Source organism: Jaculus jaculus, chromosome 3, assembly GCF_020740685.1.
Source record: "Jaculus jaculus isolate mJacJac1 chromosome 3, mJacJac1.mat.Y.cur, whole genome shotgun sequence".
NCBI classification, from domain to species: Eukaryota; Metazoa; Chordata; class Mammalia; order Rodentia; family Dipodidae; genus Jaculus; species Jaculus jaculus.
In genome coordinates this window covers 151,143,876-151,209,519 of record NC_059104.1, presented here as the reverse complement: position 1 = coordinate 151,209,519, position 65,644 = coordinate 151,143,876, and the positions used below count along the sequence as shown (strand labels likewise).

Genomic DNA, 65,644 nt, shown 5'->3' with positions numbered 1-65,644 from the left:
TGCACCTTGTCCTGAGCCTATCCCGTGGCTCCTGTGGGTGGGTGAGCCTATGGCAGCCAATCAGCAGGCGTCCCATAGTATTCTGCCCTATAAAAGCAGCTACACTCCTGCGCCCCTCGCCCCTCGCCATCAACTTTTCTGTTAACCAAGAGGCTCTCCAATAAAGTGTGATCGAGAAGGATCCTTGTTTGCTGGTCGTGCTTTTCCTGTGGGACAGGGGCTCGCCGCACATCCAGAACCAGATTTTCTTTATAAGTTAACTTTTAAAGTTTTTTTTTTTTTGTCATTTTTTTAAAAGATTTTTATTTAAGCCAGACATGGTGGTGCACGCTTTTGATCCCAGCACTCAGGAGGCAGAGGTAGGAGGATTGCTGTGAGTTTGAGGCCACCCTGAGAATTCAGAATGAATTCCAGGTCAGCCTGAGCTAGAGTGAGACCCTACCTCAAAAAACAAAAAAAAAAAAAAAAAAGATTTTATTTATTTATTTATTAGAGACAGAGAGAGATAGAGAGTGAGTGAGAATGGGTGCTCCAGGGTCTCCAGCCACTGCAAATGAACTCCAGATGCATGTGCTACCATGTGCATCTGGCTGATGTGGATCTTGGGGGAATCAAACCTTTATTCTTTTGCTTTGCAGACATGTGCCTTAACCACTAAGCCATCTCTCCATATTATGATGATGATGATGATGATGATGATTATTATTATTATTTGAGAGAGAGAGAATATGGGCATGCCAGGGCCTCCAGCAGCTACAAATGAACTCTAGATGCATGTCCCACCTTGTGCATCTGGCTTACATGAGTCCTGGAGAATCAAACCTGGGTCATTTAGCTTTGCAGGCAAGTGCCTTCTCTACAGCCCAACTTTGTAAGTTTTAATGTCCTATAATAGATAATTGTTCAGGTTTTCTAGATGATCACATTTCCTTGATATTTTCAACATTAGTAATACAGATTTTAATATTTTCAAACATCCATAATTATGTGTACTTAATATCTTGTTAAGTCTGATTCTATGTTTTCTCAGCTGCCTCCCTCATTAAATAGCTAGTACAGTATTCTGAATATAGTCTATGTATCAAAAAACCTGGAGTACGAGCTGGAGAGATGACTTAGTGGTTAAGCGCTTGCCTGTGAAGCCTAAGGACCCCAGTTCGAGGCTCAAATCCCCAGGACCCATGTTAGCCAGATGCACAAGGGGGTGCACGCATCTGGAGTTCGTTTGCAGTGGCTGGAAGCCCTGGTGCCCCAATTCTCTCTCTCCCTTTCTCTCTGCTTCTTTCTCTCTCTTTGTCGCTCTCAAATAAATAAATTAATTAAAATTAAAAAAAAAAAACTGTAGTACATCTTAAAATGTAGATTCTCAGGCCTTACCCCAGAACTACTGAGTTGGAATCTCCAGAGATGGAGCTAAGTAACTCACAGCTTTTTTTTTTTCATTTTTTTTTTAGAGAGAGAGAGGGAGGGAGGGAGACTGAGGGAGAGAATTGGTACACCAGGGCCTCAGCCTCTGAAATTGAACTCCAGACACTTCTGCCACCTAGTGGGCGTGTGTGACATTGCTCTTGCCTCACCTTTGTGCATATAGCTTATGTGAGATCTGGAGAGTTGAACCTGTGTCCTAAGGCTTCACAGGCAAGTGCCTTAACCACTAAGTCATCTCTCCAGCCCTCATATTCTTTTTTAAGATTTATTTTGTTTTGTTGAGTGTAGGTGCATGCATGCCATGGCATGAGTGTGCCAGGCAGAAGATAACTTTCGGGTGTCAGTCTTTGCCTTCCATCTCCATTAGGCAGTGTTTCTAGCTATCTTTGCTCCCCACTGTGCTTCCCCAGGCTAACTAGTCTATGAGATTCCAAGAATTTCTCCTGTCTCCACCTCCTATCTTACCATAGCCATGCTGGAATTATACAAGCCCACCAGAGTTTCTATCTTTTGTGTGGGGTCTGGGATCTGAACTCAGTTACTCAGGTTTACATGCCAAGTGCTTTATCCACTGAGCCATCTCCCCAGCCCAATGCTCTTTATTAGCATCCTGGATGAGTCTTAGATATGTTCTTTGTCGGGGAGAAAGTTATGCACTTTTTTTTTTTTTTTTAACTTCTAGTTTAAAATAAAGTTTCTATTTTGGTTTCAAAGAAACATTTGAATATGTTTTCCAATTCTATAGGAAACTTAGAAACTAAGAAAACATGTTTTAAAAAAGTTTTTAAATTCAAATACATATATAGATAGATAGATAGATAGATAGATAGATAGATAGATAGATGATGTAATCTCCAGCTTACCTTAATTTTGTTTTTTTCTTTTATAAAGAAATCATTTATTTGTTATTTATTATTTGAGAGAGAGAGAGAGAAAGGCAGAAAGGGAGAGAGAGAATAGGTATGCCAGGGCTTCTACCCACTGTAAACAAACTCCAGATGCATGTGCCACCTTGTGCATCTGGCTTACATGGGTCCTGAGGAATCGAACCGGGGTCCTTAGGCTTCACAAAAAAAGGTCTTACCACTAAGCTATCTCTTCAGCCCACATTTTGCTTTATTTCTAATGCCAACAAATACTTGATGAGGACATGCTATAGAATAGCCAGATATTGGAGTATTTACTTCATTTTTTCTTTTTCCCTGGTTTGGCAGTGACAGTGCTTTTGGCTACTTTTAGCTTCAAGTCCACCTTTAAGTACAGTCCATAAATTTTGACATGTAGCATCCAAGTTTTTTTGGGGGGAGGGTTCTTCTTTTTTGCTATTGAGTCATAGTTTCATTATTTCATACACGATAATGTGACTTGTCTTATTTTTGCATAGGTAATTTTAAGTTTCCTTTGAGGTTAAAAGAATGGTTAATTTTGGGTAATACATTATTATAATGTATTTTAAAAAGAAACCAAGAATCCACAGTGATACTCAAAAATATAGAAACAGGGGAGGAAGAAGGAAGAAAGCTCTTTATAGAATCCTGTTAGATGTAGAAAGAATTACAAAATTAGACAAATCTCCATTTTGCAATTCCTAATGCAGTAACTAGGAAGGCATAGCTGTGGGAGCATGATGCAGCAGGTCACGAGTCAGGAAACACAGAGAGATGAATCTTCCGCTAGCTTTCTTCTTGCTGTGCAGCCAAGGTCTCCAACTCACATTTAGAGTGTGTCTTCTCACCTCAGTTAACTTAATCTAGAAAATCCCTCACAGACAGGCCCAGAGATTTGTTACCATGGGGATTCTAAATCCTGACAACTGAGATTAACCATCACAGGTGCTAAAACCACTGAAAGGTTTTTGGAGGACAGGCTAAGGAAGAGAAGAGCCTTAAAGTATCACCCCATGAATTAGTTATTGCTTACACAGGAATCAATCTATCTTTATGATGGAGTTATCTGACAGCCACAGCCTTCACCAAGCTATCTAGTTATCAGGCTTAGCATCACCAGTCACATTAGTTATGAGAATAAACCTACCCCGCAGAAGGGAAATGTTTATTTTTGCTTACAGCTCCAAAAAGTAGAGTCCTTCAAGGCTGAGAAAGCATGGCAGCCGAGCAGGGAGCTGGTGTTACATCATGACATCAGCATGGAGGAAGTAGAGCATGGGGAAAAAAAAAATCACATATATGGGCTGGAGAGATGGACCAGCAGTTAGGGCACTTGCTTGCAAAACCTAAGGACCTGGGTTCCATTCCCCAATACCCATGTAAAGCCAGATGCACAGGCAGGTGCATGTATCTGGAGTTTGTTTGCAGTGGCTCGAGGCCGCAGCATGCCTCTTTCTCTTTCTCTCAAATAAATAAACAAATAAAATATAAAAATATTTTTAAAAAGCCCCACACATAGGACCTGGCTGTAACACCACAAAGCTTGGTCTCTCTAATATGCTTCTTCCAACATGGCTTCATCTCCTAAAGGTTCCACAACCTTTCTTAACAGTGCCACTGGGCTGGAGAGATGGCTTAGCAGTTAAGCGCTTGCCTGTGAAGCCTAAGGACCCTGGTTCGAGGCTCGGTTCCCCAGGTCCCACGTTAGCCAGATGCACAGGGGGGCGCACGCGTCTGGAGTTCGTTTGCAGAGGCTGGAAGCTCTGGCACGCCCATTCTCTCTCTCTCCCTCTATCTGTCTTTCTCTCTGTGTCTGTCGCTCTCAAATAAATAAATGAATAATTTAAAAAAAAAAAACAGTGCCACCAACTGAGGGTTAAGTATTCAAACACATGAGTCTATGGGGACATTTTACATCCAATTCACCTCACTGCCAACTGGACATCAAGCACTTTTTTTGTTGTTGTTGTTGTTGTTTTTGTTTTTTTCGAGGTAGGGTCTCACTCTAGCCCAGGCTGACCTGGAATTCACTATGGAGTCTCAGGGTGGCCTCGAACTCATGGTGATCCTCCTACCTCTGCCTCCAGAGTGCTGGGATGAAAGGCGTGTGCCACCACACCCGGAGATCAAGCACCTTTTGAGGTGAAACAATAAGCAGCATGTTGCAGCATGTCCATGGTGTTTTTGTCATAAATGTTTAACCTCGAATTCATCCATGAGTCATGGACAGACTGGACTTTTCAAAGAAGTCAATAAAACCCGTGCGACTGTGTGAACCTTGATTCACTCCTCCACTGGGGAGGAGTCCATGAAAAGGTAATTTTTTGAGATGACCTGAGACACTTAAGTATGGGCTGGGTACTAGCTCCTTTTCTTATTGTTGTGGAGAAATATCTGACAATAAACAGCTCAGGAGGCAGGAGTAAAACTCTGGCTTACCATGTGAGGGTGTGGGATACGATGGCAGGGAAGTCCTTCAGCTCAGCTGGCTTTCACCTCTCACTTATATGTGAGTGGGCGGGCCACGCACCTTCCCTGGCTCATGTGTAAAGGTCAATCTTGAGATATAGGTCCTAGTCCTCCACCCAGTTTGAGTCAGGGTCTCTAGTTCGCTGCTGTGAATGCTTAGCTGGCCCAAGAGCTTCAAGATTCTCCTGACTCAGCTGGGCCTGGTGGTGCACACCTTTAATCCCAGCACTCGGGAGGCAGAGGTAGGAGGATCGCCGTGAGTTCGAGGCCACCCTGAGACTCCACAGTGAATTCCAGGTCAGCCTGGGCTACAGTGAGACCCTACCTCGAAAAACCCCCCCCAAAAAAAAAAAAAAGAAAATTCTCCTGACTCCATTTTTCCCTCGCTGAGTCTGCCTTTATTTGTTTTTGTTTTTAGAGGTAGGGTCTCACTCTGGTCCAGGCTGACCTGGAATTAACTATGTAGTCTCAGGGTGGCTTCGAACCCACAGCTATCCTCCTACCTCTGCCTCCCCAGTGCTGGGATTAAAGGCGTGCGCCACCATGCCCGGCTGCTGTATTTGCGCTCTTTTGTTAAGCAGGCCATTCCTTCTTGTCTGAAGGGCAGGAAAAGGATAATTACACAGGTGATTTGGGCCATTTCAGGGAAATGACAATGTATTTGCAATTAAGATAGGTGGCCTGGGTCACCTGGGAAGTAGAAACTCATGCCCTGTAAAATGGCAATCAAGAGTACAAAAAAAATGAAGCTGTTCTGGGTCTAACACAGGGGACCTTGCAGATCTGGGAGGAGCTCCACACAGCTCTGCTAATGCGGCTTTCACAGGCGTGATGGCTACCTGGACCACCGTTTCATGTCACTCCTGACTGAGGGACAAGGCTGTGAGGACTCAAAGCCATTCCCTTTTCCAGCACCCTTACGCTTTAAGGTGAGAAATTATTCCTCCAGGAGCAGATGTGGTGGGCCACACTTTCAATCCCAGCACTCAGGAGGCTGAGATTGGAAAGATGAGTTCAAGGCCAGCCTGGGTTGGAGCGAAAGCTTGCCTCAGAAACAATAATAATAAGGGCTGGAGAGATTGCGTAGTGGCTGAGGCGCTTGTCTTCAAGGCCAAAGGCCCTGGGTTCGACTGCCCAGGACCCATGGTAAGCCAGCTGCACAAAGTGGTGCAATGCATCTAGAGTTTATTTGCAGTGGCTGGAGGCCCTGGCACTCCCATTCACTCTCTTCCTCAAATATATAAAGGAAATAAAATTTTTAAAAAAGGGATAATACTTCCTCCAGGAAGAGGCCCTGGCGACGTCAAACACACACACACACACACACACACACACCCTGGGTGTGTTGGAATTGGTGTACACACACACACACACACACACACACACACGGTGTGTTGGAATTGGTTCACACACACACAACACATATGGGGTGTGTTGGAACTTGGTACACACACACACACACACATACACATGGGTGTGTTGGAATTGTACACACACACATCTTGGTGCGTTGGAATTGGTTCACACGCACACACACGGGTGTGTTGGAATTATACACACACACATCTTGGTGCGTTGGAATTGTACACACACACATCTTGGTGCGTTGGAATTGGTTCACACACACACACACACACACACACGGGTGTGTTGGAATTGTACACACACACATCTTGGTGCGTTGGAATTGGTACACACACACACACACACGGGTGTGTTGGAATTGTACACACACACATCTTGGTGCGTTGGAATTGGTACACACACACACACACACACGGGTGTGTTGGAATTGTTGTACACACACACATCTTGGTGTGTTGGAATTGGTTCACACACACACACACAACACACATGGGGTGTGTTGAAACTTGGTACACACACACACACACATACACATGGGTGTGTTGGAATTGTACACACACACATCTTGGTGTGTTGGAATTGGTACACACACACACACACACACACACACACGGTGTGTTGGAATTGTACACACACACATCTTGGTGCGTTGGAATTGGTTCACACACACACACACACACACACGGGTGTGTTGGAATTGTACACACACACATCTTGGTGTGTTGGAATTGGTACACACACACACACACACACACACACGGGTGTGTTGGAATTGTACACACACACATCTTGGTGTGTTGGAATTGGTTCACACACACACACACATCCTGGGTGTGTTGGCATTGGTGAGGGAGGAAGCGGGCAAGGGGAGCCGGTCAGAGCCTCGCGGGAGCGGAGAGCCCGTGCCGCAGCGCGGAGCTCCAGCGAGCGTCCCCGCGGCTCGGGGCGGGGCGGGGCGCGCCGAGGCCCCGCGGCCGCCGGAAGCGCCTTTCCCGGAAGGCGGGGGGGCGGTGCCCGGGCTCCGGGGCGGCTTGGAGGATGGCGGCGGCGGCGGCGGCGCGGTGGGCGCCGCGTCCCTGAGGCCGAGCTGCGCAGCGCGAGGATGGCGTCGCTCGGGTCGGCCGCGGCCGGGGAGCAGGGCCCGCCCGGGGCCGAGGCGGAGCTGGGAGCCCCGGCGCCGCCCGCGCCGGTGCCCGCGCTGTCGCCGTCGGCGCTGGGGCCGCCGCTGCCCCTGCAGCGGGAGCCGCTGTACAACTGGCAGGCCACCAAGGCGTCGCTGAAGGAGCGCTTCGCCTTCCTCTTCAACTCCGAGCTGCTCAGCGACGTGCGCTTCGTGCTGGGCAAGGGCCGCGGGGGAGCCGCCGCCGCCGCGCCCGGGGGCCCGCAGCGCATCCCCGCCCACCGCTTCGTGCTGGCGGCCGGCAGCGCCGTCTTCGACGCCATGTTCAACGGCGGCATGGCCACCACGTCGGCCGAGATCGAGCTGCCCGACGTGGAGCCCGCCGCCTTCCTGGCGCTGCTGAGGTGAGCGGCCGGCGGGGGGGCGGGCAAGTGCCGGGGCCCGGCCGGCGCCGACGCTCGCGGTGACCTTGGGGCCGGGCGCCGGCCACCCTCGCTGCCCGGCCCGGCCCGGCCCTGCCCGGCCGCGGGATGCTCCCCAAGGTCGGCCCGGCCGGTGGTGGTGATGAACGTTTCGCGTCGCTTTCACATTCCCGCGCCGGGATGAGCGCCCACGCTTCTTCCGCATTAGGTCCGGGGTCAGCATAGAGGACGGGCCGGTCGGTGCCCACTGGTAAGACTGGATGGCTTTTGTGTGAAGGAGGGCAATTGGAAGAATCTTTTAAGACCGATCCGAAGGTTTCCTCTATACCAAAAATGAGCCGTCAAGGCCTGGGAAAGCGAATAACCCCTAACAAAGTAAGTGGCTAGCCTAACCCGTCCTTTCTGCAGACTAGGTCACATTTTGCTTAATGCTGGACCCCGATATTTGTGTGAGAGTTGTCCTTTTTCTTTTTTTTTTTTTGACTTAATAGTGTATCGACATATATTAATTTTAAATTAAGTGGACGGTGATGGCAGTGTGGCATTACTGACTTTTTAATCACAACAATCTTGTTAGGGAGGTTTAAGGTGTTGTTCACCCTAATTTTACTGATGGGACCGAGGCCCAGAAAAAAATCAAGTAACTCGCCCAGCGTGATGGAGCCAATTCCCAGAAGACCATGTGTGTTTCATTATACCAAGATCGTTTGCACGGACTGAGTAGTGTGTTTTTAAAATAGCAGAGTCTTGAGTAATGTTGACGCCAACACCAGGCAGGTCAGGAGAACGCGAGTCCACAAACGCTTGCAACTCAATTAGAAAGACAGCTAAGAATCTAAACATAATGTTCACACGTTAGAAATTAATAGTAAGGCTCCATTAATAAATGGACAAAGGACAGGATAATTACACTTGGGTAAATTTGAGTCGCTGATCTGAAAATATTAGGTACCCTTTAGATTGCTATGAAAGATGCGTGGGGGAGGGGGAGACCTATTTCATGTTTTCCCCTGAAGCTGCTAGTCCTTAATGGAAATTTAGCACAGTGCAGCTTCTCATTTTCTATTTTTAGAATATATTCTCAAGCTATTCAGCCTTCTGAAGGGGGTATCTAGACTAATTTTTAAGGTTAGGTGTTGACTGGCTATGAAACATAGAAACTGTACTTAATCTAAAATCATGGGACAGAAAGATACCTGATAGTTCTTACTGAGGTGGAAAAGTAGGGTAGCTGGGGCACATTTTTTATTGTTATGATGACTTGAATTAGGTAACAGTACTTAGAGGCTTATGAACTTAGGTTTGAAGCCCTTTAAGAAACTGCTTTCAGATGTGAGGGCAGTCAGGCTGTGACATCTGTCACCCCATTGATCGCCAGGGTTGATTCAGCTAATCTGGCTGGCTAGGTGGGTGTCCCCTTCCCCCCTCACCGCTCCATGGGCGTCCCTCCTGAAGCTGCGCAGTCGTGGAAGAGGATGACCTCACCCTCACCCACCAATAAAGGAGGACTGGTCTTTGGTCAAGGTTAATAGGAGCTGCACTCCCGTCGGCAAAGAGCTCCCGATAGAATCTCCAAACAAGCTCTCAAGAAACTGCTTTAAAATTATTTATTTATTTATTTATTTGCAAGGAGAGAGAGAATGTGTGTGTAGGAGAGAGAGAGAGAGAGAGAAGAGTAGAGTACACGGGTACTGGGGAATTGAACCCAGGTTGTTAGGCTTTGCAGACAAGTGCCTCAACTGCTGAGCCAACATTCCAGCCCAAGAAACTGCTTTCTTTGAGCTCTGGCCTTTATTTAATTTATTATTTTGGTTTTTCGAGGTGGGTTCTCACTCTAGCCCAAGCCGACCTGGAATTCATCATATAGTCTCAGGCTGGCCTTGAACTCGTGGTGATTCACCTTCTACCTCTGCCTCCTGAGTGCTGGGATTTAGGGTGTGCGCAACCATGCCCCACGAACTCTAGACTTTAAATGATGTTCTTCCATTGTTCATTTGACAAATACTGTGTATCTCGATCCAGTTCCTGTTTTCAGTGTATAGAGAACAAGAAAACATCCTTGACCTCATGAAGTGAGTAATCTAGTAAAGGGGAAGATAGAACATAACATAATGTCAACAGTCAATGACTGTTTTGAAGAAAAATGATCAAGCCATGAGGGCAAGAGTATTCTAAGCAACGGGAAGCATTGCAAGAGTAAGAGGAGAGTAGAGGATGAGGTTTTTAAAAGGCCAGGCAGGGTCAAGGCAGAGCTTAAGAGACGAAGGAAGGACTTTTGAGTTTCATCTGTGACATGAAGGAAAGCATGTGGAGGGTTCTGAACAGGGGAGTGCAGTGACTGTATTTACATTTTAAAATATTTATTTAATTTTTAGAGAGACACATGCACCACCCTATGCATCTGGTTTTACATGGCTACTAGGGTATGGAACCTGGGTCCATAAGCTTCACAGGCAAGCGCCTTAACTGCTAAGCTATTTCTCCAGCCCAGTGTTTACATTTAAACTAACTGGGCCGTATTGGGGATTGAGCAGTTAGTAAATTAGGAAGCAAGAAGAAGCATGAAAGAGGCTTGTGCAGTGTTAGGAGAAGATGATGTTGAGTTACCAAGGAGGCAGCAATGGACAAGGTGAGAAATAGCTGAATGCTGGATTTATAGATATATATAATCTATTTGTTTGAGAGAGAGCAAGAGCACAAGTGAGCATGGGCATACCAACACCTCCTGCCACTGCAAACCGAGTCCAGATACGGGCACCACTATGCGTCTGGTTTTACCGAAGTACTGGGGAATCGGGCCTGGGCCGGCCAGCTTTGGCAAGCAAGCGCTTTTAACTGCTGAGCCATCTCCTCAGTCCAAATTCTGGTTATATTTTGAAGGTAGAACCAGAAGGATTTTCAAGATACCCAAGTGGGAATGTAGAATAGACAGATACAATTCAAGTTTAGAGAAGAGTGTCTACCTGGAATCTTGTGGACCTAGTGAAGTCGCAGAGGAAAAGGATCATACAGTGAAGCCGGCAGCTGTGAAAATGGCAGAGGAAAGAAAGCAGGAGCCTGATGCCCTGAAGAAGGAGGGAGTGGAAAATTATGTCAGCAACAGAATGTGCTCAGCTATGTTAAATGCTATTGACAGATAAGCAAAATGACTTGAATTCACGATGAGTTTTGACAAGATAAAAGCTATTGATAACTGGGGTAGGGCTTAAAAAACACTAATATAACCAAGTGTGGTGACTTTAATCCCAGCACTTGGGAGGCAGAGGTAGGTAGATTGCCATGAGTTCAAGGCCACCGTGAGACTACCTAGTGAATTCCAGGTCAACCTGGGCTAGAGAAAGACCCTACCTTGAAAAAAAACAAAAACAACAACAGAAGCACTAATGTATTCTTAATTGTGATTCTTTGGGTCAGTGGGGAAATGACTTGTGGCCTTGCTCAGGTTGTAGTGTGATTCTAGTCTATTCTACAGGCTTTTCATTTTCAGACCATTCCTTAGAATTTTACACTCTTTTTAAAAATATTTTTTTATATTTTATTTATTTGAGAGGGGAAGGCAGAATGCACTCCAGATGCATGTGCCACCTAGTGCATCTGGCCTTACCTGGGTCCTTAGGCTTCTCAGGCAAGCATCTTAACCACTAAGCCATCTCTCTCCAGCCCTCTGTTTTGTTTTTGTTATGGTTTTGTTTTTTCTGCAGTTTCAACCAGGCTAGACTTATGCTGTTACCATTTCTGGAGTAGCATATTGCCTTAAATATTTCATTGGCTTCTTTTGTCTCTAGGCTGAAGCTTAGATACCTAGATACACAGGCCTTTGTGATGTGATTTTTCTCCTCGTTCCCCTCCATCTACTCCCAACCAAAACTACTGGTGACCTTTTTCTTGTTTTTTTTTTTTTTTTTAATTATTTATTTGAGAGCAACAGAGAGAGAGAGAATGGGCATGCCAGTGCCTCCAGCCACTGCAAACAAGCTCCAGATGCGTGCGCCCCCTTGTGCATCTGGCTAACATGGGTCCTGGGGAATTGAGCTTTGAACCAGAGTCCTTAGGCTTCACAGGCAAGCACTTAACCAGTAAGCCACCTCTCCAGCCCCTTTTTCTTGTTTTAATGCATGCCTTCTAAGGCCTCTATATCTTCCCACTGTGCAGTCTTTCCGCCTAGAAGACAGCAATTGTACTGTACTTGAGTTCATTTTTAGTGAGAGGGAGGGAGGGAGAGAATTGGTGCACCAAGACCTCAACCACTGAAATCAAACTCCAGGCACTTGCCTCACCGTTTGTGCATCTGGTTTATGTGGGATTTGGAAAGTCAAACATGGGTCCTTAGGCTTTGCAGGCAAGTGCCTTAACCACTAAGCCATCTCTCCAGCTGGGGTTTATCTTTCCGATAAAGCACCACTTCTTTTTCCCTGTAGCTAGAAGTGTGTGCTAACTCCTCTAATCTCTAATAGCATGTTTTGGTTACCAGTTGCCCTAAACAAACCACTCCAACACCTGGTGGCTTTAAACAGCCCTTTCATTATTCTTCAGAGTTGCGTGGACTGCCTGGGATCACCTGGGTGGTTTGCTTGGCCTCCTGAGGCATGTGGTTGTCCAGGTAACATCCGGGCTGGAGTCGGCTCAAGGTTGAACTGGGATTCTGGGGTGGATTTTCCGTGGAGTCTCAGGTGCTGTCTGTGTGCCTCCAGTTGTCATTTTAGCAGAGCGCCTTGTTTTATTAGACACAGAAAAGCACCGAAGCAGGAGCTTCCCGGGCACTAGGTCTGCATAAGGCATGATTTATTAAGGGCATCTGAAGCCATTCGTTATTGTATATTAGTGCCTAATGGGTACTTCTGTTATTTTTAGGACATTATTTTTTATAGGTAAATCCATCTTCCTCAGATTCATAGCTCTAATGTCTGTCATAATGCTTGATATGATCCCTTAAAAATGCTTCTAAGTTGAATGGATCGATTATGTCATGATTTTTTAAATTTGAAATCAAATTTTCACTTTAACCCTTTTTTAAAAAAATAATAATAATTAGCTAGGCACAGTGGCACATGCCTGTCATCCCTGCACTGAGAAAGTAGAGGCAGAAGGTCAGGAGTTCAAGGCCTGAGAGCTGGCTGCATGATACCCTATTTCAACAAAACAAAACAGTGTTTACTTAGATAAAGTGTAGCATGAATTTTTATCTTTTTAGAAAACTATCTTTGGGGGGAAAGTAGGAATAGTTTGATGACAATTATTTTTTGTGCTCTTGTCCGTAATGGTTATATATAAGAGCTTTAAGTAATCACTTTAAAATTCAGAGAATTTTGGTAATGTGTTTAATAAGTTTTTGTTCCTATTCTATAATTTTTTGGCTTGGTTTTCCTATGTAGAAATTATGGTAAGTAAGTACAGTGCAGAGAACACATATAAGTGAAATATGAGCCAAGATGATTCTTGGCTTTTTAGTAACTTTCTTACTGAAAATGAAAGATAACTTCCTTGTTGTTACATACAAACCTATACTGAACTGTCTAGTTTGTTAACATGTATTTATTGAAACTTAAATGTGCCCATGCTGCCTGGTGCTGTAGGGGGAAAAGTTCCCTTTTTTACTCATAATAGCCCAGGACTCATTTTTAACTAGATCACTCAAAGAGTCTAAAATGTCTTTCAAGAAACACAAAGGTAAAAACTAAAATAGGTTAAAAGTAAGAATAATATTTTTTGAAAGGATGTTATGCACAAGCCACAACTTTCATTGTAATTATCTCAGCAGCAAACTTAAAAAAAAAATAGAAACTTGATTGATTGCTTGGTCAGTGATAATTCATGATGTTTTCAAGATTAAAAATACGTCCACTGCTTAGGAGATGTATAATTTTAATAATTAGAGCAGCAAAGAAGTCAAGAGTCATGGTTGTAGTCTCCTTATGTAGATATAAAAGTACTACTAAGATGAACAGTGTCTGCAGGCTGTGGCTTTAGATACACATGCTTCTTTGTTCCTTGACGTAAGCTAAAAGTATATTAACAAAGTGGAATTTATTAGTAACAACTTTAATGTGAAGAATAATCTAAAAGCAATTCTCTCTTGTACCTGGAATGCTCTTCCCACCCACTTTTAATATTTTAAATCCTTTCTTACTGGTTGTTTTGGTGCATGCCTTTTTAATCCCAGCACTTGGGAGGCTGCTGTGAGTTTGAGGCCACCCTGAGACTACATAGTGAATTCCAGGTCAGCCTAGGTTAGAAAGAGACCCTACCCCCCCAAAAAAAAGTTTTTCAAGAGTGACTTTAAAAAATGTATTTATTAAAAAATGTATTTATTAATTTTTAAACATTTTATGGATTCATTTGCAAGCAGAGACAGATAGGACAGAGAGAGAATGGGCATGCCAGAGCCTCTAGCCACTGTAAAGGAACTCCAGATGCATATGCCACTCTGTGTATCTGGCTTTACATGGGTACTGGGGAATTGGAGCCAGGCTGTCAGGTTTTGCAAGCAGGCACCTTTAAGCAGTGAGCCATCTCCCCAGCTCAAGTTTGACCTCTTCTATGAAGATTTCTACATTTCTAAATTAGCATTCCCAAATTAGATTCTCATAGAACCATATACTTTATGGCACTTGTCTCCAAGTTTAAATTTACCTTAAATGCAGAGACGATCAATAATAAATCCCCTGTATTTCTGCTCTGTTTTGTAACTCTAGCAATTTTGCCTGGAAGTTTAAGAAGACAGAATTGAAGCCTGGTGAGGTGACATAAGCCTGTAATTCTAGCACTCGGGCCAGAGGCATGGGGACCCAGAGTTAGAGGCCAGCCTGGGCTACATAGCCAGACCTTGAAAAAGAGATGGGGAGGAGGTAGGGAGGAAAGGGAAGCACACAATTAGCCTCTCTTTAGCATTTAAAATAACTATTAAGAATTTTGGGGGCTAGAGAGATGGCTTAGCACTTAAGCGCTTGCCTGTGAAACCCAAGGACCCCAGTTCAAGGCTTGATTCCCCAGGACCCATGTTAGCCAGATGCACAAAGGGGCACACACATCTGGAGTTCATTTGCAATGGCTGGAGGCCCTGGTGCGCCTATTCTCTCTCTCTTCCTCTTTCTCTGTTGATCTCAAATAAATAAATAAAAATCAACAAAAATAGAAAAAATAAAAAAGAATTATGAACTAGGGCTGTAGGGATGGCTTAGCAGTTAAGGCGTTTGCCTACAAAGCCAAAGACCCAGGTTCGATTACCCAGGACCCACGTTAGCCAGATGCACGAGGGAGTGCACAAGTCTGGAGTTCGTTTGCAGTGGATGGAGGTCCTGGTGCGTCCATTCTCTCTCTTTCTCCTCCCTTTTCTGTCAAATAAATAAATAATAAAATATTTTTTAAAATATGGTCTAGATGTGGTGACACACATCTTTAATCCCAGCTCTCGGGAGGCAGAGGTAGGAGGATTGCCGTGAGTTTGAGGCCATCCTGAGACTACACAGTGAATTCTAGGTCACCCTCGGCTAGAGCAAAACCCTACCTTGAAAAACAACAACAACAAAAACAAACAAAAAAATAAAATACAAAAAATATAAATATAAATATGCCTTATGCTTGTTGAAATGTTTGGATTGGCAAAAGTGTAGAAAACAGACAAAGCTGTTAGAAGCTTATTGGATAAAATAGAGTGGCTGAATCTGGAGCCCAGATTCCAGAGCAGGAGAAGCTTCAGGGGAGTGAGGACCTGCTGTTTCTGGCAGAGCCCCAGAAAAGTCTAGGAGTTGTTAGAGGGTGGGAATGACCACATAGTGCTAAACACAGAAATTAATTTTAAGCCTCCTTACAGACCATCCTTCAAGTGGGTGCTGATGACAGCCAAAGGGACTTCTGGAAATCAGTTGAGCAAACAGCCTGACAACAAGTAGAACTGCCTGTATGGTTGTAGACTCTGGATAAAGCTCTCCTCATAATAGTATGGAGGTGGCCTTGACCTCAAGGCTAGTTTCCCACTCTAAGGCAAAAAGCTTTTCACAGTCTCAAATCTCTCAAGCCAGCCTTTCTATTTTCAAGACTGTTTTGACAGAAAAGAGACCACCTCCTAGGATACTGAGTCTAGACACTGAACACTTGACAGATAGGGAAAATCAAAATATGAATGATAAAAATAAACAGAACAAGGAAATATCAAGGAAACATAGAATTCAGGGAACAGAAGAAAACTTAAAATTTTTGTGTCTTGGAAACTTGAATAAGTTTTGGTATCCATAAAAGTAAGACATAATGCTGTGGAGTTAGAAAAGAAAAAAGCAGGGACTTTTGGAAACTTAAACATGTGGTTGCTGGGGAGGAAAATAGGAGAGCTTGAAGAACAGGGTGAAGCTAACATTTACTCTGGCAATTTTTTTGTCAAGTTCATTGAAAATGCTTTATGTGACTTGCATTGATTCTCACTGCAACACTGTAAAGAGTTTATTTTCCTCTGGATAATCACCCAATAACAATTTGCTAGTAAATCATAGCATAGACCCAAACCCTAGCAACTTCCCATCCCCTCCCTCCACTCCAAGGACTTTTGATCTGCATTTAGTTAAGGCCACAGATGTGGAACCTGCGGGCATGGAGGGCCAGTGGATTACTAAACTGTTTACTCCTCCAAAGCCGTAGCTCTCTAAGTTGTGGCTATAGTGCTAATTCTCAGTAACCATGGAAGGCTTAGAAGTGCCCAGAATAGGAAGGCACAGCTATTAAGAAATAAATGGATTGTTTAACATTTAGAAACATCTAAAATAGTGTTGATCATCTATTTTTCAATGGCTTTTCAGGTTTCTATATTCAGATGAAGTTCAGATTGGCCCAGAAACAGTTATGACTACTCTTTATACTGCTAAGAAATATGCAGTCCCAGCCTTGGAAGCACACTGTGTGGAATTCCTCACCAAACATCTTAGGGCAGATAATGCATTTATGCTGCTTACTCAGGTAAGTAAATGTAGCTAAGGTATAGCCCATCATAGATTAAATTGAGTTCAAGCATAACTACATGTGGATATTTAGTGTTTCCTAAAGATTTCTAGGTCATTAATGTATATATAGTTACTTCTGTGAAAACCATTTGGAAAAATATGCCAAATTTGTAAAATTTTAGAATAGTCATGTGACTGAGCTGCAGAAGCTGAAATCTTACGTCACTAGGGTGTTCTGGCCCTAAGCTATGTAGCCACTCTGGGTCGGAGCTGGGACGGACCTCCATTGTGCTGCCCTGATTGAGACAGTGACGCCGTGTAAGTTCTGGGGCATCTTGGGTCTCAATTTCTGCTGGGTTCAATTCCTGAACGATCACAGGATTAGTTGACTTTTTCTTTTGTGCATTTATCCAGAAGCTTGTTGAACTATTCCTGGAGCACTTAGAATTGTAGGTTTATATGAAATACTCATTCTGTTACATTAAGGACAGTGTCTATACAGAAAAGTAGACATAAGTGTACAGTCTGATTTTTATGAACTGAACACAACTATAGGATCATTAACTAGTCCCTAGCATATATTACTTAGCATTTTTATAAATGCTTATAATCTGAGCTTATTTAGATAAAAGTAAATTATTTTTCTTTTTAGATAATGTTGTAATACTTTTGTATCAATCATCTTGAAAATACTGAGTTGATAAAATCAATCTGTGGCACATTCCCATAGTTCCAGCACCAAGGAGGCTGAGGAATGAAGATCACTTTGCACTCAGAAATTAGATACCAGCCGGGGTAATATATTGAGGCCCTATGAAACAAGACAGAGCACAATATTGTCTTACTGGATTTTAGTACTGGAATTAATGACTGATGACCCATAGGTCAGCTCTTGTTTGGCAATTAGGAAATTAAAATCTGAACAATTAACTGCCTATCTAAAATCTCATAGCAGGTGATGTCTGGGTCCAGAGCTCATTTTTCCAGTTCATTGTTCTTTCAATCAAGTAGAAAATGTTTTGTGCCTTAGAACAAAAAGTCTGAGGCTGAGAAGATGGCTCAGCAGTTAAAGGTGCTTGCTTGCAAAGCCTACCAGCCTGAGTTAAATTCCAAGGCTACAGGCCAGCCTAGGCTACAGAATGAGAGGCTACAGAATTCCGGGTCAGCTTGAGCTAGAGTGAGACTGCCTTAAAAAAAAAAAAAATCAAACAAAAACCTTTCTGTTGCCAATTACAGAAATCTGTATATACCAGATGCTAAGGTAATAATAGCAGCAGCAGCAGCAAAACATTCGGTGGTGGTTGTATGTCCTGTACCTTTCGGCATTTGGTATATGTGTCAATTCATTTAATTCTGCCAATAACTTTATGAAGTGTTGATGTGCAAAATAAAGGCTTACTATTCTCACCATTAAGAAACTAAGAAATTGAAGAGGGCTGGGATGTGGCATGTGGAAGGTCCTCATTTCAATCCCAAAGGAAAGAGAGGGAAGGTCATGGAGGCTGAGAGAAGTAACTGAAGCCCGCAACTAATAAGTGCTTCTCCCTGCATTTTTCAAAGCTTGTGAAAACATCTAGTAAGTAAGTTGATAGTCATGAAGATTCTTTATTGTTCTTTTTTATTTGTTTGTTTTTTGTTTTTTGAGGTAGGGTCTCACTCTAGCCCAGGCTGACCTGGAATTCACTATGGAATCTCAGGGTGGCCTCAAACTCACTGTGATCCTCCTACCTCTGCCTCCCAAGTGCTTGGATTAAAGGCATGCGCCACCACGCCCACCCCTTCAATTTTTTTTTTTATTATTATTTCTTTGTATGAGAGAGAAAGGGGGAGAAGAGGAAGAGGGAAATAGAGAGAGAATGGGCATGCCAGATCCTATAGCCACTGCAAATGAACTCCAGACACATGCACCAGAGTTTAGGCAAATCAGAAGCAGTAAAATGAGTTTTGGCAATTAAAATGCATTGAATTCTGGTTTAGTCAACGTGGGATTGGGGCCTGAGAGCCTGCATTTCTAATAGGCTTTCAGATGATACTAGTGTTTTGGGGCCACACTTTGATTAGCAAGGGTCATTTAAGCAATGTCATGGGATGGGGGGAATTTTTCAGTGTTTTGTTGGCCCAAGAACCAGTATTAGATTAAAACTTTATCTGGGTCATCTGAGTTCCTAGTTCCTGTTATAAGAGTGATTTTAAAGAGAGCCTTCTCAGTTGAGCCTATGGAAGTTCACTCATACATAATGCTAGCATGTTTATTCTACCTGCGTGATTTATAGAGACCACTTCTGTGAAGTAATATCAGAAGTAGTGCTAAAGTAAGTTGTACTCCAAGCAGCAGCAGTAAATCCAACAGAAAGCTATATGTTGCCTGTGACATTGACAGTTGCTACCAGAAATAAAATAATTTTTATAAAAAGTTACTTTTCCTAGTTGTAAAGATTGTTTGTTATTATTATTGTTTTGTTTTGTTTTTTTCAAGGTAGGGTCTCACTCTAGCCCAGGCTGACCTGGAATTCACTATGTAGTCTCAGGGTGGCCTCAAGCTCACAGCGGTCCTCCTACCTCAGCCTCCCAAGTGCTGGGATTAAAGGCGTGTGCTACCATGCCCAGCAGGAAAGATTACTTTTTTGCATCCATACCAGCTGAAAATACAGTTGAGTGTGACAGTCAAAATACCTTCAAACAAGACTTTCATTCTTTAAAATGTACATTTTTCTTACATAAAAATGCATGGATTATGATTCTAGAATGGATCTTATAATAGAAGGAAAAATACATTACTGGGTCAAATAATAAAACTGGAATGCAGACTACAAATTAGGTAAATATCATATTTATGTTGAATTTGCCAAAGCTAATTGCAGAATGTATCTAAGATAACATCCTTATTATTAGGAAACTCAAAGGTAAAGGGCCACAGTGTGTGCAACTTACTTCCAAATGGCTTACTTCTACCAAAAGTAGATCTGTACACATATGCATGCATGTGTATGGAGGGAGAGAGAATAAGTAAATGAGGCAAAGTCATAGGTGGCTTTTGGATAAGTAAAGAATATGTGAAAGTTTTTTGTTCTATAAATTTAGAATTCAAAATAAATTTTAAAGGAAATAATATTCTATTGATTTGTATTATTTAAAATGAACAGTTTAACAAAGCAAATTAAACAAGCTCAATGTATAAGGAGAGCATTTGTTCAGTTTTATCTGCATTATTGAATACATTTAATTTTAAAGTAAAATTAAATAAGAGCTATTATATGCCAAGCTATGGGTGTCATTTCTGGTGCAGTTAATTAACTGGCAGAATTCTCAGCAGATTTTTGCATGGCCCTGCATGAGCATCTCTGTGCACTGATGTTTGTCTATGCTGTTAAATAGAAACCAAACTGATTTTAGGCTAGAATAAAAGCTTATGTGTGGAGGGCAGAGGTGGATATCATGTTTCCCTCCACCTTTCCTCTTCCTGAACCTACATCTCGCCGATTTGGATGGACTAGACAGCCAGCAATCCCCAAGGATTCTGCTGTGTCCACCTTCTGGGCGCTAGGATCATAGGCACGTGAGGCCACACTCAGCTTTTACCTTGGATCCTAACTCGGATATTCATGCTTGCAGAGCAAGTGCTTAACCACTGACCCATTTCCCCAGCCCTGCTTCAACTCCTTAAAGCTGAACTTAGCTTGGATAGAAATCACGTGCTTGCTTTTGTCCATTATGTATGTACTCAGGCTTCTTTTCTTCATCATTAGGTCTGTGGGGTTCAGCCATATTGTTGTAAATCATTCACCATCGTGTAACATTCTGTCATGTGGGTTTGTTTTTCTTCTATATTAGACCTAATTGTTGCTAAGGTTCACAGAGCTATTATGTATTTTCTTCCCTCCCTGCCCTGTCCCACCCCCAAGTCATGACAGGAAATGCTAAAAAACAAAAAGAAAGAAAAATCTGATGTATTTTTACTTTATAATCTTGAGTAAAACAGTACATATCGCTGAACCTCGTTTTTCCATGTAGAGATGGGATGTCTGCCTTATATAGAGGGTTTGGTAAGGATCCGATTACATAATGCCCAAGAATTGGGCTGTTATATATAAATGTGTATGCGTGTGTGCACACGCATGTAAAAGTACCAAAATTGTCATTTGTGACATGAATTCATTATTGAGCAAAGCTTTTATATTCTTAACTTTCCATTTCTAATTGTACAATGCAGAGTTTGAAGAATATGTCGAGTATAGTTATATAAGGTGTTTTTACGTAATTAGCAATTCTATTTATAATACCAACTTTGAATATGCACAGCCTTAAGGTGAAGTAACTGAAAGTAAGATAACTGTCTCTTTATGTTTAGGCTCGGTTATTTGATGAACCTCAGCTTGCTAGTCTCTGTCTAGACACAATAGACAAAAGCACGGTGGATGCGATAAGTGCAGAAGGGTTTACTGATATTGACATCGGTAAGTTCCTGGTGAACGAAACGTGTACATTTTAAATACAGTGGTACTTGTCAGCCGTGTTGGAGAACAACATTTAAATTAGTTGTTTTTCCAAATGATTAAAATCTACTTTCTAAGCATTCTGCTTTCTTTCATTTTGGTGAAAATATTCTAAAAGTCCCAATTTACTTCATTGCTTTTTAGAAGGTGCCAAAAAGATTAGTATGCTCACCATCCATGGCACCGTGCTGGAGCACTAGAGCAAATAAGTATAAGGGTAAAATGTGATTTGTCTTTGTAAAGAAATACCTCATTAGAGACATTAAAGAACAAAATATGTGAAAATTAAGATTTATGACATTAATAAATTAGATAGGTGGAACATAATTCCTTTGTAACTTCTCAAAATGGAGATATTAAACTTTGAGTAATAATGAAATTTGAGTTGTGTTAGGAAAATCTTGGTAGAAGAAGTTCTGATATGAGGCTTAAATTATGGACACGTGGGCTGGAGCTGTGGCTCAGGTGATAGAGCACTGGCCTAGCATGTGTACGTCCCTGGGTTTCATCCTCAGCACCAAAAAGAAAGACAGTTGGTGCTTGCTGTGGCTCAGGCGGGCGACAGTGCTGGTCACCCAAGCATGAGGACCCAAGTTTGATCCCTAGCAATCATGTAGAGAGCTGGACGTGGCTGCACATACTTGTAACCCCACTGCGATGGGGGTAAAGACAGGAGGATCACCGGGCAGGGCTCACTGAGCCATTCTAACTGCAAAAAAGAGCAGTGATCTCCGGGTTCAGTACAAGACGCTGTCTCAGGAAAATAAGGCCGAAAAGTGATAGCGGTCCACACTGAACATCTGCCTGGCCTTCGAGCGCGCGCTCACGGGCACTCGCTTCTGTGCACACGCCCATGTCAAAGAACAAGGAACCCTTGGAGAGTGCAGGTGCCAGAGCAGAAGAGCGCTGGAGGCACCACGTGAAGAAGCGTGCGCAGAACCGGGAAGTAGTGCAGATTGTGCCAGGTGCAGGATTTGAAGTTTATTTTCGAGGACAAGAGAGCTAATCCAGCCAGAAGTGGTGGTGCACACCTTCAATCTTACACACTCGGCAGGCAGAGGTAGGTGGATCACTGAGAGTTCGAGGCCACCCTGAGACTACATGGTGAATTCCACGTCAGCCTGGGCTAGAGTGAGACCCTGCATCCGGGGGCGGGGGAGGGGGGGGGCGGGGTGTGAGAGACAGAGAGAGAGAGAGCACACTAATCCAGACCTGTGGCTAAACCCAAAACATGTATACCTTTGGTTCCTAGCTTCTGGGTTCCAAATTGATATGCTCCTTTGTCTATTTGACATTTTTGTTTATAGATTTTGTAGTCATTCCAAACAAAACAGCCAAAAGAGATCCCCTTCTTACGATTTTCTTTTTTTTTGGGTTTTTCGAGGTAGGGTCTCACTCTGGCTCAGGCTGACCTGGAATTCACTGTGGAGTCTCAGGGTGGCCTCGAACTCTCGGTGATCCTGCCTCTGCCTCCCTAGTGTTGGGATTAAAGGCATGCGCACCACACCCGGCTCTTACGATTCTCTTTAGTCTTTCTTTCTTTCTTTCTTTCTTTCTTTTTTTTTTGGTTTTTCCGAGGTAGGGTTTACTGTAGCACAGGGCACAGGCTGACCTGGAATTCACTATTTACTATGTAACCTCAGGCTGGCCTAGAACTCAGAGCAATTCTTTTAACTCTGCCTCCCAAGTGCTGGGATTAAAGGTGTGCACCCGCCACCCTGTCTTTAGTCTTCATTAATGGCACCACCACAAATCTGATTGCTTAAGCTAAGCACCCAGAGGTTATTATTGACTGTTTTCATTTGTGCTCCACATGCAATGCAATCTTAACAAGTGCCCATGATTCTCCTTGGAACCATATCCTGCATCTGACCATTTCTTACCACATCTGCTGCTAATACCTATCTACAGCCAGCTATTCTCTCTCAGTTGGATACCTCTAGAGTCTATTCTAGCCTCACCTCCATATAGTCCTGCACAACAGCTAGAATGATCTTTATAAATAAAAATAAAAAATGCTGGGCAAAAGACGTCTCAGTGATTCCAGGTGTTTGTTTGCAGAGCTTGTCGGTCCAGGTTTGATTCCCCAGTACTCATGTAAAGCCAGGTGCACAAAATGGCACATGTGTCTGGAGTTTGTTTGCAGTGATGTGAGGTACTTGTGCACCTGTGCTCATTTTGTACTTGCAAATAAATTTTCTAAAAATCAGGTTAGGGCTGGAGAAATGGCTTAGCAATTAAGTGCTTGCCTGTGAAGCTGAAGGACCCCAGTTCGAGGCTTGATTCTCCAGGACCAACATTAGCCAGATTCACAAGGGGGCGCATGTGTCTGGAATTCGTTTGCAGTGGCTGGAAGCCCTGGCATGCCCATTCTCTCTCTCTCTATCTGTATCTCTCTCTCTTTCTCTCTCTGTTACTCTCAAATAAATAAATAAAAATGAACAAAAAAAAGTTTTAAAAAATCAGGTTAATGCCATTGTTTCCATTGCAATTAAATACAGTCCAAACTCTTTACAAAGCTTACAAGACCCTGCATGATCAGGCCTTGGATTAATCAGAACAAGTTAGGCTTAGCTATGGCAGCAAATAGATCCCAAAGTACATACTGGCTCAAGCAGAAAAGTTCATTAATTTTTCTGTTCATGGAATGGTCCAAGGGAACAGCATACTTAGGAGGTAGCTCCCTCTGATAGTCAATTTCTGTATCTTGCTGGTAGATGAAAGAAAGTGTGGGCAGGAAAAACACCCACATATTAAAATACATGATGGGAAACAAAACAAAACAAAACTCCTGGCCCTGATATTACACTGTTATTGTGGCCTTTTCTTTGGTCCAGAATTCAGTCACCAGACCCCACCTGACTTCCAGGGGAGCTAAGAGATGCAGAGTACTCACATCCTGAGAGACCGTGTTTGGTAAACAACCAGCAGTCACTGCTATAATAGGCTGGGCAGCCTATAGTTCTCCCCTTGTTCCTATTGCATTTACACTGGTCAAGATTACTTATGTTCTAGGGCTGGAGAGATGGCTTAGCAGTTAAGCGCTTGCCTGTGAAGCCTAAGGACCCCGGTTCGAGGCTCGGTTCCCCAGGTCCCACGTTAGCCAGATGCACAAGGGGGCGCACGCGTCTGGAGTTCGTTTGCGGAGGCTGGAAGCCGTGGCGCGCCCATTCTCTCTCTCTCCCTCTATCTGTCTTTCTCTCTGTGTCTGTCACTCTCAAATAAATAAATTTAAAAAAAAAAAAGATTACTTATGTTCTAGACCTTTATATTTGTTACTCTTTTCTGGTTGGAATCCTTTTCCTGTGAGTCTTTTTTTTTAAATTTATTTCCATTTATTTGTATTTACTTATTTGAGAGCAACAGAGAGAGAGAGAGAGAGAGAGAGAGAGAGAGAGAGAGAGAGAGGAAGAGAATGGGTGCGCCAGGGCCTCCAGCCACTGCAAACAAACTCCAAACTCATGTGCCCCCTTGTGCATCTGGCTAATGTGGGTCCTGGGGAATCGAGCCTCAAATTGGGGTCCTTAGGCTTCACAGGCAAGCGCTTAACCGCTAAGCCATCTCTCCGGCCCTCCTGTGAATCTTTGTATGCATACCTATTCTTGCCCTTAGCTCTGAGGTTACATGAAATCTGAATCAGGTTGTCTCAGACCTACTTAAGTAAACAGTTCCATTTCCTCCTGCATATTGCTATCGGAAAGTCTTATCTAGATATTTTTATGTTTCTTTGTTTTTGCGGAACAAATTTACTTTGAATTCTGAAAATATTAGGAACTTTGAAATCAGCCTGAGTATGACTATACCAAAAACAAAATGCAACTAAATATAATATTTAAAATTATATTCATTTTTAGAAAACACTTTAAAATATATTAAACTCTTTTCTCTATATGGCAAAAGTTCACTAACCCACAATACTGAAATTTTTTGCTTTTATTTTAACTACTGTACCTTTGAAAAAGGGAAGAAGAAAATCAAAAAACAGCATTCAATTCCTATCCATAAATTATTTATAAATAATATACTCAAATATGCGGGCAAATCTGAAAGCAGATCTTTCAGTAAAGGAATTCAGAATTCAACATCACAGAGTAATGTGCAGGTGGCAAATAGCCTGGGCTGCACTGAAGTCTTACTAAAGACACACAAATATAACAGACAATGAGAAACAAACCAAAGATCTTCCTGTCCAGCTTCACAAAGCAAAAAGAACAAATTAGTTCTAGAGTTACATGTTCTATGAGCAGTTGGCCAATTTATTTCTAGTCTTCCACTATGAAAAGTCCACTCGGGAGGCAGAGGTAGGAGGATTGCCATGAGTTCAAGGCCACCCTGAGACAACATAGTGAATTCCAGGTCAGCATGGGCTAGAGTGAGACCCTACCTCAAAAAACAAAACAAAAAAATGATTTTTATGTTTTTGAAAAATTGTTTTTATTAGCTGGGTGTGGTGGCGCACTCCTTTAATCCCAGTACTCAGGAGCAGAGGTAGGAGGAAGCTCACCATGAGTTTGAGGCCAGCCTGAGACTACAGAGTGAATTCTACGTCAGCCTGGGCTAGAGTGATACCCTACCTCGAAAAACAAAAACAAAAAGTTTCTATTTATTTGCATGTTTGTGTATGGGTGAGCCAATTCATGTGGGTGGCTGGGGAATTAAACCTGGAGCCTAGAAGCAAGTGTCCTTAACCTCTGAGCCATCTCCCCAGCCCTGATGTTTGTGTTTTCATATGTGTGTTTATTGTCTGCTTTCCTCGCCTGCACTATAAATTCCTTGAAGATAAGGGACTTTGTGATATTTACCACTGTGTCTCTAGTGTTAAAGAGAACAGTTCACTTTAGGTTGACCAGCTGTCTCTAGAATTAGGCCTCTCCTTCTCACCTTGTGTAGTTCTCATGCAGTAAGCCAGAGTGATCCTTTCAGAAAATAACATCTTGACTCAATTTATACTATTGCAGTGACTCAGTTCTTAAACACTCTACCCTTTTCCAGGACACAGAGTATGTTCCTCTGTTATAACATTCCATTGTGAGTGTTTCTGTCTATTGCCTGATGACGTGGAAAGACTTTATATATGCTGCTTGCACTATACTAAAGGGCGGGGTCTAGGAGCTCGGGTGTTGTTAGTGAAGAATTGCCTAATCCTAATTCTTGGTCTGTGCTCCAGTTGCTCTTCAATCTACTCTCATGTGAAATAATACTGGCTTTGTCTGAGTGACTTACACCTGGAAATTGTTTTATAAATAGCTCTTAGATTATTCATGCCATTTGAGCCTGGGAATCGTGAAGTGTGGGTGTCTAGCAGAGTAGATACTTGGTAAATATTTGCTGATTTGAATAACATCCAGTATCGTATTATGTTTATGTATCATAATCTGTTGTGTTTTTATGGTATTAGCCTCTTCAGCTATAATTTCTTAACACATCTGCCAATAGGAAACCTGTGTATTCATCTATCTTATTTCCATCTCATAGGCAGTTTGCCTAAAGTGTACTTGTTAAACTTTAGGAATTAGAGATACTGGAAGAAAAAAGACACTGCTAGATTTTTTTGTTTTTATATTTTATTTTTGCAGTTGTGTATGGTGTGTATGTATGGATATACACATCTGCATGTTGAGTCCAGGGATGACAGTAACTTGGACTATGAGGTAGAAGTGGACTGGTGAAAACTGATCAGTTTTAGGATATATCTTGAAATTACTATACCCTGTTGCAGTCAGGTTCACATTGCTGGCAGAAATCACCTGACCAAGAGCAGCTTTTGGGAAAAAAGGTTTATTTTAACTTACAGACTCAAGGGCAAGTTTATGATGGCAAGGGAAAACAATGGCATGAGCAGATGGTGGACATCACCCCCTGGCCAGCATCAGATGGACAACAGCAACAGGAGTATGCCAAACACTAGCAAGGGGACACTGGTATTAACACCCATAAGCCCGCCCCAACAATAAATACACTGCCCCAAGGACACGTTAATTCCCAAATCTCCATCAGCTGGGAACCTAGCATTCAGAACACCTAAGTTTATTGGGGGAGGGGTGTGGCACCTGAATCAAACCACCACACACTTTTACAGTGATTAATTTAGGGACTGTTAATCATTAATTGCTTTTCTGTTGTTGTTTTGGTTTATGTTTCAAGGCAGGGTCTTACTCCAGTGCAGGCTAACCTGGAACTCACTCTAGTTCCAGGCTGACTAGGATTAAAGGTTTGTGCTACCACACCCTGCTTTAATTTTTTCTTTCTTTCTTTTGGTATTTTGAGGCAGGGTCTCACACCAGTCCAGGCTGACCTGGAATTCACTATGTAGTCTCAAGAGTGGCCTTGAACTCTCAGTGATCCTACTACCTCTGCCTGCTGTGTGCTGGGACTAAATGCATGCATCACCACGCCAGGTTAGAATGGCCTTTTTTTTTTTTTTCTATGTGCACATGAATGCAAGAGAGAAAGTGAGATTGGTGCACCACAGCCTTTGGCCACTGCAATCCAGATGTGTGCACCATCTTGTGTGCATATGCCACCTTCCATCACTTGTATGTCTGGCTTTCCTGGGGTCTGAAGAGTTGAACATGAGTCATTAGGCTTCACAGGCACACACCTTAACCTAAGCCATCTCTCCAGTCCTGTATGTCTACTTTTTATACATTTTTTTCTTTGTTGCTGTTAGATTGTATTTTATCATGTGTTCTAGTGTGTTGGCCTCTAAAACCTATTTCTTTTGAATTGACTGCATTCTGGGCTGCAAGTGCTCAAAAATGACTAAACTTATTTAATCTTGTCTATGATAGGAGAAAAGGGAGTCTGACTAAAGATCTAAGGTATAGGCTGGCATATGCATTTTGGATATCACAAAGCGTTTCATAGTTAATATGTCCCAGATTAAAATAAAGAATCTCTCCTCCATCTTAACACCTGTTCCTCCTGTAGTCTTTCCCATGTCAATTAATGCCTTCCACATCCCTCGGCTTACTTTACCATGTCCTTGACTCTTATCATATGCCATGCCCAATCTGTTAGGAAGTATCCTGGTCTACCAGTTATCTCTGGCCTGGACTGTTACTTTTGGCTCCACTACAGTCTTTTTTCTCAGTACAGCCATAGCTAGATGTGTCTGTGCATACCTGTAATCCCACCACTCAGGAGACTAAGGCAGGAGGATAGCAAGTTTGAGGCCAGCATGAGCCAAGACTCAAATTAAAAAAAAAAAAAAAAATCTCCAAACAAACCCACAATAGCCCGAACAATTCTGTCACCCTCCAGTAGTTTCTCTACCTGGAGTACAGGACAAATGAGCTGGAGTGCTGTGTGATGATGTACCCCCCTCCATGGTTCCTCTCACTCCTCTGCTACATCAGTCTCCTTGCTGCTTCTCTAACATATGAAACATTCTTTCACATGGGAGCATTCACAGGGTTGGTTCTGGAATCATTTCTCTAAAGTGTGTGTTTGGTGTACTCCTTTGTCTCATGCAAGCCTTGGAACATGACACTTCTGCAGATCATCTTACTTTAAGCAGCACTTCTGGCTCCCTATTCTGCTATTTTTATCCACAGGTGTCATCTAATATATTATAACTTACTTATTTCTCTTCAAGCTCTTTCTCCCCAATAGAATTTAAGCTCCATGATGGCAATAATTTTTAACTTTCTGTTCAGTAATACATCTGTGCATAGAATGGTGCCTAGCACTATGTCCAAACATTCATGTAAGGAAGTGGTAAACTGGATCTTTGCTCAGTATTTATTTTTAAATTTTTTAAATTTTTATTTATTTATTTATTTGACAGAGAAACAGGGAGAGAGAGAGAGAATGGGCATGCCAGGGTCTCAAGCCACTGCAAACGAACTCCAGGCATGCTAACATGGGGAATCCAACCTGGGTCCTTTGGCTTTGCAGGCAAACACCTTAATGGCTAAACCATCCCTCCAGCCCACACTCAGTATTTCTTAGTTGGGATGAATGTGCTTTCTCCCTCCTGGTCTGTTTTGTAGCAGTCTGCAGGTAGAGGGGAAGGCTGTTAGTCTTAGTAATTCAAATAGGTGAAGTTGGACTAGAGAGATGGCCTAGTAGGTAAGGCGCTTGCTGGCAAGCCAAAGGACCCATGTTCAACTCCCCAGTACCCACGCAAAGCCAGATGCACAAAGTGGCACATGCATCTACAGTTTGTTTGCAGTGACTAGAGGCCTTGATGTGCCCATTCTCTCACCCTTCCTCCTTTCCTCCCACCCTGCCTCCCTAACTTTCTCTCTCTCTCTAACAAATAATATAAATAAATGCATATTTTAAAAAATAAGTGAAGTTACATGTCCTTGATGTCCTTGCTGAGAGGGATTTCTGTATAGGGACTTATTTTCTGCCAAAATTCTTAGGTCTGAGACTCCTACATGCCTGAGGGGATGTGGAAGGTCTAGCCACCCTTGTGAGTACCTTGGTCACTGGGTGCTCTCTTCCTAGCTATGTCTAGCTGAAAACTACATCACGTTCAGCATGCACTTTCCAGTCGCCCTGGTATTGTCGCTCACACAGGCATGGCAGGATGATTCCTTCTCAGGCTGTTCAGCGCAGGACCGTGGGGAGACTCTCAGCCTTGGACTTCCTCCCTGCACTGCTGCTCCACCTCCGCGGCCTTTGCTACTCTGGCTGCCACAGTGTAATCAGTGTATCAAGTCTATGATCATGTCACTGCAGCCTAGTCAGAATCTCTCCAGTTCTCTGTTGTCATGGCAACTGTGTCTAGGAGGGGAGAGCACTTCCCTGGCAACTTCTGCTAATCCCAGTGGATACCACTTGGCATCTGCTCCCGACTTGCAGAGATCTCACCTAGGTTTCTTTCTTCTTCAGCTGCTTATCTTGCAGAAATAGTCTGTTGTTTCACCCTGATTCTTCTCTTACGGAGGAAGCTTCTAAATCAGCATCTCATCTCATACTAGAGTCTATAGTATCTAACCTGGTTTTCTGCTGAAAGCATGTTTATCAATATGGCTTTGTTAAAGAGAAAAATACTCTTTATTTTTGTATTTTATCTGTAGACACACTCTGTGCAGTTCTAGAAAGAGACACGCTTAGTATCCGAGAAAGTCGGCTTTTTGGAGCTGTTGTGCGTTGGGCAGAAGCAGAATGTCAGAGACAACAATTGCCTGTGACTTTTGGAAACAAACAGAAAGTTCTAGGAAAAGCACTTTCCTTGATCCGGTTCCCACTGATGACCATAGAGGAGTTTGCAGCAGGTAAGGCTGTAATTGAACTGCTTCAAAACCATTCCCAGTCTCCCTTAGGCCGGAGTGACAAAGACACTTTGACTTATGAAGTGGCAATTACACAATGAGTATATGTGTATAATTTCACTTGATTCTTGTAAAAGCCCTTCAAGATAACATCCACATTTTATAGGTTAGATAAGTGACCCTGGAAGAGGTGTAGTGCCTTTCCAAGGCTATAAGGGCAGGTTTTTTTGGGTTTGTTTTTTTTTTTCACTCTTAAGGCTGATACTTCTGATTAAAATCAGACAAGATCTAGTTTTGAATCTCAAGTGTGTGATCAGTAATGACCAATTATAACCAGTTCCTTTATCATCATAGCTTGTTACATACTTTTAAATGATGACGAAGCTTTCTTAAAAGAAAGAAAAGTCTTACGTTTTGTTAAGCTGATTGGCCATTTGTATTTTTTCCTCACATTATTTATGTCTTTTTAGTCTCACTCTAGCCCAGGCTGAACTGGAACTCACTCTGCAGCACAGGGTGGACTTGAACTCATGGTGATCCTCCCTGCCTCTGCCACCCCAGCACTGGGATTAAAGCTGTGTACCTCTATGCCCACCTTGGCATTTTAATTCCCCCCCCCCCCCCCCGAGGTTGGTTTTCACTCTAGTCCAAGCAGACCTGGAATTCACTATGAAGTCTTAGGGTGGCCTTGAGCTCATGGTGATCCTCCTACCTCTGCCTCCCAAGTACTGGGACTAAAGGTGTGTGCCACCACACCCAGCTTGGCATTTTAATTTAATTTTATTTATTTGAGAGATGAAAAAGAGAGTAAGGGTGTGCCAAGGCCTCTTGTCATTGCAAAAACTCCAGATATATGTGCCATTTGGTGCATTTGGCATTACATGGACACTAAGGAATCAAATTTGGGCTGTCAGACTTTGCATGCAAGTGCCTTTAAGCCATCTCTGCAGACCAGTTTTTCTTCTTTGCTGAATCATGTTTTTTTTTCTCAATTTTTATAAACTTTTAAAATGTGGATATAACATCTATATAGTAAAATAAGCAAATAAAGCTAACACACTTGGCCAATACTTGACCATGTGTCCCAGAAATATATGCCATTGCCATGCCCCTCAAGGTCAGTAAACCTCTTTCCAAGTGTACAATTTTCTGCCTTCTCCTATTTTTCTGTATTTAAACTATAATTCTCATATGTATTACTTCCTTGTTTTATCATTGTGTCTCGTAGATATATCCATATGGTGTGTGAGGTGGTAGCCTTTCTTTTTTGTTGCTTTGTAATGTTCTGTTGTAACATGATTTTTCTATTTTTCTGTTGTTGGACACTTTGATTCCAATTTCTTGAGATGTCATCAAAAACACATGTTCATGTCACTTGGTATAGATGTATAAACATTTTTATTGGAAGTCATAGAGTGCATATGTTGATCCTGTCAGATTCCCAAAGTGGTTGTAATAGTCCACATTGAATAACAAGGTTAAGACAGTTTAGAGTCCATTCTCATTGTTCACATACAACATAATGTAATTGTCAGTTTTCATAGCCATTTTTAAAAAATATTTACTTGAGCGGGGTGTGGTGGTGCACGCCTTTAATCCCAGCACTCGGGAGGCAGAGGTAGGAGGATCACCATGAGTTCAAAGCCACCCTGAGACAACATAGTGAATTCCAGGTCAGCCTGTGCTACAGTGAGACCTTACCTTGAAAAAACTAAAAACAAAAACAAACAAAAAATATTTGAGAGAGAGAAAGGAGCAGATAGAATGGGTGTGCCAGGGCCTGTAGCCAATACAGACAAACTTGAGACGCATGTACCACCTCGTGCAGCTGGCTTACCTTGGTACCCGGCAATTGAACCTGGGTCCTTAGGCTTTACAGGCAAGTGCCTTATTCTAAGCGATCTCACTAGCACTTCATAGCCATTTTAGTTTTAGCTATGTCAGTAGGTATGAGACTACATATATCACTATATATAGTCACATATATATATATGAGAGTATATATCACTATAGATTTGATTTAAAATAATATTTTATTTTTTAGTAAGCATGCAGAATAGTTTTATTTGTTTATTTGAGAGATAAAGAGACAGAGAAAGGGGGAGAGAGAGAATGGGCAAGCCAGGGCATACAGCCACTGCAAACAAACTACAGAAGCATGTGCCACCTTGTGCATCTGGCTTATGTAGGTCCTGGGGAATTGAACATGGATCCCTTGGCTTTGCAGGCAAGTGCCTTAACTGCTAAGCTATTTCTCCAGCCCAGAGTAGGCTTTTATAATGATTTCATACTAGTTTTGATTAAAGATGTGGAACATACCAATATTTTGAAATCCATTTTTATTTTAAAAATATTTTTATATGAGAGAGAATGGGCATGCCAAGGCCTCTAGCCACTGCAAACTCCAGCTACCTGTGCAACTTTGTGCATCTGGTGTTACATAGGTACTGGGGATTTGAACCCAGGCTGGCAGGCTTTGCAAGCCAGCATCTTTTTACTAATGAGCCATTCCTCCAGCTCAATAACTTTTTTTTTGCTTTTCGAGGTAGGGTTTCACTCTAGGCCAGGCTGACCTGAAACTCACTGTGTAGTCTCAGGGTGGCCTCCAACTCATGACCATCCTCCTACCTCTGCCTCCTAAGTGTTGGAATTAAAGGTGTGTGCCACTACACCTGACAAAACAAAACAAAACTGCTTTTTATTTGGTCTAATTGGTTTATTTATACCTGAAATAATTCTGACATCACTGGATTTACATTCACTATCTTGCATTTTGCTTTGTTTTTCATTTATCAAAAAAATAAATTTTTTTTTTTTTTAAATCTTAACCTGCTTCTTTTGAGACTGAGTTCCAGCTAGCATGGTCTGGCCTTGAACTTTGTAGTTTAGGATAAGCTTAAACTCCTGATTTCTTGCCTCCACATCTTATGGTGTATGTCACCATACCTAGCTCTCTCACCTTTTTGAAGAGGAAGTTACTTTTATTGGGTGTTTTTTTGGTTTTGTTTTTTTTTTTGTTTGTTTGTTTTTTGTTTTTTTTTTTTTTGGTTTTTTGAGGTAGGGTCTCATTTTGGCTCAGGCTGACCTGGAATTCACTATGTAGTCTAAGGGTGGCCTTGAACTTTCAGCGATCCTCCTACCTCTGCCTCCCGAGTGCTGGCATTAAAGGCGTGCGCCACCGTGCCCAGCTTTATTGTTCTGTTTTTAATAGTGTCCCATTTTTCTGTTAATATGGTGAAGTACAAGTATAATGAAGTTGCTTTTCCTATTGAAACATCTTGGGTTCCTTTCACAAAGTAGGTTTATTTTGCATTGTCTTTTCTATGTATCCCTGGATTCAGTTTATAGGGTTTCATTTTGTTTTACTTTTTGGTTTTGTTTTTAGCATTTTTATGGCTATCTCATGGCAAATTAGACTAATTTTCCTTCCTTGTAATGAAATTATTAGAATGGCCTCATACAGAAGTTAGAAATCTGTTAATTTTATTTATCTAAGAACTAACTTCTGGATAGTATGCTTTCTATTTTGTTAGTTGCTATATTATTGCTATATTTTTATTATTTCCTCCTTTTATTTGAGTAGGGCTTTAGAGATTTTTTTGATATTTATTTATTTGTGATCAGAGAGAAAAGAGAAGAGACAGAGAGAATGGGCTCACCAGGACCTCCAGCCACTGTAAATGAACAGATGCATGTGCCATTTTGTGCACCTGGCTTTCCGTGAGTACTGGGGGCTTTGCAGGCAAGCCTTAACTATTAAGCCATCTCTCCAGCCCAGGTATTTTATTTTATTTTTTATTTTTTTATTTTTTGTGTTTTTCAAGGTAGGGTTTCATTCTAGCCCAGGCTGACCTGGAATTTACTATGTAGTCTCATGGTGGCCTTAAACTCACCATGATCCTCCTACCTCTGCCTCCCGAGTGCTGGGATTAAAGGTGTACGCCACCATGCCCGGCTTTTTATTTTATTTGATTTGTGGCTGAGGACATCCAGAACCTCATCCATGCTAGGCAAACACATTTTATCACTGAGTCACACCCCAGCTCTCCTTTCCTTTCTTTGATTATAGGTTTTACTTACTTAGTTCTTGTGTCTTACAACGATTTTGCAATTTGTATAGTGTGTGCATGCATGCTTGTGTTGGTTGTGGCTGGGGCACGTGGAGGCCAGAGGACAATTTCACATGTCATCACCAGGAACATCATCCAGCTGTTTTTGAGGCAGGGTCTCTCACTGGCCTGGATCTCACTATTTCAGCTAGAATGATTAGATAGAGTTCTCCAGAGATGTTCATGTCTTCAAATTCCCAGCCCCAGAATTATAGGCATGTCTCACCACACCTGGCATTTTTATTTGGGACCTAGGGGATAAAACACAGGCTTTCATGCTTGTAAGACAAGCACTTCGTGTTATTTTAAAAAATCATTTAGGGCTGGGGAGATGACTTAGTGGTTAAGGCATTTGCCTGCAAAGTCAAAAGACCAAGGTTTGATTCCCCAGAACCCACATAAACCAAATGCAAAGGCGCATGCTTCTGGAGTTCGTTTGTAGTGGCTAGAGGCCCATTCTCTCCCTTTCCCCCTCCCCTTCCTTCTCTCTCTCTCTCAAATAAATAAAAATTAAAATTTTCTGAACTCCTTTCATCTGTAAGCATCTTTATCTTGCCTTCGGGTTTTTGTTTTTTTTTTTTTTTTTTTTTTTTTTTTTTTGTTTTTTGAGGTAGGGTCTCACTCAAGCTCAGGCTGACCTGGAATTCACTATGTAGTGTCAGGGTGGCCTTGAACTCATGGTAATCCTCCTACCTCTGCCTCCCAAGTGCTGGGATTTTGCCTTCAGATTTGAAGCATATTTCTCTGGCTTCCTAAATAAAATTTCTGGTTTCAAAAGTCTCTTATTTCAGTTGCTTTTATTGTCTTAGAAGGGACCTCCTGTCATCTTTTATGAGAGAACCGTGTTAATTTTGGATGTTTAAGGCATTTTTTTTCTTCTAATTAGAAAATGAATGGGAAACTTGTGCCATATATGGTACCCTATTTCCATAAGCTTTTCCAGTCTTAGCACTTGCCTTCTGCTAACTTCTACACCTCAGAAGTAAAGTACTATTCCATTTCTTTCCATCTCTAAATGTGTTCCTTTGTTCAGATTATAACTTTAGGCAGATAGTAGGTGGAGAATGGAAGGTTCACAGTAAGTGACTATACTTGGAGGTCATTCTCCAGCAGAGAGAATGACTCTTTGCTGTAAGTAGAAGTCTGTAGTACTCAGGAAGTAAGTAAATAACAAAACCCAGACGTCATGTATATCAGTGTTTCATCTAAACTCTTCACTTAATGATTTTAACACATTCTCTTAGGTTAACCTAAATGAGGTTGATTAAAGCCTACAAACAGGGCTGGAGAGATGGCTCAATGTTTAAGGCACTTGTCTGCAGAGCCTAATGACCTGAGTTCAGTTCCCCAGTACCCTCATAGCACCAGATGCACAAAGTGGGGCATGCATCTAGAGTCTGTGAGCAGCAGTTGGAGGCTCTGGTGCACCCATTCTCTCTGTCTCTCCTCTATCGCTCTCTCCTTGCAAATAAAAAAATAGCTTGGGCTGGAGAGTTGGCTTAGTGGCTAAGTGTGTGTTTGTGAAGCCTAAGGACCCATGTTCCACCTCTCTCCAGATCCAACATAAGCCAGACGTACAGAGGTGAGGCAAGCACAAGGTGGCACATGCACACAAGGTGGCACCAGCGTCTGGAGTTGTATTTCAGTGGCTGAGACCCTGGCATACCAATTCTCTCTCTGTCTAAAAAATAAACGATATTTTTTAAAAGCTTGCAAATATATGTTAAAGTTAGATCTACTAGGTTGATACTTTTACTTCTACAGGTCCTGCTCAGTCTGGAATTTTGTCAGATCGTGAAGTGGTAAACCTCTTCCTTCATTTTACCGTCAATCCTAAACCCCGAGTGGAATACATTGACCGACCCCGGTGCTGCCTCAGAGGAAAAGAATGCTGCATCAATAGATTCCAGCACGTGGAGAGCCGCTGGGGTTACAGTGGAACAAGTGATCGAATCAGGTACCTGTCGGGGTATGGGCTCAGTGGGTTTGTGAAGGTAGCAATTAGTGGTTGGCCTTTATCCTCACATTGTGATAAAGAATTAACCAACATTTTGTTTTATATTTTGCTTAATTCTGTTTTTAAGGGAATTACAAAAGCCAAGAAGTCACTAAAACATCCTGGTCTCCTCAACGGACTATGAGTGAGGGTGACCTTAGAAAAATAAAAAAGGCAGAATTGGGTTGGGTCTTCTGTTACATGATGTTTACTTGGATGATGATGCTTTTGAGCCAACTTCTAGATCTCAGTTGATGAGCATCAGTTTTAATGGTTTAAGGCCATAGTTCAACCAGTTTAATCTTATTAAGTTTAGATAAAGTTTTTTTTCTTTGAATAGATGTTGCATGGAGAATAACCCGGTATTTATAAAAGCTTTGAATGGAAAAAAAAAAAAAACGAATCATGAAAAACATACTTGTAATCTTGCTTAAGAATTTTCCTTTGCACTACTCTACATTTTTAGATTAAATTTTGAAATAGAATGAGTACCAGTGCTGATGAGTCAGGCCTTTTGGACTTCCAGTTATTTAATAGCATTTTAGTGTAAAGCTGAAATCTAACAATTTATGTAGAACTTGTATTTAGTGGGGCATGTTAAAAATCTTGAGTTAGCCAGCTATGGTGGCACACACCTTTAACCCCAGCACTTGGGAGGCAGAGGGGAGGATCGCTGAGAGTTCAAGGTCACCCTGTGTGAATTCCAGGTCAGCCTGGGCTAGAGTGGGACCTTACCTTGAAATTCCTTCCTTCCCCCAAAAAATATTGAGTTAAAGTGCATTTGTAGACTAGTAACCAACCATTCATAATGAGAATGTTACAGGTAAAAATTTATAGAAGTTCAGATGTGTTATAAAAAGTAGTAATTAACTGCTCATTAAATAAGAGTGGAAGCAAATGACTTAAGCATTTACTCCAAATAATTATAAAATGAGTATAGAAAGAACCCTACGAGAAATTAAATAGGTAAATGAAGAAATTAGTTAAAATAGGAGAACTGATAAATTCATAAGGTGGTTTCTTAAAATAGCAATTAAACAAACCTCTGGCAAAGTAATTTTTAAATTCATATTTAGAAATCAAAATGGGGATATAATCATATGAGATTTTTACTTTAATTCTGGGTTTTCTCTGTGCTTAATAAATTGAACAACTTGGTGGAATGGATCATTTTATAGGCAAATATAAATTATCAAAATTGACTGAAGAAGAAAGCCTGAGTAGACCAATTACCATGGGAGGAATTTAAAGTTATCAAAGAACTGTGCATTCACAAGGTTTTTACAGGTGAGTTTTTAATCACACATTCAAGGAATAGATCGTTTCCTTGAAAATTGGAAGAAGAAAATACTTTGTGGTTAATTATTAAAAGAAGTAAATTTTTATATAGGAATCAGACAAGTCAGAGAGACCTGTCTGGAAAAGAAGGTGGATGGTGTTCTTAAGGTTGATACCAGAGGCTGTCCTCTGGCCTGCACGTGTGCACATACATTCTCTCACACAGTATATATGATATTCTAGATCAACTTTGCCATAGAGAAGAAAAAAATCTATATACAATGTTAGCATGTTGAGTATACTAGTACCTTGACAGACTGAATTATAAAAACAATAGTTTATTTGGAGATTGGGAAAAGGGCTCAGTGTTAAGAATGGGGGGAATTATATCTCATCACAGTAATTTACTAAAAGAAAATAATTAATTTTAATAGATAAGAGTGTGGTGAAACTGTTAAGAATAATAATTAGAATAATAATCTAGAATACTTTAACAGTAATAGACTATTGAAACTCAAGTTTAGGGTATCCCATGTCTTTGCTGAGTTTCAACAATGATATAATCTTAAGCAAATTTATTTACTTACTTGTGGGCACACCAATGCCTCTTGCCACTGCAGAGAAGCTCCATACACTTATGCCACTTTGTACATCTAGCTTTATGTGGGTACTGAGGTATCAAGCCCACAACCAGCTTGTTTTTCAAGCAAGTGCCTTTAACTGCTGAGTCATCTCCCCAGCCCACTACAGTTTTTTTTAATAAATGTTCTAGCTGTAATGTAATGCAGAAATAAACGTAACTGATAATAAAATTAACCCTTCAGTACTTAAACTTTGAGTAAGACACTAGAAGATAAATGAAAATAGCCCGATAAAGCACATGCATACATCTGCATGACAAGATGGCTTCAACTGCAAGGAATAGGCATGTTATATACACCTTATTATAACTCCAAAATCATTACTTACAGAGTTTTACCTAGTCATTTTCACCTGAAGACTTTAGTGGTCAGATCATCATGTTTCCAGGCAGGTTGAAACTCTGCCTTCCTATTTCAGCTTTCCTACAAATGTCATTGGGGCAGTGCAAAGTTGCACTAAACATTTTTGACTTACAAGTGAAATGTAAGTCGGATCCTAACTTGTAGTTAAAGAAATGTTTCACCTTCATGAATTCCAGCATGACCCTTGGAGGTTAACTGGGATTCTTTGTTAGGTACATCCCAGGAATTCTAGCATCCTCAACTGCTTGGAGGTAGGTCTCCTTTCAGAAAAACTAGTCAGTCTTAGCCTCAGGATCAGGCAAAAAATTATTATAACTAATAACAGAGAACAGTAGCTACTTAAAAGGGTATATTTGAATCTCTTGCTATTACAAAAACATAGTTAAAGACATAAATTGCGGTGACAGTTGTGCAGTGATGTCAGTGTATATATTGCTCCACACCTGTACATTTTAAATGGTGGCTCTTATGTAAGTTCACTACAATAAAAAATTAAAGTTATAAATGGAAAAATGGAGTGATTAAGTACATAAAACATCTTAAGTGCTATACATATTATGTTGTAGTAGATCACACGATACTTTGTGGACTGCCGCTGCGACACTGTGAATAGGCCCATTTGCAAGAGTAACAGGTATCATAAAGTAGTGGCACTCTGGAGACCTAGAGAGTCTCAGCTTGAACCACACTTAGGTAGGGATGGTGTCTTCCAATGAACCTGTATATTTTAGGCAACTCCTTTCAGAAGTTACATGTTCTTGATAGAAGGAGTAGCCTGGAAAAATCATTTTAAAGCTAATATAGATGAATAAATTCTAAAAAGAGTGGTGCAGATTCAATATGAAAGAGTGTCAGGGATCAGTAAGAAGTTAGTGTTGTCATATGGAGCACACTAGAGGTCAGAAACCACTCTAACATAGACGAGCATTTAGAGTGACAGAGGGAAGGATTGACTAACCACTGGGAAGTGTACCATGTGCCAGTATTCATAGAAATTAAAATCTTACCATTAAACACAACTGAAACCATGAAAGTGCTGGAACATCAGATGGTATAGGCCTCTCTGAACTTGGAGTAATAAATAATTAAGCATTTCCTGTCCAAAATCACCATGAAGTTAAAAGATAAGTGACAAATTTGAAACTTTTTGTAACAGGTATTGCCATTGTACCATTAAATAACCATGATCTATATAAAGTGCTCTTTCAAATCTACTTTAAAAACAGGTACACTGGTAAAGAAAAATGTTCAAAGACCATTAAAAAGAAAATCCAGTAGACAGCATATGAGCAAGAGCTTTACCTCCTGTGTAAGCAGGTATAAATAGAATTTGTCAATCATTGGCTTCTGAAAGGCAAAAGGAAATTACTCAGTGGTTGATAAGAGTAAGATAAAAATGGCCTTTATCTTCATGGAGTGTAAAGTGCTACATTTCTGTGAAGCAGTTTGGTAAATCTTACAGTGCCTGAGAATGTGCCTTTCATTTTTAACAACAGTTCTATTTCTGGTAATTTATTCAAAGGAAACAGCAAAGACTTTTTATAAGACAAACTTGGTCCAACTCATGCATTGTCATATAATTAAAAACTGAAAGCCAGGCGTGGATGTGCACGCCTTTGAACCCAGCACTTGGGAGGCAGAGGTAGGATTGTGAGTTCAAGGCCATCCTGAGACTACATAGTGAATTCCAGGTCAGTCTGAGCTAGAGTGAGATCCTACCTCGAAAACAGCAACAAAAATGAATAAATAAAAAAAATTTAAAAAAAACAAAACAAAAAATAACCTAGACTGTCAAACAAAGGATTGGTGAATCAGCTGTTAACTTTCTGCTATTTTACATGAAGAAGAGATTTAAAGAATGTTCTCATGCTGATTTCTAATGCATATATTTCATAGAAAAAATGTGATATAAGTAAACTTTGGACTTATGGATGCCTTAATTTGTTTCACATTTAGTTGTATCTTCTGATTTTTTTTCTTTTGTGCTAAGGATTGAATCTAGGGCCTTAACATGCTAAGCACACTATAATCGAGTACATGCCATTTTCTGATTTTTCTTTTGATAGGGTAGTCTTACTCTTACCATACGGGTATAGAGCACACCATGGTAGTGTTAGGAGTGGGCTTCCCCCCCACCCTTGGTATTGGAGTAAAATCCAGGCTTTGTGCGTGCCAGCTCTGTACCCTTGAATGCATCCCCAATCAGAGCATGGGCTTGTGATCCAAGGGGAGCAAAAATTGTGTTCCAGGTTCAAACTAGGCAATACCATTTCTCTAAACTACAGTTTGCTTGTTTCTTCCTTCCCACGCTTCCTCCTTTCTTTCCTGCATTCTAGCCTCCCTTCTTTTCTTCCTTCCCCTCTCTCCCCTTCCTTGTCTTTTTCTGTGTTGTTCAATCTGACCTTGAATTTGTGATCTTAAGTTACCTTCCTGCCTTAGCCTCCTGAGGAACTTGAACCATGGATACATGCCATCACATCTGGCTAAAGCTTATTTCTTAACTATAAAAAATCAGGATGGGAAATAGCAATAGGACTTCTGTGGTATTTAAAGGAAGTGAGTCACATAAGAACTGAAATTCATGGCCTGGTATGTAAGAAGGTACTTAAAAGTTGTGATGGGGGCTGGAGAGATGGCTTAGCGGTTAAGCGCTTGCCTGTGAAGCCTAAGGACCCCGGTTTGAGGCTCAATTCCCCAGGACTCACATTAGCCAGATGTACCAGGAGGCGCACGCATCTGGAGTTCGTTTGCAGTGGTGGAAGCCCTGGCACGCCCACTCTCTCTCACTCTTTCTCTCTCTTTCTCTCTCTGTCACTCTCAAATAAAAAAAAAAGTTGTGATGGTATGCCAATGGAAGCATTGAAATTGTGATGGAAAATGTTGAGAATTACTTGTCTTCATCACATATTATCTGTGATTATACAGTCTTTTAAGTTGCCTGTGTATTTAATGTTATATATAAAATAAATCAGTGTGTCTTATCTGTTATGACCAAAGTGAACCTGTTAATTCTCTTATGGAACCTTTCTTCAAATCAACAAGTGTGAATTAGATCCTATTTCTAGCCATCTACCAGACTTCTTCCTTCAAATCTTTTACTTCAACTTATTATTTATTCTCGTCTTGTTCTTTGATAGTGTCAACTGTTAGGCTATAAGAAATGTAGATAAGAACACTATCATGTTAACCATGTTTTCCTACCAGCCAAATTCAGTATCTAAGTATGACAGGACCTCAAAAAGTATTTATTGAACTGATAGATTATCCCAGTTTGGGATACTAGACTTTGGTCTTAATAGCTAGCATGTTCAAAGAGATTTAGATTAATACAGCATAGAAATTACCATTGTAACAAAACTGTTCAGGTTAGATTCCGTTTACAGTACACAAAATGAGTTGTACTTAGGGTCCTTTGAGTTCATTTACTCTAGGAAATTTTATAAGCAAACAAGGTGATAGTTTTAAAGGTGTCATTTGTGACAACTTTCCTTTTTATAAATAAATTAGATATTGTAGGTAATACTTTGGAAAAGCTGTACTCTTCTGAATAAAAACACTTCAGGAAGTGTCTGCATGGTTTTGTAACTGGCTCCTTTCTCTCAGGTTCACAGTTAACAGAAGAATCTCTGTAGTTGGATTTGGCTTATATGGATCTATTCATGGTCCCACGGATTATCAAGTGAATATACAGGTATGCTTTTCCTCCATTATTTGTCATCTGGAAATATAACAGTAATTATACAGTGAAATAATGTGTTGACAAGTCCAAAATATCTGATGGATCAGAAAAAGTCAATCAATAGCATTTTAAGCATGGAGATTTCTGTTCTCTGGTTGTTTTAAAAACAATCTATACCAGGAACTCTTGTTTTATACCTGGAAACACCTCTTATTACATTGCCTTAAAATGTCCTCTGCCCTTTGTGTGGTACTTTGATTCAATACCTAAAAGGTACCAAAACTCTCACTCAGGACTACAATGAGCACTTTGTTGACGCAAGAATATCTGACCAGGTGCTGCCTCTTTTGTTTTCAATTTGAGGCCAGTCTTGCCTGGTAGCCTTATCAGGCCTTGAAGTCATTATGTAGTCCAGGTTGGTATTAAACTTGTCATCCTCCTATTCTGCCTCCCCACTGCTGGGGTTGCAGGTGTGTGTGACCACCACTCCCAGCCTGCCTTGTTCTTTAGGTTTGCTCGACCTCAGCTCTTTCAGATAGGGCATACGTATCTAATCTGAAAGAAAATTAAACACCTCTTCTGCTCCATTCTTTTTTTTAAATATTTTTAAATTTATTTTTATTTGAAAAAGAGAGAGAGAGAGAGAGAGATGATGGTCATGACAAGGCCTTCAGCCATTGCAAATGAGCTCCAGATACATGTGCCACCTTGTGCATCTGGTTTTATATGGGTACCAGGGAATCGAACCTGGTCCGTAGGCTTTGCAGACAAGCACCTCAACTGCTGAGCCATCTCTCCAGTCCCTGCTCCATTCTTCCTAATAATCTAGGGTTTTCTCTTCTTTGAATAGCATATCCTAATAGTAAAATTTCTTTTGAGAACACATCTATTAAATTTTTTAATATTTTCATTTATGTATCTGTAAGCACCTTAACTACTAAGCCATTTCTCCAGCCCTGAAGTATTTTTTTTTAAGTGGAAGGGGCAAAAAAGGGTGGGGGGGGGAGAGTCAGGTGTTGGTGACAAACGCCTTTAAAAGATGTTTTGGTTTTTTTTTTTTATCTATTTATTTGAGAGAAAGAAAGAGAATGAACACTCTGATGCCTCCAGCCACTGCATGCACCACCTTGTCCATCTGGCTTATATGGGTACTGGGGAATTTAACCTGGGTCCTTTGGCTTTACAGGCAAGTGCCTTAACCACTAAGCCATTTCTCCAGCTTCATAAAACACCTTTAATATCAGCCCTCAGGAGGTAGAGGTAGGGTGTGTTTGTGGTGGGGTGCCAGGGTCTCTTGCAGCTGCAAACAGATGCTCATATGGCTTTAAGTAGGTGCTGGAAAATTGAACCAGAGATAGCAGGCTTTGCAAGTAAGCACCTTTAACCACTAAGCCATTTCCACAGTTCCCCGTTGTCAGTTTTCTTGATAACTTTTCTGACTGGGGTGAGATGATACCTATTTGAGTGGTTTTAATTGTCATTTCCCTGATGGTTAGGATGTTGAACACATTGTCAAGTCATTAGTTAACTCCTGCCAATAGCTGCAATGTGGAAATGAGTGCCCAAGGAGCCCAAGAAGCCAGATTTCATGTGAAATATTTCCAAGTGTTGACTAATATTTTACAATCTTTAGAAATACACCATGAGGGCCATCCAAAGCCTGTCTGACTCTAAATCATTATATTTGCTTTAACTCGGCTGCATAAAGACCCATATTTGTGGGAAACATCTCAATACCAAGTATCTAACAACTAAGTAGCTACAGCCCCTGACATGCTGATTATGCTTCCTTGGGACTGGCAAGTTTTATTACAAGCACTTAGTGGGCTTTTCCTTAAGGCCCACCCTAGGAACTTACCCCAGAGGCATGTGATGGAAGGAAAAATTGATAGTATTTTTAAGAGGCGGGTAGGAGCTGTGACAGTTCATGAGTGCAACACCTACATGCACTTATTTTGTGGAGATGTGCCTCCTCCTCCACTGCGTCGGCTCAGTTTGAATCTCAGATGAAAGAGCCAGAGCCCTGTTACACAATAGCAAGGAGGACGTGTTGGTTTGGAAGGTTTTGTAAGCAACCACATCCACTGCCACTAGCTCTGAGGACCAATAAGGAAAGTCGGCATGTTCCTGTCACTGCAGTTAGTTTCTTCAAAGACCCCGTTGTTCTGTCTCAACTCCTTTAGCCCCATGGGACAACAGTACTGGGGTAATGGCAACAAGGAGGTGTTGAAAATAAATTCATATGCTATTAATGACACCTTGTTTTGTTGTTCAGTGCTTTAGTATTTAAAAAAAAAATTATTCATTTATTTGAGAGAGACAGGGTTAGTATGGGTGTGCCAGGGCCTCCTGCTGCTGCAAATGGACTCCAGATGAATGTGACATCAGGTTTTGCAAGCAAGTGCCTTTAACTCCTCAACCATCTCTCAAGCCCCTGCTTTGGTATTTTTGAGGGATTTTCATCTATATTTTATAGGAGATAAGTGAATGACCTCTTTTTTGAAAATGAACAGATGTATATATTTCGTATTCATAAGCATTACATACGGCTCAGCTTTCATGATTTGTAACATCACTGTAATCAGTGCCTGGTCAAGGAACAACTTATAGAACCTCTTGTGGTTTTCCCAACTCTCCCTCACAGAAGAACCACTGTCCTGACCTTTTGCGACATAGGTGGCTTTTTCCTATCTCACTACTACTGTTTCCTGGAGTGTTTGCTGAAGAAAGGGAGGCTTGTGAAGCCAGAGCTGCCCACACATGGAAACCCTCTCTCTTATAACTTGGGAAGCTCTGACTCTTGCTTTTCAAACTCTCATCTCTGAAGCTTCCCCCCTCCTTAACAGACAGTGTTTCTCCTCTCAGTTCTTTCCCTCTCATCTGCACAGTGAACAGCACTGTCCGCATGTCTGCATACTCTTGGAGCATGCCGTCAGTGTCCCTGCACAGCACTTTGCACAGATGATAGAACTAAACTGAAAGACATTTGCAAACATGACAATGCACTTAAAGCCATTATAATTTCAGGCCTGGAGAGATGGCTTAGCAGTTAAGGCACATGCCTGCAAAGCCAAAGGACCTAGGTTTGATTCCCCAGGACTCACATAAGCCAAAAACACGAGGTGATACATGTATCTGGAGTTCATTTGCAGTGAGGCTGCAGACCCTGGCATGCCCATTCTCTCTTTCCCCCTCCCTTCCCCCTCTCTCGCAAATAAATAAAAAAAAAATAAAATATTTTTAAAAAGCCATTGTAATTTCAGTAAATAACATTGAAACCGGAAAGGCTGGGGCGGGGGGGGGGGGGGATTTTCCTATGAATAAGACATAGGCTAGGAAGGAGAAAAAATAAATTTCCCTCAGACTTCTAAGACCTACATATTCTAAAGCCCACACACTAAACTGCGCATCCTATATGGAAGTCCCTCCTCTTCTGTAGCCAAGACACAGTCACTTGACATCCTTACTGTGATGCATGCTACACAGCCATTTTCTGACAGTATACTTTGCATCCATCTTTGGTAATTTGAGATACCTAGAGAAAAATTCAACACAGAAAATGAGTACTCTGCAGTTTCAAAGGGCTTCATATTTTTTATAAAACTTGCTTCAGTTTAACCTAAATGGAATTTCTCTCTTAAAAATGACAGATCATTGAATATGAGAAGAAACAAACCCTGGGACAAAATGATACTGGATTTAGTTGTGATGGGACTGCTAACACATTCAGGGTCATGTTCAAAGAACCTATCGAAATCCTGCCCAACGTGTGCTACACAGCTTGCGCAACACTCAAGGTCAGTCGTTCAGCCCCAGGGGCTGTGCTCACTCGGAGGCTCAAGGCTTCCTCTCGGGTGTGACAGGAGCATGCTTTAGATGCTCTGAGCTGCTGACAGTCGAGCCCTTAGGAAAGGGAGAAGGGAACAGAAAAGTCAAGGCTTCCTCTGCTTTGGGAAAGATGTGCTGCTCAGCACTGCTTTGTTGTGAAAGTTCTAAGAACTGTCCAGCCCTTTCTCTGAAAAGGAAATTGAGTGTTTTACGAGGATATTTTATTTCCTGAAAACCTTTTTACTGTACTCTGATGATAGCTGAACTCTAGATGTTGTTCAATTATTTTTGAATAAAATTTTCATTTTTCACTAAATTGACTATATAACATTTTATACAGGTGCCATAATGAATATTATAGACCATTAGTCTAATTTTAACACCACATTAACTTGAGTGCTTATTAAATGAGTTGCTAATGAACTTTTATTCTCAATCAGGGTCCAGATTCTCACTATGGCACAAAAGGCTTGAAGAAAGTCGTGCATGAAACACCTTCTGCAAGCAAGACTGTTTTCTTATTTTTCAGTTCACCTGGCAATAATAATGGCACTTCAATAGAAGATGGACAAATACCAGAAATAATATTCTATATATAAGTTAGTGTTCCAGCCATTTAGTCCAACCTCAGCAGCATAAACAAATGGCCACTAATAGTCTTGAGTGTCATGAATATTTATGATTGTAGTATGAGAAACATTTTAGTTTCTTAGAGGAAGAAGAAAAATGCTGATTTAAATCTCTGTATGATTTAAAGACAGATTTTCCCATTTTCGTGGAATCCTGGGGGAAAAGGAAATTTGGTTTCATTGTATAAAAACAAGCACAGCCTTTTCAGCTTCATCTTGAATACCTTCATAGATCAGCTGACTTACGGTCTTTCATAGTTTTGGAATTGAAAGATTCTTCTTATACTTAGCAGATATTCTTTTTGTTATTTTGAAAGTTAGGTGACATGGGTCAGTATTCCTACAGAGTTCCTTTTAGCTCAACTAGTATCAGAATATTAAACTGACTTTGTATTTGGAGTTTTGAAATGTGGGGCTGTTATCATTTGGAATGATGCTAAAAACAGGCCTACTGAATACCCAAGAAGATTTTCAATGCATTTACAGAAAAGGATATTTTACAATAGTATAGCAGTGTATTGCATAGTTCCATTTTAAAGCTGTGAATTGTTTGTATGAGTTCACAATGATGTGATTTAAACAAATCTAAAGGGACAGTCTAAGACTGTATTCTTGATCACTGCGCTGCTCTGCTCTGCTACCATGTGGATGCTGCCCATAATTCCCAGGATTGATGTGATAGTGACACTTGGGTAGACAGCCTTCTCTTTAGTATTGTGATAGTCCTACACAGCAAGAAATGGAATAAAATACTAAGATTTCTAACAATAAAGCTATCCAACAGAATCATTCCTCCTGCAAAGTACACATTTCTATCTAAGAAGTATATTTAATATTTGTGACTTCATTAATGACTGGTGGAAGTGGATCTATATCTGGCAGAGTAACATTTATACACTTTTTTATAAAAAGCAGATTTTTAAAATACAAATGAAACAACATTTTCCCTAAGAAATGATTACTTTAAAAACTTTCTGTAATTAAGCTTAAGGTATGTTAGTTGTGGAAAATGATTAAAAATGAAAATTCTTTTAAGCATCAACTTAAAAAGAATTTTTCTAAATAGGACATAAAAATTTTCATCAAAAGCAATACTTTGTCTATTTAAGGAGGTCACTAATGGGTAATGTGTTAGTGGCCATGGGCTCTTGAAATTGCTGCAGAAAGGAGAGCTTTGTTCCATCTCTGGTGCCATGATCTTAGGGATATAAGCTTCAGTAACTGGAATACCTGTGGAATATGGTTCTGCTTAACTCAAGATTAGCAAATGCTGCAGTAACTGTTCAGAAAAGCACTTCTTCCTTAACAAGTATGGCATGCCAGAGGTAAGTTAGTGTTTCTAACTAGACAGTTGGGGCATTTCACATGTCTTGTGTTTAACTAAGAAATTGTAACTGAATATAGCCAAGGAAGGTATAAGAAATGGAACCACTTACTGACATTGTGGTATCACTTGAAATTAAAATAATAAATTCTCTTTTTATTTATTTTCTTGTCACTTGTCTTTTTTTAATTTATGGAAAAAAATGCAACACAAGAAAAGAATGCTGTTCTGTTCCTTGAAAGCAATCCATAGGAACTATAAGCACTGTTGTCTGTTTCTTAGTTTTTGAGATCATGGGTTTTTCTTGATTTTAATCTTAGGATGTGGAGAAAGAACAGAATGAAGAATTAACAGACATAATTGTTTATTGATTAGTGCTGTGCTGGGGATGTTGCTACATAGTAGGCAATTTGCCTAGCATGTGCCAGGACCTGGGTTCCCCCTCTAGTGCTAAAAAATCAGTCATGGTGACCCAAGTATGACCGAGTCCAAGTCTGGCATTGAGTGTTCTGCATACATCCGTGTTTATCGTGGCATCAGTGTGAGGTATGAGTACAGCACCTGCACAGAGGCTCTCCAGGGTTAATGAGTGGTGCTCGGTGTACTGTAAACCCCTTTCTCACCTCCAGGCTTCTACGTAAGGAAAATACAGCGTGGTGTTGAAGATGACATTTATAATCATTCTCAAACTTTATAAAGACCCAAATGGATATTTATTTGACTAATGAGTACCCACTGTGCACTGTGCTTTCTCTAGAAATGCAATGTTCTAGTACATACTCAACAACTGAGATGGATTGTGTGCATTCTCAAAGTACTCTTTAAGTCCACATAAGCAGATGTAAAATTTCAATGGGAAAAATTCTACCTGAGAATAGACAAGCTCGTGAGACATAAAAGAGCAAGGTCTTCACATGTGATACATTAAATGTCTAAAGCCTGTTGTTCCTCTTCCCTTTGTGCAGTTCTGACACTGAAAACCTGTGAATTCCAACCAAATTAGAGGGGCGGAAGCCATAGAGCTAGGCAAGTACTTACTCCTTAGTACATGCTTTTTATCCCTCCCTGGGCAAAACTAAGACAAGATGAAGGTTTTAAGCAACTCTAAAACTGGATAAAGGTTTAAATAAAGTGGGATCAGCATAAACATTTATAGTATGTTTTCTGCCATGTGGATTACAGTCCCTGTTCTTTCCCTCCCTATCACGTGGTATTTCTTCCCACTGCCTCCTGCAGGAGCACAGGTCCACGGCAGACACAGCTGACTTGATGAAGTCCTTTTATCCTTACAATGTACACCTGTGGGGAAAGCGCCAGCCACTTCTTCCCTCTTTCCCATCTAGCCACTTCCCAGAAACCACCAATAATTCTCCATGCCCAGTGTTTCCATTTACGACTGTACAAGCTCCAGTTGAGGCTATTTTAATGCCATCTAAAAATTATAAGTGACTGCAGTATAATTCTGGTTCTACTTTGTGCTTCAATTTTTAACTGATTTCAAAAAAAGGAAATAGGATTGTGATTCAACACATGGATCACTTCCACTGTAAGCCTTAATTAACACTGAGTGGCATCAGTGTCTGAACATTTCCATCCAGTTCCAGCAACCTTCAGCCATTCCTTCTCATGACCACACACACATACCATGTGCCTTGTCAGATGGAATTTCTCTGACTGTAAAATAATTTTTAAAAAAATATTTGAGAGAGAAATAGGCAGGGAGAGAGAGAATAGGCATGCCAGGGCCTTCAGCCATTGCAAACGAACTCCAGAGGAGTTCCCCCTTGATGACCCCTTGTGCATCTGGCTTGCGTGGGTCCTGGGGAATTGAACCTGGGAAGTATCCTTCCTTAACACTACTACCTCTGGCCCGTGTCCTAGGGTGGCTCCTCCCTCCTCTTCAGGCTCTGTCCTGGGCTCTCTGAGCCTTCTCTGATCCGTTTCTGTGGCTTTACAGCTACCATGCATTCTCAGAGGACCCTAGAATCTCACTACCCCAAGTCTCTGATGTGTCGGGTACACATATTGAATTAGCTCAGTATTTCTTTTCAAATGTCTCCAATCATCTCAAACATAACACACCAAAACTTAACCTTAAAACCCTCAACCCTATTCCGCCAGCCCCAAACCTGGACATCGTCACTCAATCTCCTCCCCACCGCTTCCCTCCACCCCCTGACCCCGTAGTCCCAGCTCAGATCATTCCAGTACCCTAGGATTCCCAAGGAAAATCTCTATCCACCGGTCAGGCTGGTCCTGTTGGGGTGACGGATCTTCCTACGTGGGGCTGTCTCAGAGTTCTCGGTGACCAGAAAGAGCCCGGTCCCCCTAGCGTCAACCTCTTCCATTACTGACTTCGGGATCGTGCCTCCGTCGGCTCCGGTCTCGCCTGCTGCCGGGCCACACCTTCCTTTCACGTGGTTGTTGGTGGATGGGATCGACTCGAGGGCCAAGCCTTGCACGAGGGTCACGGCAGGACCCGTCCTCCAGCCCGGAAGAGGAGCAGGATCTTACTTCTCCCCCCACCCCCAAAACCAGGAAAGAAGAGACAGAGGCGCCACAGCTTCCGGGCGGTCGAAGGCCACACGCCCCGCAGCGCCGGCGGTCCGGCGGCCGGGAGGGGGCGCTGTGGGGGCGGCGTGGATGCACAGCCCGCGCAGGCGCACGAGGCGCTTCCGGCCGCGCGGGGGATGCTGCGCCGCGCCGTGGGACCTGGCGTGCGGGTCTCCGCTCGGCTCTGTTCCGGCGCCGGGATGCCCAAGAAAGCCGGCGCGACGAACAAGGCCAGTGGCAAGTCGCGCGGCGGCGAGAAGGGAGGGTGACGGGGGCGAGGAGGAGGAGGAGCAGGACCCGTCGGGGCGGAAGACACCACCAGCCGATCATGCAGCCGGGGTGCGGACGGCGGTCTCGAACCCCCCCCCCACACACACACACCTGGGATTTCCCTGTAGTCTTTGCATGGCCAGCCGCACCCTCTCCCCCTTTCCCGGCTCGGGCAACGCCTCCTGCTGCCCAGGCTGGGCTGTCAATTTTCCTCTGTTTGCTAAAGTGAGGTGCCTGCCTCCGTGCACTTAGCATAATGTGTCTTGGCTCCCTGGAGCACGCCCCACTTCTTGTTTTGTTTTTCTAGATAGTCTGTCTGTAGCCCAGGCTGACCAGGAATTCACTGTGTAGTCTCAGGGTGGACTCGAACTCACGGCAGCCTTCCTATCTCTGCCTCCCGAGTGCTGGGATTAAAGGCATGCGCCACCACGCCCGGCCAGTCCTTAAGGACTTGTGTACGCTTACTCCCCTTCACTCCCTCACTGCCTGCAGAATGCCCTGGTGCTTAGTTCCTAGTAAGTGGATGAAAAGTTCATAGCAAGGCCTTTAAGTGCTTCTTAAAAGGCCTTCTGCTCCTCCAGCCCTCCCAGCAGCTTTAGGCTGCAGTGATACTATTATGAATAATAAATGGTCCCTCCTTCTGAGAACAGGAATTAGGAAGCAAACCTAGGAACTAGCACTAAAATACAGAAGCTAGCATCATGCCATCTTCCAAGGCATCTCTCACACACACAGCAAACGTTGTGGGGTTGATAGGAAAACTGATTGGAGTATTGAGAGATGTGGGAAAAGCATTCCAGGTGATCATCCTTGGACATGAATGATAGGGAAAGGAGGGCAGTGGGTCAGATCAACTGTGTGGGAAAATATTTTGTAACCTGTCAAATTGTGTTGTCATTTTAGGGTAAAAACCAAAGCAAGGAACCAGAGAGACCACTTCCTCCTGTAGGCCCTGTGGCGACTGATTCTAAAGGTTGTGTCACTATTGCCATACATGCCAAGCCTGGCTCCAAACAAAATGCTGTAACAGGTACATGTGAACACTGCTCTTTTGCCTTGTTAGTTGACAGTTTATCCTTTTATAAGTTGTTCATGACAGTTTTTATATATTACATATTTTCATGTAATACGTATTTTTGCATCTACATTTAGAGGCTTATCTATTTTAAAAGTCCAGGTTTTAAACTATTTTGTGTGTGTTTTTTTTTTTTTTCAAGGAAGGGTCTTGCTCTAGCATAGGCTGACCTGGAATTCACTCTTTAGTTTCAGGGTGGCCTCAAACTCTCAGTGATTCTCCTACCTCTGCCTCCCAAGTGCTGGGATTAAAGGTGTGCACCACCACACCTGGCTTCCAAATTATTTTTATAGAATTGGTGTGGTAGGTAGGCCTGGTTTATGCTAATAGTCATGTTAGTTCGTTGCTTGTCCACACCATCCTTAGATAGCATTCTCTAAGCCAAATCTAAGCTAGAATCAACTGTGAAGCCCACAAGCAGTTTTATGTACCTAAAGAAAAACAAAATCTCATCAATGAAACTCTTCTAAGACACATCTTTATTTCAAAGGTGTTAAAATGCGGGAAGTGGGCTGGAGAGATGGCTTAGCAGTTAAGCGCCTGCCTGTCAAGCCTAAGGACCCCGGTTCGAGGCTCGATTCTCCAGGACCCACGTTAGCCAGATGCACAAGGGGCGCACGCATCGGGAGGGCCTTTGCAGTGGCTAGTATCTATCTATCTGCCTTTTTCTCTTTCTGTCAGTCGCTGTCAAATAAATAAACAAAAAACAAAAATTTAAAAAAAAATGTGGGGAGTGGTGCCTCTGAGATGTGGCAATAGGATGGGAAGAGAGTTTTACCTTCTCATGCTGTGCACTCTGTGGCTGTTGTTGCAGAGGGTGTGTGTAGAAATGCCTGAGCGACCCCAGGCACAGGATGAGGTCAAGCTCATTTGTAAACTGCTTTAAGTAAATACATCACTTGTCCTACCTAGTAACAGTGAAGAGCACATATTTTTTTTAATTCCAGTAGCTTCATTTATAAAATGGGTCTAATAATGGTATTAAATAATTAAGAGGCTTAAGTCAGCATTTGTAAAGACCTATAATTATGGATTGTGTGTAGTTGCTACATAAATATTAAATAAACTCTGAGCGTTAAAACCATTCAAGATGCGTATCACCTGAGAGGCGAACCTAGCTTAATGCTGTTCTCTTCCTGACATGAAGCCCTGAACCCTGCACAATCCAGTCAGCAGCCTGTCATCTGTGCCCCTGCCTGGTGGCATTGCCGGAGTTGAAGCCCAGGTCCTCCAACTCCTTTTGGAGTTTTTCCTGTTAGATCAACACCAATTTCCATGTGCCTAAATCCAAGATGTCCCCTAGGACTCAAGGCCCATCTTGGTCAGTAGATAGGGTAAACATTAGTTTTCCCTTGTGGGGAAACTATAGAGACATATTTGTCATGTCTACATTTCCTGAAGTAGGGCTAATTTAATCATAAACTTGGTTAAACAGTAGTTCCGGAGTTATTAATTGAAAATCTACTATGCCAGGCAAATGTAAGTCTCTGACAGCTTCTCACTTCACCAAGAAAAAGAACACTTTAAGGATTAAGTTAACATCATTTCTTTCCAGATCTGACGACTGAAGCCATAAGCATAGCGATTGCAGCACCTCCTTCAGAGGGAGAGGCGAACGCGGAGCTCTGTCGGTATCTTTCCAAGGTCTTAGAACTGAGGAAGAGTGATGTGGTTTTGGATAAGGTAGAATCCCTTCCTCCTTCCCTCCCTCCTCTCTGTCTTTAAATACCTTTGATTACATGTTAATCATAATTCATAAAATATCTTCTACAAATAATTTGGAAAGCCAATTTGTTAACTCAGATACTCATTTTATTCACAAAAATTGTGAATTCTTCCAGTCTCTGTATTCTCTACTACCACAGTCCATATTTCTGGTTCACACTTAGTACTTATATTCCTTAGTCGCCCTCATTTACACCATTCTCTTCTTTCTAACTTCTTTCCTTTGCTGTCAGGTTTATCCTGCTTACTTCCTTCAAGGCTTCACTTACTAAAACAAACCTCAAATGGTTTGTTAACCAGAGTCCAGGCATTTCTGATCCTCCACGTTGGCTCTGCTCACTAGGGGGCGCTCATTAGGAAAATAGTGGGTTTATATGAAGTCAATACCAGAGTTCTGTACTTCAAAATCACCTGAGAACAAGTTCTAAGTACAGGTACCTGGGCATCACTGTAAACATATTGAAATAGAATCTGTAGGCATAAGACCTAAGACCAAGCCAGATACACACACACACACACACACACATACATAGACACACACATATGCATCCATGCTACATTATGTAGTTCATATCTATATGGCATTTAGAGTCCCTGTTTCATAAACTGCACCTACAAATCTTACCTGTTCAGGTCACTTCCCTCCCATTTCCCAGTGGTGGCAGGTTATGTCTGACCTGCTACTGCTCATGTTATGAAATTAGCCTAACGGCATGCACCGCTGCTCACCTCCTCCTCCTCTTCTTTTTTTTTTTTTAATAGATTTTTATTTATTTGAGAAATAGAGAGAGGCAGATAAAACAAAGAATGTGCATCCCAGGAACTCCTGGCTTCAAATGAACTCCAGATGCATGTGTGGGTACTGGGGAATTGAACCTGGGTCATTTGACTTTGCAACCTCCTCTTCTTTTAAAAATCTCTTCTTTAATACATGTGTTTGAACACAGATCCATTTTGGCATTGTTGTAAGTTACTGTAAAATTATAGTACTTGGATATGTGGCTACCTTTTGTCTGGAATTTCAGAAATTTGCACCAATATAAATAAGAGTAGCTTATTGATATTTCAGGGTTATAAAGTGTACCTTATTTATTTTTATGTGTGTGTGTATGTATATGTGTTCATATGTGTAAGGACACGCAGGTGTGCGCTAGTGTACATGCACGCTTGGCCAGAGGCCAATGTCAAGTGTCTGCCTCTTGCTCTCCAGCAGATTTTTTTGGAACAGTTTCTCCCTGAACCTAGAGCTCACCATTTCAGCTAGACGTGCTATCAGCAGACCCAGGGATCCTCCTGTAACGTACCCTTTGGGCTAGGAAGGTGGTGCCTTGAGTACAATGCTTGCAGCACAAGCGGAAGGGTCAGGGTTTCGATTCCCACTACATACTTTAGAGGGTCTGGGCTTGGTGGTGCATTCCTGTCTTTCCAGCTCTGGGGAAACAGAGACAAGAGGATCCTAGCTGGTGGGGCTGAATCAGTGAGTTCCAAGTTCAGTGAGAGACCCTGTCTCATAAAAATAAGGCTGACGGGCTGGAGAGATGGCTTAGCAGTTAAGCGCTTGCCTGTGAAGCCTAAGGACCCCCGCTCGAGGCTCGGTTCCCCAGGACCCACGTTAGCCAGATGCACAAGGGGGCGCATGCGTCTGGAGTTCGTTTGCAGTGGCTGGAAGCCCTGGTGCGCCCATTCTCAATCTCTCTCTCTGTCTCTTTCTTTCTTTCTATCACTCTCACACAAATTAATAAAAAATGAACAAAAAAAATTAAAAAAAAATAAGGCTGACAATGGGCTGGAGAGATGGCTTAGCGGTTAAGTGCTTGCCTGTGAAGCCTAAGGACTCCGGTTCAAGGCTCAACTCCCCAGGACCCACATTAGCCAGATGCACAAGGGAGCGCACGCGTCTGGAGTTCATCTGCAGTGGCTGGAGGCCCTGGTGCGCCTATTCTCTCTGTATATATCTCTCTTTCTCTCTGTCTGTTGTTCTCAAATAAAAATAAATAAATAAAAAAAATAAGGCTGACAAGTGATAGATGAAGACATCTGACTCCCCTCTGGCCCCCACATGCCAATACACCTGCACAAACGTGTGCCTACACACATAAATAAGAGAAATAAATCCATATTTATTTTAGCATTTTTAAATTATTTTTTTATTATTTTATTTTGTTTTGTCTTTTCAAGGTAGGGTCTCACTCCGGCTCAGGCTGACCTGGAATTCACTATGTAATCTTAGGGTGGCCTTGAACTCACAGAGTCCTCCTACCTCTGCCTCCCCAGTGCTGGGATTAAAGGGGTGTGCCACCATGCCTGGCCATTATCTGCATTCTTTAAAATATTTTTTATTTATGTTCAATTAGAGAGAGAGGTAAAGAGAAAAGAGAGAGAGAATAGGCATACCAAGGCCTCCAGCCATTGCAACCAAATTCCACATGCATGTGCCACTTTGTATATCTGGCTTTATGTGGGTACTGGGGAATCAAATCCAGGCCATTGGCTTTGCAGAAAAGCACCTTAACTGCTCAGTCATCTCTCTAGCCCAATTATCTTCATTTTTAATTTAAACAACAGAATTTCTTTAACCTTGAATATTAGCCAGGCACCATGGCAGGCTCCTATGATTTCAGCACTTAGGAGGTAGAGGCAGAAGGATCAAGAGTTCAAGGTCATCCTCAGCCACCTAGTGAGTTCCATGCCAGCATAGACTACAATAAATATATGAAAACTTGTCTTTAAAAACAAAAGTAGAACCAAGAATATTGTAAATGCTCATTTTGGATTTTTTTTTTTCCTTTGGCTTTTTTGAGGCAGGGTCCCACTCTAGCCCAGGCTGGCCTCGAACTCATGGCAGTCCTCCTACCTCTGCCTCCTGAGTGCTGAGATTAAAGACATGCACCACCACATCTGGCTCATTTAAAAATTTTAATGCCAAACTTTTATTATAAAAATTGAAGCATAAAGGTGAAAGCTTGTAGTGTGAAGATGAGGCCAGGAGAAAGTGTACTGAGCTACTAGGAAAGGCTACCCATGACCTCCCCATGCAAGCATGGCTGCAGTGTGGATGGCAGAGGTCTGCTGGTGGTGTCAAGCTGAGAGTGTTTAGTGTGTCTTTCTTTTTGGTTCAGGGTGGTAAATCTCGTGAAAAGGTGGTGAAGCTATTGGCCTCTACAACTCCAGAAGAGATCTTGGAGAAATTAAAAAAGGAAGCTGAAAAAAAATAAAGGCAAGAGATGAAGAGTACATCCTTGAGGGGCTTGTGGAGGTGGAGGGTGATGATGCGTGTGTACACGTGAGTTGAGTGCAGGCACACGGACGCCAGGGTGCACGTGTGGAGGTCAGAAGTCAACCTCGTCTTCATTCTTGTTGAAGGCAGACTCGTTTCACTGTTCACCACTGACTGCCTAGCCTCGGAGCCGCCAGGTGATTCTCCCAGCTGTGTCTCCCTGCTTGCTGTAGGCACACCGGGAATACAGACCCTAGTGCTGGAGCACCCAGCTTTCTATGGGATCCAACCTCAGGTACATGAGATTTACCTCATGGCAAATGCTTGTCCACTGAGCCATCTCCTCAGCCCTGGGACTATTTTTCTTTTAATTATTAGCAATAAAGAGGCTGCAAAATGGGAAGGTATATTTAAATGTACAGACTTGTGGGTGGAGGTGCAGAACATTATCTATATCTATGTATATACACATACATACACCAGACTGTAAAAAAAAGTAGATTTAACTCTATATATTGAACACAGGTTCTAAAAGCCCTAACTGCAAATAGCATTGCAAAAAAACATTGCTCTGATTTCGTGGCATTACAGCAAAACATGTGGAAAGGATATTCAACAATCAAGGCAAAAATGTCAGTTTTTTTAGAACATCTTCAGTCCCATAGTTTTTCTGAATCTTCAGAGATCTTAAAAGAAAAAAGATGACCTGGAAGTTACTTTCAGAATTTGTGAAAGCCCGCCAGAAGTCATACCTGTGGGTTGGGATGTCACTCAGTTGTTAGACAGCTTGCCTAGTTTGCATGAGGTGCTGGGTTTGATCTCCACAGCACATAAGCTGGACATTGTGGTGCATGACTGTAATCCCGGCACTCGGAGGCAGAGGCAGGAGAATCAGAAGTTTAAATTAAAGTCATCCTTGGCTACATAGAGAATTGGAGGCCTGCCTGGGATAATGAGACCCTGTCTCATAAAACACAGAAATCACATCAATAGCTGAGAAAAAAAAGAGTACATTTTACATATCAGTATAAGTTAAAGTAATGTGATTTGTTGTTTATTTTGAGATAGCATTTCATTATATAGAACTTGCTATGTAGCCTTGAACTGGAGATCCTCCTGCCCCAGCATCCCAAGAGCTGGGGTTCCAGGCATGTGTCATCTCAGCCTGGCAAATTGTAGTAATTTAGAAACAAAACCTTAATCAACTTTGCCAATTTGTAGTGTGTTCTTTGTCTACTAAGTACATGAGAAAAATGTATTGATGGCAATCATTAAAAACATATAAGCTGGGTTTGAGAGACATCTCAGTGGTTAAAGGTACCTGCTTGCAAAGGCTGATGGCCCAGATTTGATTTCCAAGTACCCGTGTAAAGCCAGATACACAAAGGGGCTCATGTATGTAGAGTTCATTTGCAGTGGCAAGAGGCCTTGGCATTCTCCCTCTCTCCCTCCCCCACCTCTCTGTCTACTTGCAAATAAGTAATTTTTTTAAAAAAGCTAAAAATAATAAACATAAAGCCACAAAAGAGACCATTAATAAAAATTCTTGATGCTTGAAACTACTTGCCAATCTCTTTACTGATAGGAACCAAAGGCAAGAAGAACTGGGAGGCCTAGCCAAGATCATGGTGTTCCTTAATTGACAAAACATGCCTTAAGTTCAAAACGTGCCCTTCTGAGCTGTTCCATACTGCCTCTAAATGTGCTTGTTCTACAGTCTTGGGAAAAGAGCTTTTTCCCTTTCCTTTTCCACACTTCCAGTAGGTGTCACAAGGTAAGACACTTCACTTGTGCCTTTAAGTGGCTCACTGCAGGATGCTTTCTTAGGTAACAAACACATTCCATCAGACTTCACCTGTGAAGGGCCGAGTACACCCCCACACCTGGAAAATTGAGAGGTGTGCTTGAGAACCAGTGTGACTCGGCAGCTCAGCGATAGCATAAAGGTCTCACTCTTTCCTTCCCTGCTTTAGTAATGCCAGTTTCATCCCCAGGCCACTTCCTTCCTAAAGGCAAAATACCAGGGACTCCAACTTTCATATCCAGTCTCCTGCAGTAGGAAGGAGACTGCTCAGAAGAGCTTCAGTTATTTGTCTTCCCAAAGCTCAACTCCCCTAATATCTTGGGCCAAATCAGGTCATGATGTTTCTAAACAAGCCTTCCTGATCATCTTAGGCAAATTAAGGCCCATCCCAGAGCTGGAGACAGGGTCAGCATACTCTGAAGCAAAGAAATAAGTAGACAGAAGTAAATATGAGAATCCTAAGTTACGTTAAACAGAGGCTAGCTAGGAATCAACATTTTCCACTACTAGTCTATTTTTTCCCCTCTGAATGGAGATCTTGATCCTTGACCCAAACTGGTCTTAAACTCTTGGCCTTGTTCTTCGAACTCAGCCTCCCAAGTTCTGCGACTATAGGCATGTGCTATTTAACTTAAGTGGCTATATTTTAACATGGGAACATTTGCCCAATAAGTTTTAAAAACCTTTATTGACAATTTTCGTATGTTATTTTGATCATGGACGCCTCCAACTCCTTTCTTTGGTCCTCCCTCCCTCCCTCACCCCCACTCCACTGGATCTCTCTCCGACTAGTCCCCTCTTCTATTGTGATGTCAGTTTTCCCATCATCCATGATAATATATTGACAGGTCCAGCATTGTGCAGGTACCAACAGCCACCGTGAGCTCATGAATGTCATGGCCACTTCATGTCAGGAAGGCAGTGCTCCAAAGCATCTCCACCCTCTGGCTCTTACATTCTCTACGACCTCTTCCACAGAGTTCCTGAGCCTTGGCAGGTGTGACGGGGATGTCTCATTTGGTGCTGAGCACTCAGGTTCCCTCTTCTCAGCACTTGGATGAGTAAATTGGGTGTGCCAGCAGGGGCCTGTAATCCCAGTAATGGGGAAGCTCAAACAGGATGATCAAACGCTTGAGGCCAGCCTCGGCTACATAGTGAGTTCCACACTAGTTAAACCTGTCTGTACACAAGGGAATAAGTAAAAATGTAAGTCACAGTAACAGCATCATCAGAAGCTATTGCTGACATGAGAAACTAGCCTAGAGACCATTCCTTCCTTCTCTGCAGATCGTCTTCAGCATTCTTTCCCACTAGTGACATGGCAGTGAAGGCTTGGGACTTTGACCTAGTTATGCCACTTCCTTCAGCTGGACCCCTATCTTCCCCAGAAAATACTGAAGAAGACCCAAAGTGCAAGGACACAAACTCAGCCTCCACAACACTTTTCAGATAGCATGATTCTAGCCCGGCCCCCGCCCACTGACTCTGAGTAGGGAATGTCAACTACCCAGTGTGCTGATTACACCCCCTTTTGCTTTGATGCAGCCATAACTGAGGTTTGAAATGCAGGCATAGTTAGTATCATGCTGACAGGGTAGCCATGCATCTGTAATCTCTCACTTCCCTTGTGATAAAATATGCTAAGTTAGGTGTTCCCATTTCTGTTACAGGGTTGGACCTGTGCATTGACTGAACTTGAGCTCGTTCTGCTCCGGAGGCAGGAGCAGAGATTTTGGACATCTGATGGGGGGGGGTGCATTCTATTCCTCATTCTCTGGAGAATGTGGGACCAGAGACTGTGGGTGGCACCTTTGCAGTGTTTAAGGTTCCGAAAGCTCTAGCAACACAAGCTTTAGGAGGAAGTTTTCTGGGTTGGGGACTGCCCACATTCTGTCTTACAGTTTTCACAGTGCGGTGGCAGTGTGGTGAGCCCAGCTGCCTTTCATCTTACAGTTTTCATGAATTTAAATTGTTCCTTAATTGTAAATACAGAATAAAAGTTTTAGAATCTACCATGGCCTCAAATTACTAGACTTTCAGTTTATATCCAACAGGTGGCACCATGATACAAGAAGAGAAAGTCATGCATAACTTAAAGAAGGGAATTCAGCTGCTTTTAGAAGTCCATTCTGCACTGCCAGTCTTACACTCAGAGTCTTCCTGCCTTTTCAGAGATGTTCTTCAGTCAGATGGTGTTAACTGGAGACCAGCTGGATACTCAGACTCAAATGAATGCCATGGTAGAGACAGCAGAAATCCCATCTACTCAGTATTTATGAAAATGGAATTGGGCTAGACAATGGGCAAGGAGCTGACACCCTATTTGAGTGACAAACACACCTGCCACGTGGTGAGATCTGAGTACATTCTGTCCCTCTGAGAAACTTCTGCAAACATTATTATCTGAAGGCTTCTTGGAGACCTTGGGACCAGAACCAGGAAAATAAAGGTCAGAGTCAGGGAGCTATTACCATCTGGAGCTCCCATTTCTGCTGTGGGACTGGACCTATTTTATCACTAACCACAGTTCCTTCTGGGACAACACTTGGGATAATGATCCATCTTGGCCAAGAGCTTATTTTTACTTTTATTTTTTGAGCTATAACAAGACCACCTACTTACCTCTACCTTCCTTGACTTTCTTCAACTAATACAGTTTTTAGCATTTTATATCTCCAAGGCCCATCCAGTCCCCTTTCTTGAAAAATAGTTTTAATTGCAAGGAGAAAGAAAGGGTGGGGGGAAAAGGAAAGAGAGTGAGCGTATTTGGTCATGCTAGGACCTCTTGCTGCAGACAAACTCCAGATGCATGTCACTTTTTACATCTGTGCTTTAAATGGGTAATAACTGGGACCATCAGGCTTTGCAAGTAAGTGCCTTTAACCACTGAGCCATCTTCCTAGTCCCTCCTTATTCCCTCTTATCCATCAAGTTTGGGCAGCAGAGAGTCCCCAAACATTGTAAATGTAGTGGGGTGCTAGGGGTCCAGGAAAGTCCTTGAACCCCGAATCCTAGGTTTATTTTAATCAAAAACAATTGAATTAAAAAGACGAAAAAGGATAATTATTATTTTATTTATTGAGGGAAGTACAGTGCCAAGGAAAGGCATCCACGTGGCTAGAGATCCCATGTGGAGGGCCAGGGGGAAAAACTGCAGAAAGAAAATTCAGGGAGCTCCTGCCATGGGGATGAAGGACCTGCATGGAGACTGAGGGCAGGACCAGCCAGCCCTGACACCAAGTTCAGGGTCTGAACTTGATCAACCACAATGTTACCTATGAAATACCTCCCTCCCAGGAGGGGTCCTGATTGTAGAAAAACAGATCTAGGGAACTAGGCAAGAGATAAGAAGTCAGATCATCTTCAATGTATAACAAGTGCAAACTTTTCTTTTAACTTCAGGGGTCTGGTCACCTTAATTGTACCCCTGTCTCACAAAGTTTAGAGACTGTGGTCATATCTACATGAAATCATAATGTGTCTTAATATCAAAAGTAGCTTTCAAGTTGTTTCAAAGCCTTAGAGGTTGTCAAAGATACCTCAAGGGGTGGGAACGCTGGGGAATAAGGAAGCAAGTGGGCAACAGAAGCACAGGCCTCCAATCCTCTTCTGAAGCTGTATCACCCAGATGCTAGCCGCTCCCCACGTGTGCAGGCTGCTCAGTACATGGAGCCATAAAGCACTTGAAGTGTGTCTAACGGAATTGAAAAAGAAAAGCATGAAAGAATTAAGAGCCATGTTGGAAACAATATAAAAGAGAAGAGGCTGAAAACATGAGAGCAAGACAGCGTGAGCCAAGGGAACTGGCAGCTCTGGGAATTACACAAAAGAAAACCAAACACGCGTATTTAGGGTACTGAAGGAGAACCAAAGAAATGGGACAAATATTTAGATGTGAGAAAATAAGAATAAATGATGAATTTACAGGAAGGGTGTGGTGTCCCAGGTTTAATTAACAGTGACAGCAGTGAAATGCTATCTAGTAAAGTTCTGATTTCAAAGACTGAAAAGCTGTGACCAGACAAAAAGTTGAAGTCATAGGGAGGGAGGACAGACAAACAGACACACACACACAATACTTGCATCTTGCTGATGGGAATTAAATTGCTAGTGTTTTTAAATATTTTTTAAATTTTATTTATTTATTTGAGAGCAACAGACAGAGAGAAAGACAGATAGAGGGAGAGAGAGAGAATGGGCGCGCCAGGGCTTCCAGCCTCTGCAAATGAACTCCAGACGCGTGCGCCCCTTGTGCACCTGGCTAACGTGGGACCTGGGGAACAGAGCCTCAAACTGGGGTCCTTAAGGCTTCACAGGCAAGCGCTTAGCCGCTAAGCCCTCTCTCCAGCCCAATTGCTAGTGTTTTTAACACGTCTCAGTGCTTAGTAGAACTAAAAGGCTGCAGATACAGCTCAATTGGCAGAGTGCTTGCCCAGCATGCACAGAGCCCTGGGTTCTATCCCTAACCTTCATAACGCTGCATGTGGTGGCACCTGTGTGTAATCCTAGCACTTAGGAGACAAAGGTAGGAGGGTCAGGAATTCAAGGTCATCTTCAGCTACATAGCAAGTTCCAGGACTGCCTGGGCTACATGAAACCCTGTCTCAAAAAAATAAAAACAAGCCTAGTATGATGGTGCACACCTTTAATCTCAGTACTTGGAAGGCAAAGGTAGGAGAATTGATTGCTGTGAGTTTGAGGCCAGCCTGGGACTACAGAGTGAGTTCCAGGTCAGTCTGGGCTAGAGAGAAACCCTACCTCAGGAGAAAAAAAAATTATATTTACAATTATTATTATTATTTTTGCAACCAGAGAGAAGGAATGGGCACACCAGGGCCTCTTGCCACTGAAAATGAACTCCAGATGCATGTTCCACACTGTGTCTCTAGCTTTATGTGGGTACTGGGGAATTGAACCCAGGCCATCAGGCTTTGCAAACAAATGCCTTTTTAACCACTGAGCCATTTCTTCAGCCCCTAAAAGTAGGTGTCTTTTAACCTAGTTCTACTCTTCACAACACACAGAAGCACCAAGAATATAAGAAACCCAAATGCCACACACCTTTAATCCCAGCACTTGGGAGGGAAAGGTAGGCAGATCTCTATGATTTAAGACCAGCCTAGGACTACAGAGTGAATTCTAGTTCAGCCTGTGCTAGGGTGAGACCCTACTTAAGAAAAAGAAAAAAAAAAGCAGTTAGTTTTGGAAAAATATACCAAAACAAACCCAAAAAACTCCCAAGTATCTACTGATAGAAGAGTCACTGAATCAATGAATAGCAAAATCATACTACCGAATATTATTAAAATTAAATCATTTAAATCATTGGTTTTTAACTTCTAATAATGACCTGCAGTGACATCTACTAAATACTGTTGTATATAAGGAGTTTTATGATATATGTTATTTCACTGCAGTAAGAAAAAAATGTACTTTCAATCTTCATATTCCTATATTCATATTATTGTGTGGACATGACAAAGAAAAACATTCAACAGTTTGGGTGCAGATTATTTTATACTACCTCTATATTTTGGTTTTTCACAAAGTGGACATAACTAAGGAAATTTAAAAATGAAAATAATAGATACAAAACAACGAACTCTGGCCTTGAGCAACGAGAACAGCTTTGTTTACCTCATTCAGAGGCAGGCTGGAGGCTGTGGGGAGTTGAAGACACTGGCAGTGGAAAAAAACCATGAGATCATCAACACATCCTCCCCAGAAGTTGTCTCTGGAGAAGTCACTGAAACCCAGAGAAAATCTAGCAGGTAATTAATACATGGGGCCCGCTGTGCCCTCAGGAGCAGGAATGTAAACACCACTGAATTAGTCCACCAGCCCACAAAGATGCTGGTGAGGCATTTGTGAACTGAACCTTTCCTCTCTCCCTCTCCCCTCCCTCCTTGTGAGACAGGGTCTCAGGCAGCCCAAGCTGAGGTGGGTTGTTGTTTTTTTTTTTTGTATTTGTTTTTGTTTTGAGTTAGGGTTTCAGTACAGCCCAGGCTGACCTGGAATTCACTATATAGTCTTAGGGTGGCCCCAACTCATGGTGATCCTCCTGCCTCTGCCTCTCATATACTGGGATAAAAGATGTGTGCCACCACCCAGGCCTTCTTTCTTATGCAGTGCTGGAATTAAACCCAGGGCTTCATACACGCCAGGCAAGCACTGTAACAACTAAGCTACATCCCAGCTCCGTGATTTGTACTTTCTAAGTCAACCCAGAAAGGCTCCCTCTAACTCTGGAAGCATAGCTTGATATTGTCAGCTATCCATTATGCATGTGCCTTGTCCAGGGCTGTAAGTGCATATGCATATGGTGTTTAAACTTTATTTTGTAATGTGTACTTTTTTATAGGGTATAGCATAATTTGAGATAGATTATATCTATGTGTATATATATATATATGTATGTATATACACACAATAAGAGTAATTAGTATTTGTCATCTCAAATATCATCACTTCTAGGTATTGGAAACCTCAGGCTCTTCTCTGGCTAAAATACAAGATACTAAAAAAAATCTAATTAAGACTTTTAATGAATAGTTTACTATACATGATACCTCATTTATTTGAAATTATTGTGAACTAAATTTCCCAGAAAGCAGCTCTATTTGCTGCACCGACTTCCAGCAAGGCTGAATGAACTGATAAAGCTCCTGTGATCACAGAGAAATGGAATGTTACAAGTCAGAGCCAAATTACCTTTAGCCCCTTAATAGTCAATTATTACCCACCTCTGTGTCTGAACTAACATCCACCTGACTATCAGTTGCTCAGGTGTAATCCTTTTTGAAATGCAAGAACAG

The 65,644-nt window shown here is 42.0% G+C and overlaps 2 protein-coding genes across 9 annotated transcripts; both read left to right on the top strand.

Annotated features, from left to right (window-relative positions):
- The first annotated feature begins 7,251 nt into the window (after nucleotides 1–7,251).
- Nucleotides 7,252–48,348, top strand: Btbd1 (BTB domain containing 1). Its single transcript, XM_045146237.1, has 8 exons — nucleotides 7,252–7,673; nucleotides 16,478–16,634; nucleotides 20,967–21,072; nucleotides 30,144–30,341; nucleotides 36,212–36,404; nucleotides 42,329–42,416; nucleotides 46,055–46,201; nucleotides 46,673–48,348. Exons 1-8 carry the CDS (start codon nucleotides 7,252–7,254, stop codon nucleotides 46,829–46,831), a joined length of 1,470 nt encoding a protein of 489 aa, XP_045002172.1. The 3' UTR covers nucleotides 46,832–48,348.
- Nucleotides 48,349–50,863: 2,515 nt separating this feature from the next.
- Nucleotides 50,864–60,841, top strand: C3H15orf40 (chromosome 3 C15orf40 homolog). Of its 8 annotated transcripts, none has more exons than XR_006636230.1 (6): nucleotides 50,864–50,968; nucleotides 51,912–52,038; nucleotides 53,639–53,766; nucleotides 56,928–57,025; nucleotides 57,176–57,320; nucleotides 60,500–60,841. XR_006636230.1 is itself a non-coding variant. In XM_004658224.2 (5 exons), the coding sequence occupies exons 1-4, from the start codon at nucleotides 50,876–50,878 to the stop codon at nucleotides 57,021–57,023; spliced, it is 444 nt and encodes a 147-aa protein (XP_004658281.2). In that variant the 5' UTR covers nucleotides 50,864–50,875; the 3' UTR covers nucleotides 57,024–57,025; nucleotides 60,500–60,841. The 8 variants fall into 8 exon arrangements, 1 of the variants encoding a protein (XP_004658281.2); XR_006636229.1 differs by having other exon boundaries at nucleotides 57,172–57,320; XR_006636232.1 differs by adding an exon at nucleotides 58,611–58,799 and having other exon boundaries at nucleotides 56,928–57,222.
- Nucleotides 60,842–65,644: the final 4,803 nt, after the last annotated feature.

Coding starts and splice junctions, on each gene's coding strand:
- Btbd1 (XM_045146237.1), top strand. CDS start 7,252: ATGGCGTCGCTCGGGTCGGCCGCGGCCGGGGAGCAGGGCCCGCCCGGG. Junction 21,073..30,143: donor GTTTACTGATATTGACATCG/GTAAGTTCCTGG, acceptor TTTTATCTGTAG/ACACACTCTGTGCAGTTCTA. Junction 36,405..42,328: donor GGAACAAGTGATCGAATCAG/GTACCTGTCGGG, acceptor CCTTTCTCTCAG/GTTCACAGTTAACAGAAGAA.
- C3H15orf40 (XM_004658224.2), top strand. CDS start 50,876: ATGCTGCGCCGCGCCGTGGGACCTGGCGTGCGGGTCTCCGCTCGGCTC. Junction 52,039..53,638: donor CAAACAAAATGCTGTAACAG/GTACATGTGAAC, acceptor ATTTCTTTCCAG/ATCTGACGACTGAAGCCATA. Junction 53,767..56,927: donor GTGATGTGGTTTTGGATAAG/GTAGAATCCCTT, acceptor TTTTTGGTTCAG/GGTGGTAAATCTCGTGAAAA.